This window comes from Seriola dumerili, unplaced genomic scaffold (assembly GCF_002260705.1).
Source record: "Seriola dumerili isolate Sdu_G_001 unplaced genomic scaffold, Sdu_1.0 BDQW01000850.1, whole genome shotgun sequence".
NCBI lineage: Eukaryota > Metazoa > Chordata > Actinopteri > Carangiformes > Carangidae > Seriola > Seriola dumerili.
The window spans coordinates 217,698-282,286 of record NW_019175105.1 but is presented as its reverse complement, the minus strand read 5'-3'; the positions used below and the strand labels follow the sequence as shown (position 1 = coordinate 282,286).

The 64,589-nt window shown below is 44.2% G+C and overlaps 6 protein-coding genes and 1 long non-coding RNA gene across 8 annotated transcripts in view; all 7 read left to right on the top strand.

The window, feature by feature from the left end:
• Nucleotides 1–8,642: 8,642 nt before the first annotated feature.
• LOC111237310 lies at nt 8,643–10,812 on the top strand. The gene is made up of 4 exons (XR_002665758.1): nt 8,643–8,732; nt 9,692–9,809; nt 10,044–10,112; nt 10,557–10,812. It is a non-coding gene; the product is annotated as an uncharacterized LOC111237310 (long non-coding RNA).
• A 1,322-nt stretch (nt 10,813–12,134) lies between these two features.
• LOC111237307 (zinc finger protein 664-like) lies at nt 12,135–14,860 on the top strand. The gene is made up of 3 exons (XM_022766352.1): nt 12,135–12,256; nt 12,985–13,132; nt 13,521–14,860. The coding sequence occupies exons 1-3, from the start codon at nt 12,233–12,235 to the stop codon at nt 14,858–14,860; spliced, it is 1,512 nt and encodes a 503-aa protein (XP_022622073.1). The 5' UTR covers nt 12,135–12,232.
• Nucleotides 14,861–16,824: 1,964 nt separating this feature from the next.
• Nucleotides 16,825–20,241, top strand: ttc19 (tetratricopeptide repeat domain 19). The gene is made up of 11 exons (XM_022766398.1): nt 16,825–16,949; nt 17,191–17,375; nt 17,496–17,587; nt 17,726–17,836; nt 18,118–18,156; nt 18,575–18,631; nt 18,722–18,783; nt 18,879–18,973; nt 19,352–19,515; nt 19,596–19,758; nt 19,833–20,241. The coding sequence occupies exons 1-11, from the start codon at nt 16,825–16,827 to the stop codon at nt 19,994–19,996; spliced, it is 1,257 nt and encodes a 418-aa protein (XP_022622119.1). The 3' UTR covers nt 19,997–20,241.
• Nucleotides 20,242–26,401: 6,160 nt separating this feature from the next.
• On the top strand, nt 26,402–44,794 carry LOC111237338 (anion exchange protein 2-like). The gene is given in 22 exon segments (XM_022766397.1): nt 26,402–26,455; nt 27,278–27,431; nt 28,770–28,983; nt 29,064–29,188; nt 31,772–31,929; nt 33,721–33,901; nt 34,781–34,916; nt 36,461–36,541; nt 36,543–36,608; nt 37,187–37,314; nt 37,403–37,587; nt 37,724–37,943; nt 38,595–38,798; nt 38,942–39,090; nt 39,453–39,647; nt 39,850–40,059; nt 40,467–40,556; nt 40,632–40,798; nt 40,892–41,145; nt 41,280–41,449; nt 42,021–42,194; nt 44,567–44,794. Coding segments are annotated over 22 exon segments (3,396 nt in total). The 3' UTR covers nt 44,648–44,794.
• A 2,804-nt stretch (nt 44,795–47,598) lies between these two features.
• LOC111237337 (uromodulin-like) lies at nt 47,599–53,677 on the top strand. The gene is made up of 9 exons (XM_022766396.1): nt 47,599–48,400; nt 48,572–48,658; nt 49,036–49,356; nt 49,537–49,745; nt 51,325–51,482; nt 51,874–52,122; nt 52,753–52,912; nt 53,469–53,544; nt 53,670–53,677. The coding sequence occupies exons 1-9, from the start codon at nt 47,599–47,601 to the stop codon at nt 53,675–53,677; spliced, it is 2,070 nt and encodes a 689-aa protein (XP_022622117.1).
• Nucleotides 53,678–55,663: 1,986 nt separating this feature from the next.
• LOC111237344 (dnaJ homolog subfamily C member 5-like) lies at nt 55,664–57,387 on the top strand. Its single transcript, XM_022766402.1, has 4 exons — nt 55,664–55,770; nt 55,862–56,075; nt 56,152–56,326; nt 57,290–57,387. Exons 1-4 carry the CDS (start codon nt 55,664–55,666, stop codon nt 57,385–57,387), a joined length of 594 nt encoding a protein of 197 aa, XP_022622123.1.
• Nucleotides 57,388–59,498: 2,111 nt separating this feature from the next.
• Nucleotides 59,499–64,589, top strand: part of LOC111237323 (E3 ubiquitin-protein ligase TRIM63-like) — an 8,737-nt gene continuing 3,646 nt past the window's right edge. Inside the window, exons 1-3 of one of the 2 annotated variants that reach the window (XM_022766373.1) lie at nt 59,499–59,652; nt 60,735–60,907; nt 64,411–64,582. In XM_022766373.1, the coding sequence (XP_022622094.1) occupies nt 59,533–59,652; nt 60,735–60,907; nt 64,411–64,582 (465 nt within the window). In that variant the 5' untranslated portion in view covers nt 59,499–59,532. Of the gene's footprint in view, nt 59,653–60,734; nt 60,908–64,407; nt 64,583–64,589 lie in introns of both variants that reach the window. The other variant, XM_022766372.1, reaches the window with a different exon arrangement.

Sequence of the window (64,589 nt, the reverse complement as noted above, 5' to 3'; positions counted from 1 at the left end):
ATTAGAGGAAACAGTGATATCTGAAGTGACTCTCACCTCTGGAGACTCTCCTTCCCAGGACAGGAGGTGTTCTTCCCCGTCGCTGCCTTGAACTGTCACCTGGGCTGCCTCTCCTGGTCTCTGGGAGGGAAGACACCTCGCTCTTCCTCCTGCTCTGTCTGGCAGGTGTTACCAGGAGTTTGGAAGTACTTGGCACTGGCTTGAGGAAAAAGGTTTTGGTTCAAAAATGAATTTTATGTTTGCATGATAATACACAATATACTGAATCACAAGCTCTGAGACACACGCATGTACCTGGGATGAAGTGGTTAAGGTAGAAACCAGAAGGCTGACCTCGCCCCTCTGTCAGTCTACCAGTCTCTGTACAGCTGCACCTGCTGGGTCCTGAATGCAGCTGGTGGCTCCTCTGTGTCTCCATATGTCCTGGATGCAGAGAGAATCCAGCAAAGAGACGTCCAGGGTGACGTGGAGATCCTGGATGAGGAGGACGTCTCCTCTGCCCCATGTGTCCTCCTCCAACAGCGGAGCCTCCACTCCTCCCAAGAGATCCTCTGGATCACCATGACAACAGTCAACAGCTTCCCCTCCAGCTCGGACCACTATGCCTCAATGAGACAACAGGCTCCTCCGGGGGTCCACCTCCAAGATGCGGCGTCATCAATCAGGCCGCCATCCTGGAAAGCCAACACACCAACATTGGTAACCCAGGCAACTGTTTCAGAAGCAGCACCAGCAGCTTCTTTGTCACCTGGAGAGAGAGAGAGACAGAGAAAGGTTTCACATGTTAATGTTAATATTTGTGTGTGAATTTAGGACACACACAGCAGTGGTGTGAAAGCAGCTGTAAGAACATAAACTGCCTGAATTACACCTCATCCTAGAGACACTTCCTGGCGGGAAAGAAAACTAGAGATGGCTGTTGGACAGATCAGTTAGACATACAGTGCATTTAGAAAGTTCTCACTTTTTTTACATTGTATTATTTTGAATAATCTTATAAATCGTTAAATTCATTCATCGATGCTTCTGTCAATGTCTGTGAACACATGCAGAGCACAAAACTGTAAAACTTGGTACTCAAAATTAGAATGACAAAACTCCTGCTGGGCAAGATGTGCAAAAGGTATTGATTAGGGGATGTGCAGGAGATCACAGTATAGACAACATCTGTCATGTGCAGGGATCATACCTCAAGGTGTTGCTGTAATGTGGTTGTTGATTGATGAGGCCAGATGCAGAAGAAAAGGCAGGTGCTAGTCCATCATTGGTGATTAGACTGGACTTCTGTTCCTGATACAGACAAACATGTGACAGGACAATTCCTTTAGATCATACAACTTCTTTATATTCAAACATGTTAGGTCTGTTGTGTGAGTATAATAAATTATGACGATAGATATGAGTATGCAAAAATAAATGCAGTATAAATATTATGAGATGTAAATGATAGGAAATGAAAGATAAACAACTAGAGGTGTGATAAGAATTCAATGTACACACTTTATAACCAACAAATTCAGTAGTACAAATATGGATATACTGTAAAATACATAATCAATATAGGCAGTGGTATATTCATCATTAAGAATCAGCAGTATGAACATGTTTACACTGTGGGTCTGATTTAATCAGTGGTATAGACAAGCCTTACTGTTAAAAGTGAATGATAGCATGTTACTCACCTAGACCCTCCTCACTGTCTGGACTCTCTGCTGTTGGTGAGACAGGTGGAGGCGGTACTGCATCTGTACTGGCTCAGGTCCTGATAAAGACAGAGGGATGCTGAAATCTCCTGAGAAATGTAAAGACCTAGTTCACTTTCAATCATGGCTGATCTCCTAACAGTAATGTAAAGTGGTTACAACATGGTGAACCGATCGACGTGTATTCACTCGGTCTACTGGGTCCATACAATCTCAAGTTACAGTCATCAGTTACAAAATGAGCCTAAAGTTACTGACGTCACTAGCTGCACAACAGCCGAGAGCAACAGACACAATCCTAGTAACCGCTAAAACATCTGTCGACAACGTCAATATCACCACCTGGAATGTTTGTCGGTACGGTTTGTCAGTCGTTGCACCGATTATACTTTTAGCTAAAGAGCTAACATTGATGCTACTCACCAGGCTAACAGGAAAGTTGTGAGCTCGGCATCAAACCGCATCTCTTTCTTCTCAGGAGCCGTCTCCAGCGGCGGAAACACACATCGAGATTTACTCGTGTTGCTTCTTTTCTTTGCCGTTGAACGTGGTTTCTTGGCGGGAGCGGTCCTTCGGGATGCAGATGAATATCATCTTTTAGGAGGTTCAGTCATACCTGTGTCTCTGTGATGCTAACTTCAAGCGCTGCCGGAAGTTGTTCTTCTTCGTGGGACTGGGGGCAGACTTGACGCGCCACTGACTCATTCAGTGTCTAGTGTCACAAAGTGGTATTACAACACAGGGCTGGTGCGCATGCGCATTTCAGTAGATGACTCTGAAACACAACAGATGGAGATCTTGATCATGACATCATCACTGTGGCTGCTTCACACAGTGTTGATAGTGTTAATTCATTTTTTTAACATTTTAAACTGAAGTTCTCGCCACATCTTATATTACACCTTTACAGCACAACCACCAAAGCTGACATTTAAAAGTAAAGCTACATGTTCTTTGCTCACATTGCAAACCAACTTACAGTTTTGACACTTAAGTTAAAACAAAGACATTGAGCTTAACTTGACTGATATTGACACATTTGATGCATACAAAACATTTTCATTTGCTTTTACAGTATATAAATCTATGCTTGGATTATAAAATATAATCATGCTTTCCCTTATACTTACATTCAATTTGTGACATACAAATGTTTTTATTTGCCCATTTAGCATTCAGGCCAGTAGATGTTGCACTGCTCACATGAAGCATCAAGATATGAACCCTTTGTGGAACCACTTTGCTGAGAAAGTAAAACCTCTAACGCTGTGGGACTCACATCCAGTACCAGGCAGTTGATTTCTGCAAGCAAAGAAGATACAACAGCCTAACTATGCGATTCTAACCAACCCAAAAACACAAGAAGCAGCACCCCTGTTCCTAATGGGTCCAACAATCTTTTTCTAAGGGTGTGATGCACAATCAGAATTTTAAACCTAGCCCAGTCCCCAACAATCAACACCAGCATCTCAAACCAAATCACAAACTAAACACAAACGTTCACAAAGGTGGTACAGAGACGAGCTGCCTATCATGTCAGCCGCCACTAATGATGTGCGGCCAGGCTCTTAAACTCTCTTCCTCTGATGCTTAAACTGCAGCAGCTGTGGTGAGGACTGACAGGATCATTGCTGCACCAATAGGAGAAGCCGTGGAGTCGAGGTTCCTCCTCTCTGCTCCGACAGGGACAAGTAATCCATCAGTTAGTGTTAAAATGCCCGAGCTTTGGGCAGCAACAGGTTGTGATGACAAGAACAACTGTAGAGAGAGTCTTTGCTATGCACGGCCGCCTACACCGGCTACCTGACCACAGCAGGCTCCTGGATACGCGGTACGAAGTCGCTGCTAACACAGTTAGCATTCATAATTCGAAGTAAATTTTATATCTTAGTGTTGAAATAATCTTAGTAACTAGTTGCATACATGTCCACATTTGGTAAATATCACATATATGAGGAGAAACCTTGTAATATTAGCTGAAGTTACTGTGGGTAAGCTAACTATGTGGTGTAACCGCTTGTATTAAAACTATAGACCAAGGGAAAACATGTTATAACGTGTTTTAAAATGAGTTCTGCAAAGCGAAGGTGACGTTACCGAACTTAGTGTTAACAGAGACAGCGGGTTGTCAATGTCGGTAAGTCACGGTCACTAAACGATCCCGTTATTACAGTGAACTGGGAAAAAGGGCAAGAGGAGGGTAAAACATCTTATATGGGGATGATAATAATAATATATGATAAAAGTATTAAACAACATCTTTAGGCTGCCAGGGAGCCAGTATCAGTTCCCAGGTGAAAACAGCACCAAAAGCAATCAATTCATTCCAGTCAGGCTCTTTGAAGCCTGTGCATACAGCTGATAATTATTAATGTACACTCAGTTGACAATTTATTAGGAACATCCAGCTGAAACTGATATAGTCTAAAAAAACAGCCCTGTAATAAATCGTCCTTCATGAAGATTATACTGTTTATACAGAGGTGTTTCTGTTATTTAGCTTATCTTTGTTGATATAAATGGGTTGGACAAAATAATATAAAATAATAGAAACTTGAAAGCCATGGTGAGTGTCTTTATGTAGCAGTAGTTTTGTGTTGTCTCTTTGATTACTAATAATCAGAATCAGCCCTGAAAAATCTGTGGATCCCTATTGCTGTTAGCCAATTCAGGCTAATTCTGTCCTTGATTAATTAATGTATTATTAGGTTAATACCAAGCAATACACCATGAATGAATGAATCCAAGTTTATGTTAAGTTCTCTGTGCTTCTATACAGTAACATAATATATACAGTTCATCATACTATTTGTCTTTTTTTTAATCCTAATAAGTAACATATTACTCTGATCATAGGTGCTATCTTCATCTCTAATGTGGTGTTCCTTAATTAGTTATGAAATAAGTACAATAAAGTAATTTGATAAACGTGACCTACTCTGTCTCTGTCCAGTCTGCTGAGATCAGGAACTGCCAGGCGAGATGCTGTGATGCATTGTGGGGTTTTTAGTATCAACAACCTCAGGCCTTCCTTCAGCCTTGCAGGTAGCACTCTTCCAAACACACATATTTACACCTGATATAAACAGATTGATTTACTCACTGGTGTTAAATATCTTTGATTTGATCTGAAGTGAATGTGAACATTGATGTGTGTAGGGTAGATGGCCGTCACTGTACTAGAACCCTCCCTGAGAAATATGGTGTGCAGTTACTGATCTCAACAGCATGGAAGTTATTAGTAAGAAGCATGTCAAATATTCAAAGTTAACAGCTCTGAGATAAAACTGGATATTTGTTGGTGTGTCCAATTGTATTTAACACGGCCAAGGACCCACAGCAGCACATCACCTGTGAGATCATGATAATGCTGAAGAAGCAGGAGTGACAATACATCACCAGGTGGTGGGGAACAGAATGAAGTGTTTCTGGTTTAAAAGCACCGTCCTTCAGCATTTAAGAAATGGAAGGTCTTTAATTTGGTTTTAAAAGAACACATTGATGGGGCGAGTCTAAGATCAGCAGGTAAACTGTTTCAGGTGCATAGATGCTAAATTTAAGGTAAACGCAAGAAACTTGTGCTACAGAAAATGGACCAGACTCAGTGAATAGCTCCCTAAGCTTAACATCCTAAGTCCTATGATAACTATTAATTTAGCTATACAGACTAATGAGCAGTGATAACTAACATGTATTTGGGCTAAAAGCATCTCACTACACTTTGAAAATGCTCTAGACACATGGAGATTTCCAGCGTGTGATCTGCTGGGATTGTAAACTAACAGCATGTCTGAGATGTTCTGTGAAGCCAGACCAGCAGGTGCTTTGTGACCAAGAGGAGGATTGTTTCAATTGTATTCTGAAAACAACAAGCAGCCAGGGAAAGTTTCAGAGAAGAGAGTTATGTGGTCAGATTTTTGGCTGGACCACAGCAGCACTGACACTGACTGACTCACTGACTGACTTTCTGACTGGCTGACTGACTGACTGACTGACTGATAGAGTTGAGTTTTACTGTTAAACCTTTGGTCAGCTGAAGACCATGTGACGTGATTCATGAAGTTACACCATTGGTCTGTTGACTTGTTTTCACTGGTCTAGACTCCAGGTGTTCACAGATCAGCGGTCTCTGTTTTCTCCTGTTCAGCTGAATGAAGTTTCATGTCGTCTAGTGCTTCATTTTTTCCAAGCAGCTGACTAGGGAGTGTATGAGACTCTTTCACCTGGCGTAAAGCGCAACTCAAGTGTCTTTGCTAGTTTCAGACTGATGCAGTTGTCATTTTTCCATCGAGTTCACACATCGTTTAATTAGCCAGTTGTTTAAATTGACCAACAGAAACCTGGTCTTCAGTAAATGGCACAATATTTCTCCATTATTTTCAGGGCACATTGTCAGTATGCTCCTACATAGGTGGGTGCACAGCGTGTCTGTTTAACACAAGCAGAGTTGTGAAGATGAGCTTCAGGTGTTTGATGTTTAGTCCGGTGGAACATTAGAAAGCAGCCACAGAAGGTCAGAGCATTCTTTGTTTAAATAACATTTGTTTAAGCTTTATTAAAGTAATGGTAAATAAAAAATAATTAAATCATACTTTTTAAGGACTTTACAGTGAATCTTAGTGTCTCCTGTTATTTCTTTCTCCCCAGATGAAGGATCCAGCTGATTACTGGCAGTTTGAAGGTGGATTTTTCTTCATCTGCTCCGTTGCACCGTCACTTCTGGTAAAGATTCATAACCTTTGTGGTTTTGATTTGACTTATTAATACACTGTATAGTTGGGATTCTGACATAAAAGATAGTATAATGTTTGTCCACATATGTTGTCAGAACTATATGGAGAATACTGTGGAAAACAAGATAAAACTGAATTGGAAGATACAAGCTAAAAAACAACAGACCCCCCCCCCTCAGCTCCACAGCCCCCCCCCCTTTCAGAGGTGATATCATCACCTCCCCCAATTGATATTGTAAATTTATATCTGAATATATTAAATAAAAGTGCTATAAAGTCAATAGTGGTGTGTATGTTATTTGTAATTAAGTTTCCAACCCCACTTTAGTTGAAAGACTACATCCAGAGACTTAACAGTTTAATTAGCATTTCTTCAGTATATTATATTTTATGAGAAATGTAAGAAAACTGATCTGAATCTGAATCAGTAAATATTGTATTTAGATTGTGCTTCTACATTACTTTACATACTTAAAGATTCAATGTTGACACAAATACTGCAGGTTTGAGATGATTTTAATCTGTTTTACACAGTATTTTTTACTTTGTCTTCCAAAACAAAAGATTTACTTTACAATATTAAGCATGTGTTAATATCTCATTGATTGATGTAATTGACTGACGGTTTTTTTTACAGTGTAAGCTGTTGTACTGTATGTGTATATTTATAAGGATTGTATCAGGGAACAGCTTAAGGAGTGAATGAGTGACCAAGTGAACTGAAAAAAGAGTATGGCTAAGACACTAACAGTGTGTGAGTGTGTGAACTGACTTATGTAGAGTCTCACTCAAAGTCCTTAATTTCTTTAGTAGACTGGAGACACAAGGGTTGACTGATGTCATCTTTTTCTGAGGGACCTTCCTCATTTTCCAAGACTTTAACCCGTCCATTGCCTCTCTCAGGATTATCCCCATGAATGGCCTGAAAAACAAGAGTGTATTAAGGTGGGGAAATGGAAACGTGTACTTTCATCGCGCAGATTAAGTAATAGTAGTTTTGGAAGTAACAGTTTCGCCTTAATTAGCGTCAGAAAAGCTTCCTTAACATGCTCACACTCTACTGTTTGAATCTCTGGACCCACACGTGGGCTTTTTAGCGGCCCGCTGCGCGCGCCACGCCACGTTGGCCGACGTGGGCCCGTCCTCAGTCCGGCCCGCGTAGGACATCCAACACCAGAGGAGAAAAGAAAGAAAAAAAAAATTCCCGCATTATAGAGGCATGAGTTTTGAACTCTATACGAGTCTGATTGCAACAGAGGGCTATTTTAATTTGGAGTAGGGTGAAAAATGCACTCTCCTTGACTCTTGCATAGACAGTTCGATTGATCATCCAGGATGAGATGCTGTGAAAAAAGGGAAAAGTTGATCACGAATGTCGTGTTTTACATGCGAGTGGCCACTACTATAAATATTTTGTTACTCATGTGGGCTTCAAAGGCTGTATGCCTGATATGCCAAAATGCAATTTCTGTTTTCAAAGAATATAATATTAAGAGACATTTTTCGACCAAGCATGGCCAACTATGCACCAACCTATCGTCGGCGGGAGAGAGAAAAAGCCCTGAAATTGTCCTCCGATTTAAACGCCCGTCAGAATATTTTTGTGAAGCAGACGGGCCATAAACAAGACAGTCACAAAAGTAATACATGGCCGGCTCTTAAGCTGACCAAACACAGCAGGTCGTTCTCAGAGGGTGAGTTTTGCTAAAGACCGGTATGGTTGAGACTGTGCCCTGACAATAAAAGTCAGTTTGAAAAAAGTCAGTCTGTCTCGTCGGGCCGTTACCAGGCCGTGTGGTAAGTGATTTGATGGCGCAGTCTCACTGAATTCATTGTAGTTAATTGAGATGTTAATTGTAATATTCATGAGTATGATCATGTATTTGTTTAAAAAGGGCTAGTGAATAACACAAATCAAGCCCACCAAATCTATGTACCGGTAGTTTAAAGTAATTCTGCAGTAAATATTTCATGTTTAAATTTTATTTCCAATTGTGTGGCCCTTCACTTACTTTAACGGAGTCAGTATGGCCCACTGGAAAAAAATATTGCCCACTAATGCTCTGGACTAACAATGGCGGTAACTCTCCTAGGCCTTTCAAATACCGCACAAAAGAAGAAGAAGACATGCTGTGATTGGTCGGTGGGCTGTGTTTAAAGACACGCTGTGATTGGTCAGTGGGCTGCATAAAGACATCATGGCGGGGGCTCGGCGGACCTATGTCATATCGGAGAGCAACATGGAGCTGTTCCGAGGAGAACACGTCGATAAACCGAGGACAGTGAGGTGTTTCGGGTGAGTAGAAGAGATCAGTCCGATCTCTCCAATGCCGCTGGTATTCACTCCAAGCTAAAGCTAACCGCAGAAGCTTTCCCCTCTGACCGAGGGACCGGAGCTTTCAGCGAAGCTAACATGCGTTAGCTGTTAGCTCGTGGTCCAGACCCTCAGGACACTGACTAGCCGCCCATGATGGATCAGTTAAACCTGAGCTGGAGTCCGGACTCTGAAAGACTGTGGGCAGGTAAACCTGGACCCGAGGGACCCGCTGTCGCTGCTTTGAACCAGACTTCTGTTTAACTTTTACTCATGTTATCTGTGGTCTGAACGTTAGCGCTTCTCTAGCACCAGGACAAGTCAAACTCGTTTTATATTTAAAGTCCTGTAATGGTTCCTGAGGTGACGGCTGTTTTCCCGGGCTGAAATCACTGTTTAACTCCAGGTTATAGGTGACGTCAAGCTGCTCTTCATTCTCACAAACGGTTTATTAAAGGCTCGTTGGTAAACACGCCTGTTTTGACTGAGTTTAGTTTGCTCTGAATGACCCAGCACACAGTGGAGACACATTCGTTCAGTAGAAGGTATTTCTAATGAAAACTGAGATAACGATGTTTCAACTAAATTAACTCACCTCCATTGAGCTGTGTGGATTTAGGTGAGCTGAGCCTTTAATTGATGTAACTGATCAAAACTATCACTGAAATGAAGGATAATTTATCATCAGTTGATTGTTTGACCTGTGGAACAGTTTGTCAGAGAGCACTGATGTTTTAGCTTTAATTCTGACCAATAGTTTAAAAGTTGATGCTTTTAACTTTTTGGCCTTTTTACTTAAAGTGATTGTGTTGATTAGCACAACAGCTGCAGACTAATTTCGTTATTACAGCAGGATCCCGAGGAGACGCTGCTAACGATAGAGTTCAGTGAGGCAGAACACAAATATTTATCTACCTGTTGTCATTTCCACACCTCCACAGGAACCAGACCTGATGTGGACGGACCAAGACAGGATCCGTGTGATCTGACTCTGCCCCATCCGCCGCCCCCCCACACACACACACACACACACACAACCACACAGACTGGGACTGACAGGTAAGAGCCACTGAACATACCACACCCACAGGACAGGTGTGTATTTACCTGTCGCTCTGCCTGAAAGTGATGAAATAAAAGGCCGACTGAAGCCCCTCCCCCAGCAGTCTGTTCATAGAGGAGGGGGGCTGTGACAAAACCGGACTGAAGCGTATTCTGACTCAGGATGAGTCTGCCTGTCCTTCAGGTGAGTGTCTACCAATTCATTAACACTGCTGTGATTGGCTCTGACAGATGGACTTCAGTGACCTGCAGGAGATGAGGCCGTGATGTTATCAGTGATGTCAGAACTGCAAGATGATGGTGAGTGTCATCAAACGTAGTGGGATGTCACAGAGTGGGTGGGGCTAGTGTCTGCTGGGAGATGATGTAAACAAAAGGCCGAATTGTAGCGCCTCCGCCAGGCAGTGTGTTCTCAGAGCGGAGGCGCCCTGACAAAGACTGACCGAAGCGTTGATCTGATCCCAGGACAGCAGGCTCACTGAGGTCACATGACAAAGAATAGCTTCATAAACAAAGAGACAAACACTGTCGGTCTGCAAAGCAGTGACATCATCAGTCTGTCAGTGTAATTGCCTTGACGACGGCACCGCTGTCTTCTCACTGCTGGGCTTTTTAAATGGAGTTTGGTGAAGAAACCAGATGCCGTTGAAAGCTCCAGAAGCCAGCGGAGGGACCTTGAGTTGGATTATTTAGGCACTGTTTCAGTTTATTAAGTTGATCCACTGTCACCTGGTGTGTCCACAGGTGAGTGACTGAAGGATGTCTCCTGGCTGCAGTCTGAGGACAGCTGGTGAGTGTCCGAGCTCCGTCCCAGTTCACTGCACTCGTTTCCAGTCTGGTCTGCTCATACTGGGACAAGGACTGACGTAACTTCAGAGACCAGGAAGCAGACTTGTCTCAATCAACATGGAGTCTTAATGATTTCACTGTTTAACTCTGACCCCACAGGTCTGCTCATGTAAACTTTGTGTTTTAATAAAGGTTGATGTTATTAACTGTTTATTTCAGCATCAGCTGATTTGTCCTTTGACGGCTCGGATAGAACAGACTTCAGAGAGATGGAGTCTTAATTCATCTGTTGAACAAAGCAGTTCAGTTCAAATGGCTGACAGAAGAGCCATGTCCAACCTCTGAGCTTAGTTTACCCTCAGCAGAACATGGTTGTCTTTTTAGGAATAATTCAACAGTTACAGGAAGTTTTACTTTGAAAATTCAGTGAAGAGTGGAAAAAATAAAAAATTGATTTGGGTGGGGGGGGGGGGGGTCTGGTCTCTAAAAACTTCCCTCCATGTCAGCAAACCACATGAGCCATGTCTTCCTGTTTCTTGTTGTTGGGTGCTACTGCTTAGTGCAGGTGTCACTGATTGTTACCATGGTAACATTGGTATTAGTTAGTCTGGTCAGGTGTCTGATGTTTGTCATCAGATGAGTCAGTCTTTATTTTAGTGATTGATCCGGACCACCACAGACCGGTCTGATACCGCTTTATGAACCAGCTGATGAGAGGAAACAGCTGGTGACAAACACGGAGGCTGTTCATCACCCGAGGTCACGTTGAGATCACATGTTCAACTCCACCTCCCTTCATCAACATCTGAAGCATGCACACTGATTCAGCTGGACTGACAGGAAGTTCATGTTTCCCTCTGGATCAGCTGCAGGTTTGTTTCAGCTCATTAAACCAAAGGCCACAGAGACTGTCAGACCGTCTCCATGGAAACAGTATGAAATCTGAGACATGAAAACCAGCTGTGTGTTCGTCCCAGACCAAGACAATGTGGTTCAGGCCTGGAGACTGCTGGTCTTCATGTGATGCTGTAGGTGAAGAGCTGGACAGGTGCTCAGGTGCTTCATTACCTGCTGTGAAAGAATGAATGAATCAGCTGTTCACTGTGTTTACTGCAGCCTCCTCATGTGCTCTGATACTTCACATGTCAGAGTAAGTGCTGATACACATTAACCTGACACCTGTCAACTCACCTGTACTGAGCTGATGATGTCATACAGTAGTTTATAAAGTCAGAATATAACCAGCTACTACATTAACCTGCTGTTACAACAACACACCTGAGTCTCTACTGTCACTCTGATGTCATGACGTTACTATTTACAATGTATTATCACACTTATCACCGTTATTATTATTGTTGTTACAATTATATTGTCATAGTTATTATCATTATTAGTAGTAGTAGTAATAGTACTAGTTAGTAGTAGTTGGTAGTGTTGTAGTTAGTCATTTCCTGTCCTTCCCACTCTCCCTGTTGGGTGTTGTTGTGGGGGGGGGTGATGGGAGGTGAACTCTTCCCCGGAAGTGCACAGCTGCAGCAGCAGAAGTTGCTCCTCGGCTCCGGGACTCAACAGTCTCTCAACTTTCAAACCAATCCGTTACATTTGGACCTGGCGGCTGAAGCGGCGGGATGGAGCCCGACACGACATCACCGGTAAACACACCGACACACCCGCCGATCCTCCGGTAACCGCAGACCGTCAGACCGGAGCTGTTAGCACAGCTGAGCTAACTGAGCTAACTGAGCTAGCCTGTAGATGTGCCACCAGACTCCATTCAAAAAACACAGCAGTGAAGAGACAGAAGCGATGACGTCAGAGGGATCATTACGTCACTGTTCAGAGCCTCAGTTACAAAGAGAGAGAGAGAGAGAGAGACCTCCACCTCCATGAGAGGCTCCATGTGCTTCAAATAGGTGAGGTCTGAGGACAGACAGGTGGGGACAGACAGGTAAGGTCTGAGGACAGACAGGTGGGGACAGACAGGTGAGGTCTGAGGACAGACAGATGAGGTCTGAGGACAGACATCTGAACCTGTTTCACTATCACAGATATCACCAATTAAAGCTGCTGTGATCAGGACCGATCACTGATCAATACCAATCCCTGATCAGTGGGTCTATCTGAAGCCTGTTTATCATGTAGCATGTTTTTCTATTTTTCCTTTTCTAATAGTTCTTGTGTAACCTCAACCCTGTGATGCTCAGGTAAGTTACAACTGTGTCGTCAGGACAACCTGTGTTGCCAGGCTGCAGTGACGTCACATGAATGTAGAAACAGTTTAGTTTTAGTTTGAGAATATGTTTATGTAGTTGCTGCTCTCGGCCCAGGGGCAGTGTGGACCGTTTCAGATCAGCTGATCACGGACACATTTTTGTTCCAGGATGCAGCCGAAGAACTCAGAGACGTTCGGATCAAGACGGAGCCTGATGGAGACGTGGAGATCCAATCATATCCCATCCTCAAGAAGCTGTCTGTCAAACTGACCGACTGCAGGGTGTGGCTGGAGGGGCGGGACTTCCTGTCTTTGGGTAAGAATCTGAACTGATATTGATCAGACAGAAGAATGTATAGATTAATAAAACGTTCTGCTTCCTGCAGGTCGAGACAAATGAGAGACGTTTGGTTAATTTTGTTGATAATAAAGTTTCATAGAAAAACATTTTTACGTTGCTCAACGTCAGCTATTGATAAAATATTGTTTTAGTTTTGATTACCATACTGCAGCTGACAGGTCATCCAATCAACAGCCCCAAACCCAGAGTTATTGATCAGTCACTAGTTAATTTTCTATCTCTTAATCAACTGATCGTTGAGGTTTTATCTTGTTTGTCTTGTTTGGACCTCCTGTGAGTTTGAAATAAAGTTTGAATTGAATTGGAGCAGGAGCTGTAACTTGACCTCTGACCTCTCCAACAGACGATCACCCTTACCTCTGTGACCAGAGTCCGAGGCAGGTCCGGCCCACAAACACTGGCAGGAAGATGGTCTACTGCTCTGAGTGTAAGAAAGGTTTCTACAAGAGGTCTCACCTGGAGGCTCACCTGAGGATCCACCGAGGACTGAAACCCAACGAGTGCTGGCAGTGCGGGAAGACCTACCCGACCCTGATGAGCCTCGTCATCCACCAGCAGATCCACGACCGCAAGGAGCCTTACCGGTGCTCGTACTGCGACAAGACCTTTGCTCTGAAGAGGGACTGGAAGACCCACCATAGGACGCACTCTGGGACCAAACCCTTCAAGTGCTGGTTCTGCGGGGACGGCTTCGATGAGCAGGACGAGCTCACCGAGCACCTCGAGGCGCACAAGGGGGAGAAGTGCTACCACTGCAAAGTCTGCGACAAGATGTTCGTCTCCTACCAGGGCTTCAACTTTCACCGAAAGTCGCACAGGAACCAGAAGCTGCTGCCCTGCCCTAAGTGCATGAAGACCTTCAGCAACCCCCAGAGTCTGAAGCTCCACCAGGTGACTCACTCCAACAGGAAGCCGCATAAATGTCCCACCTGCGGCAAAGGCTTCAAGCTGCAGAGCGGCCTGCACTGCCACCAGAGGACCCACGAGGACGTGAAGGACTACCACTGCACCGAGTGCGGCAAGTGTTTCTCCAGCCTGCAGGGTCTGAAGCTGCACAACCGCACCCACACCGGACTGAAGCCCTACAAGTGCACTGAGTGCGGGAAGAGGTTCACCCAGTCCCCCCACCTCAAGTCGCACATGGTCACCCACACTGGAGAGCGGCCGTTCCTCTGCACCACCTGCGGCAAGAGGTTCACCCAGTCGTCCCACCTGAGGTCCCACATCACGCTGTTCCACGTGGGCGAGAAGCCGTTCACCTGTGACGACTGCGGGAAGAGCTTCACCATCGCCCACTACCTGAAGATGCACCGGCTGAGTCACACCAAGGAGAAGCTGTACCAGTGCTCGTACTGCGAGAAGTCCTTCTCCTACCACAACTCCTGGAGGGCCCATGAGAGGATCCACACCGGCGAGCGTCCGTTCAGCTGCCAGGACTGCGGCCAGAGCTTCATCACGTCAGGGTCGCTGCTGAGCCACCAGAGGTCCAAACACACTGGAGAGAAGAGCCACTACTGCATCACCTGCGGAGAATTCTTCTTCACCAGCTCGCTGCTGCGGGTCCACCAGCTCGACCACACCGGAGAGCGGCCGCACGCTTGCAGCTGCGGCAAGACCTTCAAAACCAAAGGGGTGCTGCGCTACCACCTGAAGAGGTTCACCGACCACCGGCCAGCCCAGTGAGCGTCAGGAAACACACCTGTCACCTGAGGTTCAGTCTGAGAGGCCTCCAGAGAGGGGAGCAGGGGGTGATGGGGTAAAGGAGGGACACAAACACTGTGTGAGGTGAGGGGACAGGTGCATGCAGGTGTGAAGTAGCAGGTAGAGCTGCAGCAGAGACCCTGATTACACTGAAGTCAAAACTCCTCCTCACAGTCAGACCTGAACTACATGTTGACTCAGTGTGACATCACTTCCTGAGGATGTCCCTCCAGAATAAAGCTCCAGAGAAACAGAGGTTGCAGAACTTCATAGAGAATCATCACAGCTGATCACAGCTGATTCAGATGACTTATGTAAAACAGATGGAAGCTAAAAAACAGGGCTCAAGTAGGAGCCTCAGTTCTCTGGGTTGGGGGGGTGGGGGGCAAGATGTGACTGCCTGCATACAGGAAGTGTTGGTGCTGCTCTCTGTCTTCAATCACAGGTTTTTCTTTCGTGTTTGTGGACATTTGAAGCCAAAGCTGCTTTTATGGATCAACTTATTTTGAGTCTGTTGATCAGCTGATCACACAAACAGCTGTTTAGAGAGTGAGGTTGTTGGACTGATGGACACAGCTGATGATCACTTTTTAGTCACTGACATTCACAAGTTTTATTTTGAGTCATGAACCTTTGTTTTTTACAGAAAATGAAATGATGCTGCATCAACACTAAGAACCAGGAAACACTTTGTCTCAGTCGACTTTGAACACAATAAAGGAACAGTCACAGTGTGTGTGTGTGTGTGTGTGTGTGTGTGTGTGTGTGTGTGTGTGTGTGTGTGTGTGTGTGTGTGTCAGTCAGAGTACAGGAAGGGACCAGGTGTCATTCCAGAGCAGGTTCAGGGTCTACAGTCCAGTTCTCACATGAAACAAAAGGTTTATGAATTTAATGAACTCACCTGAGATGACAGGTGAGGACACACGACCTGCTTTGATCAAATAAACAAACAAACTGGACTTTAACTTTGATACTAACGACTTGTGATGTTTGATGTTTGATCTTCTCCTCAGACAAGAAAATAGAATATGATGCGTCAGCCAATCAGCTCCTCACTTCCTGAAAACATCAGACCAATCAGGGCTTGTTTAGGACTTGAAGCACCAAGTGTAGGATCTGGTCTGGACTCTGGATTGGAGACTGATGACAAACGAGCTGACAGCAGGAGGAATCAGGAGCCTGCTGGTGCTGGTTCAGGTGGACTCTGCAGTCCTGGATCAGGACTACGTTAGAGGGTTTGCATCAGTTACTCCAGTAAAATAAAAGTCCTGATATTGATTATAGGATTATTATCAGTGAGTCCAATCAGATTTTACATTGAAATAAACAACAGGTTGTTAAAACATTCATGTTACAAAGTTCTTGACTGAATTAATATTCAACACTGAAACATTTGATTCATGTTTACGAGGAAGAATTCACTGAAGAGTCAGTCGTCCTTCACAGGCTCGTTAGGTGTTTTGTACCTAAAGAACTAATAACAGCAGCTGTTAAATACAATATTTCCCTCTTAAATGTAATGGAGTAAAAGTATAAAGTAACAGAGTAAATCTACTTAGTTACTTTCCACCACGGCCAGTTAGCAAAGGTGCCTAACAAGTTTTATCTGATTTTTTTTTTCCAGGCTTAAAGAAAAGATGAGGAAGTTAAATAAGATTCAAATGAATTTAATACAAGACATAAATAAAAATAAAACCCATTAAACATTAAGAAATGAGTCAATAAAAAATTCCAAATAGACTTCATGTAATCATGTGATTTTTTTTATATGACTATATAAACGTGACAGTTTCAGAAATAAAGTTTGTTCAACTGGAAGTTTCGTTTTTATTCCTTTAAATATTTTAAAACGTCTAGTAAAAATTCACGTCTAGTTCGGCAGCTTTTATTCTGAAGGCGTAGAATGACACGTATCAGGACTTCCTGCCGTTATGTCAACAGTGAAGATGGCGACGTCCTGTGTGCGCCGTTCCGTCCTCAGTCAGACCCTGAACAGATTCAGGTCTTCAGGAGGAGACTTGATCCAGATCTCAGCTGGAAACAGGTTTGTATTAGACTCACCTGACAACAGGTGAGACACCGGCACGTGCAGGTGGAGACACAACAGGTGTAAAAAATAAATGAGGTGCTGCACTGTATAATATAATATAATATAATATAATATAATATAATATAATATAATAATTAATGAATGAAACACGGAGCTCAGGTCCACCTGCAGGAAACAGGTAAGTGAACAGCTGATATTTGTTTTTGTTCTTCACGTGCATCGGCTGATCTTCTCTGTTCGTCTCATTACATAAAACCAGCAGACAGCAAAGTGGAAGTTCTTTGACATCACAGTCTGTGGCGGGAAAACACTCGGCATGCTGGGTAAAAGTGAGCAAACATGAGTCCAATGGGAGAAACATTAAGATCACACAGAGAGGAGGAGGAGGAGGAGGAGGAGGGGGAGGAGGGGGAGGAAGAAGAAGAACAGTCCTGTGGGCGACAATTGGTTAGTTCAGTCACAAATCTACAAATATACAACCTGTAACATCACACTCAGTGTGTGTGTGTGTGTGTGTGTGTGTGTGTGTGTGTGTGTGTGTGTGTGTGTGTGTGTGTGTGCGTGCAGCCTTCTCTCTGTTCAGCAGCTCTGATGAAGACAAACGTGATGAAGCTCAGAGGAAAGAGGACGAGTTGATTCTGCTGCTGAAGAAGGCCAAGGTACCGGGACCACTAACTGTTATTAAGTTAGTAGGTCAGTTAGTTGTTAATTAGTTAGTAGTTAGTTGGTAAGTAGTTAATTAGTTGTTAGTTAGTTAGTTAGTTGTCCTACAGCAGTAACACGTCTCTCTCTAACAGCTCAGTCTGTACCGCGGGCAGCTGCAGGCAGCCTCTGGTTTCCTCCATCAGGCTGTCGGTTTAGCTCACCAGACCCACAACAACCAGGCCATCATCTACACCTACAGTCTGGTAAACACCTGTCCAGTCTGACCACACCCACACACGCTGCACCTGTGAGTATCAGGTCTGTACCTCTGAGTGTGGACCTCAGACCCAGGTACAGGTCCAGAGGACAGTTCCTCATGAGGAACAGTCAGATGTTCTGTGTTAGTCACACTGAGTCCAACATGTCGGAGCTACTTCCTGTCCCCCCAGCTGAACTCTGGGTACTCTGAGCTCTGAGGTCAGGCTGTAAACCTGCAGCTGTGACCTTTGACCCCGTCCTCTGACCTGTCCCTGTGTTTCCTCAGATGGCGAACCTGGCCTACGTCCAGGGTCACCTTGACAATGTGAGTCCTGTCCAATACTGCTACTGTTGCTGTTGTTGTTGTTGTTGTTAATGATGATGTTGTTGTTGTTGATGATGTAAATGGTAAATGGTTAATGGACTTGCACTTATATAGCTTTTCTAGTCTAACTGACGACTCAAAGCGCTTTACAATACTTGCCACATTCACCCATTCACTCACACAGTCACACACTGATGGGGCAGCCATCAGGGGCAGGGTGGGGTTCAGTATCTTGCCCGAGGACACTTCGACACGCGGACTGGAGGAGCCAGGGATCGAACCACCGACCATCTAATTAGTGGACAACCTCCTGTTGTTAATGTTTTTGTTTATATTGTTGTTGTTATTGTTGTTAATGTTAATGTTGTTGTTGTTGATGATGTTGTTGTCGTCATCTTCATCCTCTTCTTCCTCTCAGGCTGAGAAACTCTTCAAAGCAGCGATGAGCTTCATGCTGTCAGGAGGAACACCACAGGTCAGTGTGTGTGTGTGTGTGTGTGTGTGTGTGTGTGTGTGTGTGTGTGTGTGTGTTTTCCGTCTTCACTGACTTCCTGTCTGTTTCCAGGACGACAACGCTGTCATCGAGATGTCTCTGAAACTCGCCACCATCTATGCCGAACAGAACAAGTGAGAACTGATCTGTTGATCTGCAGCAGCTTCCTGTCAGAGACCTGACTTTGTTTGTTTGTTTGTTTGTTTGTTTGTTTGTTTGTTTGTTTTAGGAAGGAGCTGGCTGAACATGGGTTCAGGTTCTGTACTGAGTCCCTGGAGGCGAAGCTGGGGAAACAGAAGGATGAGTCAGCAGAGCAGCAGACAGGTGAGACAGGTAAGACAGTGATTCAGTGTCACTGAACTGCATCGAATCCTTTAAATTAGCGACTGATTCACAGTAAGCTAGTTAGCATGAAGTTCCCTCCTACTTTAACATATGGACACCTGCAGCGTCTCACCTGTGTCCAGGTATCCAGTCCTTATTGAAGTCTCTGTAAACAAACAGCTGTTCTCAGAGTCTGCTGTGGAACTCGTTTACAGGTCGTGGTCTCTAGTGTTCTTTAGAGCGGAGTACTTGTACATCCTGCTTGGTTGGTGAGGCGTCTGGAGGATCTGGATCCTCCTACAGGTGATCCTCCAGGTCTCACAGAGCACCTGTAAACAGACTGAGGTTTAAACTGTTCAGTGTCGTTGTCGTCTTCAGAGGAGCAGGAGGCTCTGAGGAAGGAGACCCGCCTCCTCCTCGGTCTGTGTTTGGACTCACGGGCTCGATACCGAGCGTCAACACGCCGCCTGAACCAGGCCACACAGGACTACCAGACCGCCCTGAACATCTGCCGCCAGGAGCAGGGAGAGACACACCCACAGGTAGAGCCACGCCACACACAGGTAGAGACACACAGAAACAGAATCCATCTAAATGATGTCATGATGTCATCTCCTGTCAGACTCTGGTTCTGATGAGCGACCTGGCCACCATCCTGGATCTGCAGGGTCGCCATGACGACGCCCTGGCACTGATCCAGCAGGCCGTGGATCTGAGCCGGTCCTCTGGACACCCGGACCAGCACGTCCTGCTGGGAAACATGGCCGGCATCCTGCTGCACACAGGTGAGTCCAGGTCAGTGTGAAGCTTCAGTCCATCTTTCTGTCTCCGGTCTCACTTCCTGTCTGTGGTCCATCAGGCCGGCTGGAGGACTCGGTCCGGCTCTACCACGAGGCTCTAAGTCTGGCCCAGCAGGCCGGAGACCAGGAGGCCGTGGAAAAGATGCAGGAGGGACTGAAGGAGGTGAAGAAGAGAAGGGAGCAGGAAAGGAAGGAGGAGCAGCAGGAAGCTGCAGAGGAGTGACAGACCGGATGGACCTAAGGACGAGGACGCGAGTCCTCCAGTCTCTCTGTTCAGGTTGTGGTCCCCAGCAACAAACTGATGAACTGATGTCCATGTTGTTACATGTTGTGATCACTGAGTCTGTGCTCCCCAGAGGACGAACCCCTCAGACTGAACACCTGGTCAGGGCTGTGAGCCGCTAATTTAATGTCTTTACTGTGTTTGTCCTTCACATCAGAGAATAAATCATTGTGTCTCCTGCTCAAGTTGTAGTGACAGACGTCTGAGTCTCTGCAGAGACCACTAAACCGTCCTCAAACAGGTCCTCAGATCTGTCCTCACTGCTCAACGCCTCCTGGTGTACAAACCCCCCCATCTCGAAAGTATAAGTTTGTTGCCACAGTTGCTAAGTTACTAAGTTACTGTTACTAGTTACTATAGTTACTACTGTTACTACAGTTACTACAGTAAAAGTATCCCAACCTAGATGAAAGTTAATTGTTTTCATCATGTCTTTATGATACATACACAGCGGTAATACAGTCAGATACAGTCAGATACAGTCAGTCAGATACAATCAGATACAGTCAGTCAGATACTGTCAGTCATACAATCAGTCAGATACAGTCATACTGTTAGTCAAACAGTCAGGTGCAGTCAGTCAGATGCAGTCAGTCATACAATCAGTCAGATACTGTCAGTCATACAGTCAGTCAGATACTGTCAGTCCTACAGTCAGTCCGATACAGTCAGTCAAACAGTTAGCAGGGCTGATAGCGCTCCGGCGCCACGCCGGATGGAGTGCAACTTCATGAAGCCAGGGGAAGACATCAAACTTGTCGATAAAGGTATAAAGAATAAATGGCGTTGGTCTTGGATAGAGGAGGCGGGTAGAGACGGAAAGCCCTTTGGAAGCTGGAGTCAAAAACTCCGGCAACCAGGAGCATGTTTCTGCACTTTGTGTGCAAGGAAAATATTATATGGAACTAGCGGGAAAAAGTGCTGCCACGGCACGAGTTCGACGCTAGTCATCAAGCAGCTTTACGAGCAATTCAACAGCCACAGCAGATATCCGGCCCTCAATGACCGATCGCGTGGCTGATTTTAAAATTCGCTTGTGCTCCTTCATTGCCGAGTTTGATCTATCGTTTACAATCGCTCATCCACTCGTCACTTTGTGTCAGAGATTAGCGGAGGATAAACTCGCATCTGTCTGTCTCAGGCAGCATGCAAGCTATCTTATTACACACATCTCACCAGGATTTAAAAGAAATCTGTGACAAGCTTGAGAATAACATGTTTTCACTCAGCATTGATGAGGCCACGGACAAAAGCATGGATAAAATTTTAAATGTACTTGTCGGATTTTATGACGAGGATGCAGGCAGTGTGAAAAGTGTGGTTAGTGAGGTCCCCCCTCCATTGTTAAAGCGCTATATAAATCCAATCTTCATTCATTCATTCATTCATTCAGTTCCTAGTTTACTTTTGAGTATTATAATTGTCACCCACTGACCTTCCTTGGTATGGCTGTAGTATCGTAGTCTCAGTCTGCTATACAAGCAATAAGTACGCAGGTCAGTGACTAGTTAAAAGCAGGGATTACTGAACAGGCCTACCAGGCCCAGGGTCCCAAGAGCTCTGGTGCTCTACACAAAGATGCTCCTGTAATATGGGCTTGTATTGGCTTTGTTCATCTCATGTCTGAATAATGTACATTTGTATCCACAAAAGTCATCAGAATATTTAATTCAATGGACTATTTATCAAAAAGTTTTTTGTTTGTTTAATGCAGTGGTATTTTGCTTGACTACATAACAAGCACTGATCAGGAAATACTATAGTCATTTGATACACAGTAATTTCTGTATAAATGAAGAAAGCACACCCCTGGATCCCGCTTCACAATTGCGTTGATCGGAGCGTGTATCTTAGCTTCAGGGCCGCTTACCTCCCAGGGAAAACAGTTCAGGCTCAGGATTTCTTCTATCTATCACCCCTGAGTTAGTCCGATACAGTCAGTCAAACAGTTAGTCCGATACAGTCAGATACAGTCATACAGTCAGTCAGATACAGTCATACAGTCAGTCAGATACAGTCATACAGTTAGTCAGATACAGTCAGTCAAACAGTCAGTCAGATACAGTCATACAGTCAGTCAGATACAGTCATACAGTTAGTCAGATACAGTCAGTCAAACAGTCAGTCAGATACAGTCAGTCATACAGTTAGTCAGATACAGTTAGATACAGTCAGATACAGTTAGATACAGTCAGATACAGTCAAACAGTCAGTCAGATACAGTCAGTCATACAGTTAGTCAGATACAGTCCGATACAGTCATACAGTTAGTCAGATACAGTCATACAGTTAGTCAGATACAGTCCGATACAGTCATACAGTTAGTCAGATACAGTCAGATACAGTCATACAGTTAGTCAGATACAGTCAGTCATACAGTTATTCAGATACAGTCAGTCAAACAGTCAGTCAGATACAGTCAGTCAAACAGTTAGTCAGATACAGTCAGATACAGTCATATAGTTAGTCCGATACAGTCAGTCAAACAGTTAGTCCGATACAGTCAGATACAGTCATACAGTCGGTCAGATACAGTCAGTCATACAGTTAGTCAGATACAGTCAGATACAGTCATACAGTCAGTCCGATACAGTCAGTCATACAGTCAGTCAGATACAGTCAGTCATACAGTTAGTCAGATACAGTCAGTCAAACAGTCAGTCTGATACAGTCAGTCAAACAGTCAGTCCGATACAGTCAGATACAGTCAGTCATACAGTTAGTCAGATACAGTCAGTCAAACAGTCAGTCCGATACAGTCAGTCAAACAGTTAGTCCGATACAGTCAGATACAGTCATACAGTCAGTCAGATACAGTCAGTCATACAGTTAGTCAGATACAGTCCGATACAGTCAAACAGTTAGTCAGATACAGTTAGATACAGTCAGAAACAGTCATACAGTTAGTCAGATACAGTCAGTCAAACAGTCAGTCAGATACAGTCAGTCATACAGTCAGTCAGATACAGTCCGATACAGTCAAACAGTTAGTCCGATACAGTCAGATACAGTCATACAGTTAGTCAGATACAGTCAGATACAGTCATACAGTTAGTCAGATACAGTCAGTCATACAGTTAGTCAGATACAGTCAGTAAAACAGTCAGTCAGATACAGTCAGTCAAACAGTTAGTCAGATACAGTCATACAGTCAGTCAGATACAGTCAGATACAGTCATACAGTTAGTCAGATACAGTCAGTCAAACAGTTAGTCAGATACAGTCAGATACAGTCATACAGTCAGTCAGATACAGTCAGATACAGTCACACAGTCAGTCCGATACAGTCAGTCATACAGTTAGTCAGATACAGTCAGTCATACAGTCAGTCAGATACAGTCAGATACAGTCATACAGTCAGTCCGATACAGTCAGTCATACAGTTAGTCAGATACAGTCAGATAAAGTCAGATACAGTCATACACAGTCACAGATACAGTCAGATACAGTCATACAGTTAGTCAGATACAGTCAGATACAGTCATACAGTTAGTCAGATACAGTCAGTCATACAGTTAGTCAGATACAGTCAGATAAAGTCAGATACAGTCATACAGTCAGTCAGATACAGTCAGATACAATCATACAGTTAGTCAGATACAGTCAGATACAGTCATACAGTTAGTCAGATACAGTCAGTCATACAGTTAGTCAGATACAGTTAGGTACAGTCAGTCAGTACAGACGTCTTCAGATGAACTTGTAGTTTACATGTTTTCTTCGGACAGCTGCAGGTGAGAATGTGTGGAGATATGAGGTTTCCTCCTCATCTACAGGTTCCCACAGAGTGTGACGCAGGTGAACTTCCTGTTGTGTTTACTGAACATGTCAGAATAAAAGCAGAGTGATGACAGTAAACACACAGCAGACACCACAAACAGAAATCAGCCTGTTGCTGCACAAACAGCAGATTAACAACACAAACACACACACACACACGTGTGATAATTGCATGTACACACACCAACACACACACATTCAGTTATGTGCTGTGGGTATGTAGATAATTGTTGTTGTGGTAGGAGGTTAATCAATCTCACACACACACACACACACACACACACACACACACACACACACACACACACACACACACACAGAGCTGTGGTGATATAAAAGTAGCTTCAGACTGAGTTTCTGTTTCTGCTGGACGACATCTCTACACACTGAGGAGGTATGAACACACACACACACTCACACACACACACACACACACACTCAGAGGTCGAGGTCAGAGCTCTGGTCGGGAGCATTTCAAGATCTTTGTCACTGTGATTGATTGGTTGATCTGATTGGCCGACTGTGGAAATTGTTTTTCTTAACTTCATTAATAACGTCCTGTAGTCAGGTACAATCAGCTGATAACAACACAGTGACCATCAGCCAATCAGAGAGGAGGATACTGGATGAAGTCTTTGTTCATGTTCAGTCTGTTCTACAGATTTCATGTGAAACCAGATGTTTCACTGTGTGTCTGTTATATCACATCTGTTAACACAGCTGTTAACACTGACCTGATCACAGCACCTGGGACTAGGTGTATAGATGATGCGTACACCATTTCCCGCTCATAGATTGGTCTTCATAAACACAGAGTGACCTCACTTGTTCCTGTGATCATGTGATCACACGGTTTCTAAAGCTACGGTGAAAATGCAATATAAGACGAGACACGTAATTGAACAGGAAATAAAACAGAGTTTCATCATCATCATCATCATCATCAACAGCATCATTATATTTCTATTTCCGTAGAGAGAAAAAATAGTGTTGGGGTTTAATCTTATTATTTATAGTGACTCATTAAACTGGTTCCATATGAACACTGACTGACCTCAGAGTGTGAGCCTCTTCATGGACTTCCTCAGAGTGATGGACCACAGTGATGATGGTGTTTTTACCTCAGTGTGTTTCTTCTGGTCTTTATCCAAACTGGCTGATGGGAGTGGAAACGAGGCTCGTTCATGACAATGAGATTTATAAAGAGGAACCATGTGAATATACGGCTTTATAATATATATAATATTTATAATAATTTATACAATATATATGATATATATCATCATATATATCATATATATATACATATATATAATATATACACACACATGCACACACGCACACACACACACACACACACACACACACACACACACACACAGAGACACAGCTCAGCTGTAGTTGGTCAGGGCCAGGTGAGTTCTACCTGTCTGTATGTGATGATGCTGATGGTCAGTAACATCATCAGTGTGTGTGTTTCTCTGTGTGTGTGTGTATATATATATATATACAGCCAAGGGGCGGAACTAACCTTGACTGACAGTTTGGTTGCCATGGTGACCTTCAGCTGATCAGGTTTCTGTTAGACCTTTTCTCTCCACTGTGTCTGCCTCTCTCTACGTCCTCTCTGTTTCCTCTTTCTCCTCTCTCCTCTTTTCATCTCTTCTTTCTTCTAATTCCCCTTCTCTCCCCCCTCTCTCCCCCCTCTCTCCCCCCTCTCTCTCCACTTTTCTCCCCACTTTTCTCCCTCTCTCTCTCCCCTCTGTTCTCTCTCTCTGTTCTCTCTCTGTTGGTTTCAGTCTTTGCATTATAATTTCTCTCTTTCAGTGCTGCGAGGACGCTGAGGTAGGCTCCAACTCTCTTCCTGTTTCACACTCACACACACACACTCACACACACACACACACACACACAGTGACACAGAGCTCCTGCAGTACCATGTCCACACTGAGCTGTGAACAGTGTTTTATATCAGTGTCTGTAGCTGCAGCTCCTTCACTGTGTTTCTGTTTCTTCACTCTGACTCATCAGCTGTTACAGGTGACATGTTGTGATCAAACAGCTGTTTATGTCCAGCAGCTACAGGTCAACATGATGTTCCCTCTCTGTGTTTGGTCTCCTTGTGGATGATCCTCTGTGTTCACCAGCTGATCTCAGTCTGTGTGGAGGAGAGGCTGAGGAGTGATGAGAGAGTCTTCATCACCACAGACTCAACATCAGACTGTTGTCACTTCACACACACACACACACACACACACACACACACACACACACACACACACACCTGTCTGATATAGATTTATGTGAACACCGCTGAGATCAAGATGAGTCATCAAAATGACTGTGTCTCTCTCAGTGTCCTCTGTCTCTCTGATCTGCTGACTCACTCTCTTCCTGTCTGATCACACTATGGTTATTAAAGCTCAGTCTGACCTCTGACCTTTAACCTCAGACAGACCCTCTCTGTCTCTCTCTCTCTGTCTGTCCGTCTGTCTGTCTGTCTGTCAGGTTCTGCTGCCTGAACTCATCTGCTGAACACTGTGACCTCTGACCCCTGAAGGAGCCATGAGCCATCATCCGAACTCTGTGGGTCCCAGCGAGGCCCTCGGTCTGTCTGCAGTGAGTCTCAACACTAATCGATCAATAATCATTATCAGTGTCAGTCTGAGGTTCATTTCTCAGTCAGGTGAGATCATCTTGTTACCATGGTAACACCTCAATGAGACAGAAACTTAGACCTGCCTCAGCTGAAACCCATCAGAGCCGATCAATACTCGATCAAAGTTGACATCCATGAATCCTGAGAGCTGATGTTTGACTTCATGTGACCCTGACTGTAAACAAAGATGGCCGTCGCCCCTGTGACATCACCCACAGATTTCTGAGTGAGCTGCTACACTGCCGCCAAATTGGCAGTGTCTGACTCCGCCCCCTAACTCCTAGCTAGTCCAAATATGGTCAAAGAGGCGTGGTGTCTGCGATTAGCATACTCTCCCATTAGCATCATTAGCACAGCTGGGCCTCTTGGTCAAAGGCTACCCCAAGGATATTTAATTTGCTGATTAGCAAGTTAAGGAGCTAAGATAACAAGCCAAGTATGATGAGGGCAGAAAGTGATGCCTACCTGTCAGTCAAAGAGATGACGCCCTCAACTCTCCATAACTGTAGTCCTTAATAAAATGTAAACAGGTGAGTTATATAAACAGGTGAGTTATATAAACAGGTGTCATTTGTACCAGGCTGTAAACATGTTTATTTCTGCTGTAAAGTTGGACATTTTAACATGGGAGTCGATGGAGACTGACTCACTGTTGGAGCCAGACTCTAGTGGTCGTTAGAGGAACTGCAGCTTCAGTGTGGACTTCATTTCCACTCGACTCAGAGGCACAGACTAATGTGATGTGAACAGGTTTTAGAGACATCATCCCTCCTCTCCTGCAGTCCCTGTCTCCTCCTCCCCCACATTGCCACGGTGATGAAGAAGAGGAGGACCTGAACAAAGCGTTTGATGTCCAGTGTTTTCAGCAGATCCTTTGTCCTGCAGCTCGGAGTCCGCCAGAGAAACACAGAGTCTACGATGAGCGGGACTTTGAAGGTGAGATGTGGTTCCAGGAGGTTTTGAACAGGTGTTTGGGTTCCATCTTCTTTTGGAGGCTGTTGGATCCAGCAGGAGGTCCAGGGTGTCTCAGGAGGTTCTACGGGTCTTTAAGAAAGTTTAAAGATCCAAAGCAGGGACTGTAAAGGTGCGCTGGAGTACCAGCAGCTTCTGGGTTCTTTAAATAACACAAGGTTTTTGCAGAGGTGCAAAGACTTTGAACAAGGTGAAGCATCTTTAGGAGGTTGTAAACACTCCTGTGGTTCCAGGTTGTTTCAGGAGGTTCTAGGGATTCACAAGAGGGTTGAGGGAATTCTTGAGTGTTTGTAAAGGTTTCATCATTTTGAGGACTTTCCATAGTCTTCTTCAAAGTTCTAGGGGTCCATTAAGAGGTTCGGGGATCTGAGAATGTTCTGTGGTCCTTTTAGAACATTTAAACAATTAAAAACAACCCAGAAGGGAGGGTTAGGAGGTTCCACACTCTTTGAAGAGGTTCAAGGGAACTTTGAGGCAATTCTAAGGGTATTTGAGTTCAGTACTGGTTCCAGAGTGTTCAAGTGGATTCTAGACTCTGAGGAGGTTCTTGGGTCCTGGAGGATGTTCAACATATTTTTCTGGTTGCACACTGAAGGATGTTCTAGAGGTTCCTAAGAAGGTTCCTGTTGTTCCTGCTCTTAGTCATTTCGTGAGTTCAAGAGGTCTGTTACACTGATCTAGGAGATTCTGAAAAGGTTCTAAGTACTTTGTTAAGACAGTTCAGGGGTTCTTGAACAGGATCTACTTTGTCAAGAATCTATGCAGGTTCCTTTTAGGCACTTCAGCGATCATGGTAAGGGAACTAGCAGTCATTGATAAGGTCTGAGGAGGAGGGTAAAGGATTCCCAGTGATATTTAAAGGTTCCATGTTGAAGGAATACTGAAGAGGTTCCAGGTGTCTTTCAGACAGTTCGGTTCTTCCTGCTTTAATGGACTCAGATGGTTTGATCCTGAAGCACTCAACTGTTTTTCCTGTTTTGTTCAGATGCCAAATTCCCTCGGTTCCAGCAGATACCACAGATCTTTAGTTGGGTTCTCAGGGACCTTGAGTAGGTTCTAGGGGGGATCAGGGAATCTCCATGATCAAATCCAGTGACTCCTTGAGGAGGTTTAAGTGGTGTGTGAGGAGCTGTCATAGATCCTCAAGGAGGTTCCAGGTTCTATGAGGAGGTTCTACCGGTCTGTGAGGAGCACCTGGGGGTTTTTATGGAGGTCACAGGGTCAAGGTGGAACAGGACCTGGTGTTTGTACCAGGTTGTAACATCTGTAAACATCTGTAATGTTGATGTTTCTCTGCTGCAGATCATCGTCACTCTTCTCTCCACGTCCACCATCCTCTGTCCAAACCTCCTGCTGATAGCAGGAGGAAGAGGAGTGGCGAGGGGAGGAAGGACGTGAGGAGAGGCTCCGCCCCCAGCACTGCAGCCACCATAGAAGAAGACCAGGAGGATGACGGCGAGGAGGAATCCTTCACTCAGACCGATGGAGATGAGGGCCAGACGACTTCACACTCCAGGTGAATAACACCTGACCTGATTCCTGTTGGGACCTGATATATTTTTAGTCCAGTTAACTTGTAACCCCTCCCCCTCACAGCGACCCGCTCACCAGCTCGACCATTCACAATGGCCTCTCACCTGGCTGCCTCATGATAAGCATTGGTCCTGATGAGGCCGACGAGGCCGAGACACTGACGTCTGTCGACCTGGACGGCATCAAGAGTCAGTACCTGCTGCACCTACTTTAACACTTGCTCTATACATCATTTACACTTGACGTTCATGTTTATATTTTACTGTGTCTTTAGATCAGTGTTAGTGAAATGGTCATAACTTCCTCAGTGACAGGTACTTCAGGTTGTGTGACCTACCTTAGGTTTGAACATTTAGCAGTTCTACACTCTACACACAGCTGGATGTTTACCTGTTTATCGTAGCAGCTGAAACACAAACACAGACAAACATAGTTAAAATAAAAGGACATTTTACTAAAGTTTCTGAAATGTGAGCAACACTGAACTCACCACGCGATGCTGCCAGGGAGGGGGTGACTCTACTTTATATCACTGTGATGTAGAGATTATAGCATAGCTTAGCATTATGCTAACAGCAGCCACTACTTCAGTTTCAGCAGTCACCCACTATAAACCCCACAGTGACCTTTACAGAGGAACCTCAGTGTTCTAGTGGTTCTAAAAGGGAACTCTTTAAGATATGACGGTGTCTGACAGGAGAGGCATGATGTGTACTGTGAGATCAGCTGGACCTTTACAGATGTGTTGGTTCAGCCTGACAATAAGGAGTTACAGCAGGTTGTCCACTAATCAGAAGGTCGGTAGTTCGAGTGTCCTTGACCCCTACTTTGCCCCTGAGGTCTGTTCCATCAGTGTGTGAATGTATGAATGTGGCTTGTATTGTGAAGTGTTGAGCGGTCGATGAGACCAGAAAAGTGAGTCAGAGTTACAGGACGAATCCTGATTGGCGGTGACACAGAGGTTCCTCAGTGGCGCTGGAGGTCAGGACACAAACCTCCACAGTAACTGGATCATTGGATCATGTGTTTCTGAGGTGTTTGGGGTCATGTCTGAGTGTAACAGAAGAAAGCTGCTTTCATTGACAGGTACAGTTGGTATCATCTGCATAATGACAGACGTTCATGGAGTGTTTCCTGATTATATGACCTAAAGGAAGCAGGTATAAGGTGAACAGCTAAGAGTGTGACTCCATTGCTATGGCTGACATGAGCTCCCCCACAGCGATTTGTTGATGAAAGACCGTCTGTGCCGGTGAAAACGCATGATTAACATCTGACAGTAATAATAAAAGAAACACTAAGAAATAAACAAATACAAATTAAATAATAACGGATTAGGAGCTGTTAACAAAAGTAGTTCATTCTCCAAAATGCATCTGTGTTGATGAAGCCTTGAGTTTGATAAACACCTGAGGGTGTGGAGGGGGGTGCTCTAAAGGTCAAGTCACTGATGTTTTATGTTGTAGCTTCTTCTAGTAACACCTGATTTAATACATGTAGGTGGGTGGGGTCAGACATATGTCATGTTACAACTCTGAGATAAGAGTGAGACTGTAGCTCCGCCTCCTGGTCTCAGGTCTGGGTTGTCATGGTTTCTGATCATGAGCAGATAAACTACAGACTGTGTTACTGTGGACGGTAGACGGGAGCCTCTCCCAGCATGCACTGGGGCATGAATGCGACACACTGAAGGAATGTTTTTCATCATGAAAGAGTTTTCTGTCACTTGTTGATCTTGATCATGTGACCTGAACACAATGCAGTTGTCCCACACACACAGCCCACAGCCTCTGTCTATTGTCACTGTGTATGTGTCTGCTCCTGGTCCTGGTCCTGGTTCTGGTCCTGGTCCTGGTCCTGGAGGACTCTCAGATGAACATGAAGTCGGTCTCTGCTGTGGATGTGATCAGACATTTCAACAGCTGGTTGTTTGACAGACTGAAGGCCGACCTCAGTGAGTACTCACCTGCTTGACTCTGAACACACCTGAGCTGTGACTGAGGTTTCTCTTTGCTCAGGCCAGATCTGAGTTTGAGGCGTTTATTTGTGAGCGTGAGTCCTGGTCCAACAGGTAGATCAGACAGGTGTGAGTGAAGAGACGTCTTCTGTCAACAGTGTCTTCTTCATGCATGATGATGTTTTAATGAGGGATAGATGTGGGCTCATTTAAGAACTCCTGACAAGGTAAAAGAGTGTTTAGGTCTTCAAACATACCTGGGTTTTCTGACTGACCACAAGTAGGGGGCGCCAGTCAGCTGACCCTCACTGCTGAACTGTGATTGGCTGGTTGTGTCAATGCTTTTCCAGGAAAATAAGAAATGATGTGAAAACATCCCATTTCACAGAAAACCTAATTGTCTTTTCTCCTGTTAGAGTGTGTGCGTGTGTGTGTGTGTGTGTGTGTGTGTGTGTGCGCGCGCATGTGTGTGTGTGTACAAGTGTGTGTGTGTGTGTGTGTGTGTGTGTTTAAGGAGGAAGGATGAATCAGTTCATGTCTCGTCTTACTGATTCTTCACAGAGTTTCAATCGAGCCTGAAACACAGTTAGAAAGTTCCCATGAGACCAGAGAGAAGGAAGGAGGAAGGAAGGAAGGAGGAAGGAAGAAGGAAGGAAGGAAGAGAGGAAGGAAAGACATAAGGGTGGAGGGAAGGAAGGACAAAATGAATGACAGAGCCAAAGCCGGAAAGCAAAGCAATAAAGAAATGTGTCGTTGGTGAGAGCTGGGTTTTAACTTCTGACCCCTGCCCTCTGACCCTGCCCCCTCCCCTCAGGTCACCGACTGGACGACGTCCCAGCCGTGAGGCGTCACCTGGTGAGGCGGAGCTCCAGAGGACCAATCATCCACGTCAGCAAAGATCAGAGCAGCAGCCAAACTCAGTCTCAGCTCCAACACCTCCAACACCTCCAACCAGACCGTACACCTCATGAGGTCGGGGGGGGGGGGCTATTATTAATGATGATGAGATTTAAAATTGAATGTTTTTAATGAAGGATGTTCCTCTGCTGATGAAGCTAGGCTAACAGTTAAACAGTTAGCCTCTGTTTCCAGTCTGGTATGCTAAGCTAGCCTCACCAGGTCCTGGACCTCCTGTCTCTCTCTACGGACTCAGAGGTGACTGCTCCACCTGAAACACCTGAAGGACAGAGGACAACAGGTCTTATAGAAGTGTTGGACGTTGTATTTCAAAGCTGACAGACGGTTCAGGTTTTGTTCAGGTGAGCAGGTTCATCAGCTGCTGGTTCCCACAGAGTCTGTGTGACAAGGTTTTAACTGGACAACAAAACAACCAGAGGAATGTGACAGGAGGAGGAAAGACGAGCCGGGAGTGTGAGCTTGTTAATCCAGGTGGTATTATCAAAAGGTGACAAACTGGACTCTGTCTTAATGAGAGAACCACACAGGTAGAGCCACACAGGTAGACAGGTAAACACAGACAGCAGACACAGACAGGCGAAGTCAGGCAGACTCGGAGTCTCTGTGGGTTCAGTTTCCTCTGGTCTTCAGGATGGTGGGTTTGGACCTGAAGAGTCGACAGAGCAAGGTACAGATTTACAGATTTATCCCAGGTTAGTCCCGGTTAGTTTTGGTTAGTCTGGTTCATTCTTAGTTAAACTGGTTTATCCACTAGATAAGGAGAACTTTGTCTTACTTTGGATTAAGTTGTCTAGTTCAGTGTATCCTGATCTGGACCTGGTTTTGTTTGGTTCTGGTTTGAACTTGTGGATTCACAAAATCCTCTTACTCGCTCTTTTGGAGCTTTTATCCATCTCTTCATCCATCCATATATATTCCCCCATCGATGAAGATCACAGGATGTGGCTGAAAGTTCAGGAAAAACAAGTAAGTGGACCTTTAAAAAGACTCAAACCAGTGCTGTTCAGACGGGTTGGAGTGGACTAGTCTGGACTCAGTTCTCGTCCTTCTGAACAACCAGACTGAAGTTCAGGCTCAAAGCCAGATCCAGGAGCAGCTGTTCTGGAGCTTTCAATCATGTCACATGAGCTTCATCTGCAGTTGTCATGAAACTGTAGATTCAGTTTTCAAGCCAACATGGACGAGAAATTAAAAATGGAGATTGAGTGAGTCAGTTTTCAGATCACGTTCTTGTCTGAACCAAACCTGCTGTTTAACAGTTTTTCACCTGAACTTAGCCTGATAGCGGTTAGCCTGATGTGACTTAGCTAGTTTAGGCTAGTTAAAGCCTTTTCTTAGGTGGTCTTACTGAAGGTCTGTAAAGGGGGCAGTAAATCTCTACAGCAGTGGTTCCCAAACTATGGGCCGGGGCCCACTGGTGGGCCACAAATGTATTTCAAGTGGGCCGACAAATCAATTGCAAAACAGAACAATTGTGGTGAAAAGATGTTATTATATATATATATTTACATTAAGGCCGATCACTGGGATAAGCCAATGATAGGAACCTCAATGTTGTACACACATTGTGCACTTGTTTCTGTCTCAGTCTGATTGTTACATCCATGTTAAACACTGGAGAGTTAAAATGGAGAGCTGGTTGACAACGGGAAGAGAGCGATGATGAATCTAAGTGATCTTCCTTATTTTCAGTTCAGATCTGGATGTTTGATCGTTATCATTAGAATGAAAACTGCTCTGAACACTTTATTTGACCTCTGTATCGTTACGGGGTCGGATGTGAAAAGGTTGGAGCCTGTGCTCTAGAGAAATCCTCATCAGTGACACCTGTGTTTCTGTGTTCAGGTGTTCGTGGAGCTGAATGAGCTAGTGATCGACAGGAACCAGGAGCTGCAGTGGAGGGAGACAGCTCGATGGATCAAGTTTGAGGAGGAGGTGGAGGAGGAGACGGAGCGCTGGGGGAGACCTCACATCCCCTCCCTCTCCTTCCGCTCCCTGCTGGAGCTCCGAAAAACCATCTCCCACGGTGAGGAGGAGGAGGCTCTCTGCTGCTCTGCTCTGGACAAACACTGCACACCATCATATTCTACATGAAGGAGTTCAACATGTCAGACTGTGACTCTGAAGCTTAACTGTCTGTAGGACTCACGTTACATTAATAATGAGTTTGAGTCATTTTAAATTAATTACCAGAATCACACAAAGTGTGCGACCTCCAGCTGCACTGGGCTGACTCATACAAACCATAGCTCACACCTGCTTAGGACACAGCAGTCAGGGTGAGGAGAGCAGCTGGTTCAGTTCCAGATAATCCAGGATCAAACCTGACTTCAGCCTCACTATGATTTACACACAGTTAGATGACAGTGACCTCAGACTGAAGCAGACTCACGTCAGCATGAGTCAAACTGTTTAAAACTCTGCTCCTGTTTTATAAATGTACAGAGAGGATAACTGTTACAGCTTGGTTAGATTCAGGATAAGATGGTGGTTTGGGTTGAAATAAATACGAGCTTTGTTGTCATGGTTACATAACAACAACAAACGGTCATGGATGATAGAAACAACACAGGAATCGAACACTGCTCTCCTGTGTCACGTTCATCCATCCACCACCACCTCCTCCTGACATGGACTTTGTCTCTCTTCATTCTAAGTCACCGCACTTTTCCCTTTCCTCCTGTCATCATTACTACAACCACTAGATGTCACCTAGCAACAAAACCTAACTATTATGTCACAACAACCTGCTGACAGACCACCTGTGGGCGTGTTTTCAGTCTCTGTTGGTTCATTGACTGTTTGTATAACAAAAATAAAACCTGCTTCACTTTCTGGCTGAACACAAGTGCAGGTGAGTAGTGTTATGATGTCAGTGTGTGATGTCATGTTGTTGTGTTCCCAGGGGCGGTGCTCCTGGACCTGAAGCAGAGGACTCTGCCCGGGATCGCCCAGCAAGTGGTGGAGCAGATGGTGATCTCAGACCAGATCAAAGCTGAAGACCGGGCCAATGTCCTGAGAGCTCTGCTGCTCCGACATAGGTTCGTGGGCAGTCATCCATCTGTTCATCCGTCTGTTCATTCATCTGTTGATCCATCTGTTCATTCATCCGTTGATCCATCTGTTCATTCATCTGTTTATTCATCCATTCATTCATCTGTTCATCCGTCTGTTCATTCATCTGGTCATCCATCTGTTCATACATCTGTTCATCCATCTGTTCATCTGTCTGTTCATTCATCTGTCTGTCCAGTCATTCATCTGTTCATCCATCTGTTCATCCATCTGTTCATCCATCTGTTCATTCATCCGTTTATTCATCCATTCATTCATCTGTTCATCCGTCTGTTTATTCATCTGTCTGTCCAGTCATTCATCCATTCATTCATCTGTTCATCTGTTTATTTATCTGTCTGTCCAGTCATTCATATGTTCATTCATCTGTTCATCCATCTGTTCATCCATCTGTTCATCCGTCTGTTCATTCATCTGTCTGTCCAGTCATTCATCCATTCATTCATCTGGTCATCCATCTGTTCATTCATCCATTCATTCATCCGTTCATTCATCTGTTCATTCATCTGTTGATCCATCTGTTCATTCATCCGTTCATTCATCCATTCATTCATCTGTTCATCCATCTGTTCATTCATCTGTCTGTCCAGTCATTCATCCGTTCATTCATCTGTTCATCCATCTGTTCATCCATCTGTTCATTCATCTGGTCATCCATCTGATCATTCATCCATTCACTGTTCATCCCATCTGTTTATTTATCTGTCTGTCCAGTCATTCATCTGTTCATCCATCTGTTCATCCATCTGTTCATTCATCTGGTCATCCATCTGATCATTCATCCATTCATTCATCTGGTCATCCATCTGTTCATTCATCCATTCATTCATCTGTTCATTCATCTGTTCATCCATCTGTTCATTCATATGTTTATCCATCTGTTCATCCGTCTGTCCGGTCATTCATCTGTTCATCCATCTGTTCATTCATCTGTTCATTCATCCGTTCATTCACCTGTTCATCCATCTGTTCATTCATATGTTAATCCATCTGTTCATCCATCTGTCTGTCCCGTCATTCATCTGTTCATCCATCTGTCTGTCCAGTCATTCATCTGTTCATCCATCTGTTCATTCATCTGTTCATCCATCTGTTCATCCATCTGTTCATTCATCTGTTCATCCATCATTTCATCCATCTGTTCATTCATCCGTTCATTCGTCTGTCTGTCCATTCATTCATCTGTTCATCCATCTGTTCATCCATCTGTCTGTCCAGTCATTCATATGTTCATTCATCTGTTCATCTATTTGTTCATTAATCCATTCATTCATCTGTTCATTCATCTGTTCATCCTTGTGTTCATCCATCTGTTCATTCATCCATTCATTCATCTGTTCATTCATCTGTCTGTCCAGTCATTCATCTGTTCATCCATCTGTTCATTCATCCATTCATCATCTGTTCATTCATCTGTCTGTCCATTCATTCATCTGTTCATCCATCTGTTTATTCATCTGTTCATTCATTCATTCATAATCACACAGTATTCTTCTCTTTGTCTCATCAGTCATCCCAGTGATGAGAAAGATCACAGCTTGTTCAGCAGGAACATCTCTGCTGCCAACATGGCCACCCTGATGGACAGACACATTGGCCAATCAGAACCATCCAACCACCTGACCAATCACAGAGAGGCTGACGCAGAGAATAACAAGGTAAATTCCTACCAGTTACCTGTCTGAAACCAATAAAAACAGTTTATTTTGATAATTTTCAACTTGCATGACTCAAATTCAAACGTTCATAAATAATAAATAAAAATGAACTCTGTTTATAATTCTACAGGCTCTTTTCTGTTGTTCTGTTGTATAAAACTTTGATTTAAGATTGTTTTGTATGTTTCCTCAAACCTCCATACAGTAGTAATGTATGGCACTATTAAAGATGGGACTGTTTATGTAATGGATTTGGTTCTTTAGTTCTGTGTTATATCACAATGGACTTCGACCCTAGTTTGTGGTCTACAACACAAACATTTATTCTCATCAACTCTTTCCATACTTGTCTTCATAAATGTGCTTCCTATGTGTTCATATATGACAGTGGATATGATATAAGGTGGTAACTGTGGACAGCTTTGTTTGGATCGTTGTTTAAAGTCTTGTCCAGGTTGATCTTCAGGTGACGCCTTGACATCTACTCTCATATCAGCCAGAGATATGCTTCAAGGAACAACTGGGTATCATCAGCATAGCAGCGGCGTCAGAGTATGACAGACCTTTCAGTTTGTTAGTGTGTATGATGTCATTCTGTACTGTGACCAGAGAGAAGCGCCGAACCTCTGTCACTCCAGATCCAAACATGAAGTGAAGCTGATGGAGAAAATCCCGGAGAGAGCTGAGGCCACTGTCGTTCTCGTAGGTATGTCCGCGTCACGCGCATCATCTCCTCCAGTCATGTGTCAGTCTGCAGGTGGAAGGCTCACTGCAGCCCTCTGCTGTGTCTGCAGGCAGTGTGGGCTTCTTGGACCAGCCCTCCATGGCATTTGTGCGACTGCAAGAAGCGGTCCTGCTGGAGTCTGTCCTGGAGGTCCCCGTGCCCGTGAGATTCCTCTTCCTCCTGCTTGGCCCCCCCACCATCAACATCGATTACCACCAGATCGGACGTTCCATCTCCACACTCATGTCAGACAAGGTGAATCCCCACAGACTTCACGCTGTCTGTTGTTTTCTTCAATATGACTGCCACATGGAACGACATAATGATGCTCTACAGCCACATAATGAGGTAAATATTGTATAATAACTTCTACCTTTGTCTGATTCCTCAGCACTTTCATGAGGCGGCGTACCAGGCTGACGACCGCCAGGACCTGCTGACAGCCATCAATCGTTTCCTGGACTGCAGTGTGGTGCTCCCGCCCTCCGAGGTCGGTGGGGACGAGCTGCTGCACTCGGTGGCTCGCTTCCAACGAGAAATGCTCCGAAAGAGGGAGGAGGAGCAGAGTGGCAAACTGCAAGAGAAACAGACCAGAATTCAGCAGGATGAGGGTCGGTTACCAGGTTCTGTTGTATGGTCAATGAACATGTTCTATTTCTAGTCATTGGGACGTCGTTGTTGTTTCCTGACATATCAGAGACATTGTAAAGGACTTTCAGCCTTCCCCTTTTAACCCTTCAAAACCACCTTAAAGTCTGAATTCAGTAACTGTAAAATTGTGCCATCTTAAAGGCTTGTGGTAACAAATTAGTGATGTGCCCTTCTATCAGTTCTAGTACTCTCAAGTAGGTGTGTCAAGTATGTCATCCAACGTCCCTATCACAATCTCTTAGTTAATATTTTAACTTCTTTTGGGGATGGAGGTGAGATTGATGTTAATCTTGAAGAATTTGTCTGAATCTAGATTTAAACATGAGTTTTAGGTTCTCCTTGATGCTCTTCTGTCAAACTATGAAGGTCAGCAGAAAAGTAGAATAAGGGCTGAATGATTTGTTTTTGGCAGATTGAGGCAACCATCTTACAAATCTTCTTAGCATGGTAGATTAGCATGTCATCAGCACAAGGGTAAATGTTTCTTTTATATTACGTGAAAATGTGAACAGGAGACGGCTGTACAATGCTGCTTATGATATTTTGATTTCATGTGTAATATTCGGACATAAGCTCAATGACAGTTCAAGATTGGTGATGTTATCTCACAGATTCCCTGGTTCCCTCCAAACCTGGTGACGAGCCCCTGAGGCGTTCAGGTCATCTGTTCGGAGGACTGATCAAAGACGTGATTCGGCGCTACCCTCAGTACCTCAGTGACATCCGAGATGCCCTGAACCCCCAGTGCATGGCTGCCATCATCTTCATCTACTTTGCTGCACTGTCACCTGCGATCACCTTTGGGGGACTGCTGGGTAAGTCTGGACCTCAGACACTGAACTTCTCAATGAGGTTGGTTGAACTGATTTCAAGTTGCTTGAAGCAAAGGCTTCCTGGATGTCTGAAGATGTTTCTGGTAAATAGGTGTTGTTGCTATGATCTCTGTCCCTTGACACAGGTGAGAAAACAGAAGGTCTGATTGGTGTGTCGGAGCTGATTGTTGCCACGGCGATGCAGGGCATAGTATTCAGTGTGTTGGGTGCTCAGCCTCTGCTGGTGATTGGCTTCTCTGGACCGCTGCTGGTGTTTGAAGAGGCCTTCTACACTGTGAGCTCACCTGACAGAAACTTCTCTCTCCATTTTCTGACATTTTCTGTTCACCACTCTTATCTCTAAGTATGAGGAAAACTAAACCTAACGTGGTGAAAAGTCTGTTCTGTTAATCTCCCCTCTGATATCTAGGTGTCACTATCAACAAGGAATTAACTTTTGAGTTGAAGGTGAAGTGTTTGATTCCCCTAACCCTGTTTAGTTAAATTCAGGCTGAGATGGAGATGACCATTTGCACCTAAATCTGATCCTATCTAGACTACCTTAACTCTTTACCTGCTGTCTGTGGAGTGCTGACAGGTGGTAAAGAAAGCTCCTCTAAAGCAAGGCTATCTTACCTGGTCTGTGTTTCTGTGTAGTTTTGTAAAGACAATGAGATCGAGTACCTGACAGGACGGGTGTGGATCGGTTTCTGGCTAGTGCTCATTGTTCTCCTCACTGTGGCCTTTGAGGGAAGCATCCTGGTTCGCTTCGTCTCCCGCTTCACTCAGGAGATTTTCTCCTTCCTCATTTCCCTCATTTTCATCTACGAGACCTTCGCCAAGCTGGTCAAGGTGAGGTCAGAGCTGACAGCTGCATTAAAAAGGAGTTATTGTATGCTGTAGTGTTGAAGTCATAGCTTGTCATGAAGTATCAACCAATCACATGGTGGTCTGTTTGGTGGACAATTGAATCAAACATTATGAAGAGCCTTGTGCTTCCTGTCAACCATCACAGAGCCACATTGAGCTTCTTCTCTGTGTTGGTCTTTTCTAGATCTTCCAGGAACATCCTCTCCAAAACTGTTACCATAGAAACAGCACAGTATCTCTGTCTCTCTGCAACTACACCGTGGTCACTGGAGATCCTGGGAAGGTTGTCGGCGAACCCAACACTGCTCTGCTGTCATTAGTGCTCATGGCGGGAACATATTTCATTGCTTTCTACCTGCGCAAATTCAAGAACAGCTCCTTCTTCCCTGGCAGGGTCAGTACATCCCAGTACAGGTACAGGTACAGTACAGATACAGATACAGATACAGGTACAGGTACAGGTACAGGTACAGTACAAGTACAGGTACTGTATTTACTTTCAAATGAAGACACATGTGCAGGTGTATAGAGGTAGAGGTTGACCAGTAGCAGGCATACACGTACAATCATTATAAATATTAATTTCAGTACAGAGACACACATGCAGATACAGGAACAGGTATGTAACAGGTACATTCAGATACTCGTACAGGCACAGTTACAAGTGCAGTAAGTAAAACTTTTCAACAAAGACAGAACACTTTTGTTGTTGCTTCAGTAGCAGAGACGAGTCACTCCATCAGAGAGTCTTCAGGTTTTTGTGTTAGTGCTGGGTGTAATGTCTCACCTTTCTGACATCAGCTCCGTAGGATCATCGGAGACTTCGGGGTCCCCATTGCAATCCTGCTCATGGTTTTGGTGGACTGGAGCGTGGAGGACACCTACACCCAGGTCAGACTGGATCATTTGACGCTGTGGTTAAAAGTAAAACACACAGTGAATGAACCTCTTTCTATTGGCTGACAGAAACTGAACGTGCCCAGTGGATTCTCAGTTTCCAGTCCAGAGAAGCGTGGGTGGCTAATTTCTCCCCTGGGGTCAGACGGGCAGTTTCCTATTTGGATGATGGGTGCTAGCATCCTGCCGGCCATCCTCGTCTTCATCCTCATATTCATGGAGTCCCAGATCACAGCGTACAACCCTGTCTTTTTGTGGGGGAGGTAACCTAAAATAACCTAAAGACAATATTAAATATGAATCTAATTTTCCCTGTGTCTGTCTGTCAGGCTGATTGTCAGTAAGAAGGAGAGGATGCTGGTGAAGGGAACTGGTTTTCACCTGGACCTCCTCATCATTGTGGTGGTGGGTGGGATCTCAGCTCTGTTTGGTTTGCCTTGGCTCTCGGCCGCCACAGTTCGGTCCGTCACCCACACCAACGCGCTCACTGTCATGAGCAAAGCTGTTGCCCCTGGAGACAAGCCCCGCATCCAGGAGGTGAAGGAGCAGAGGGTGACGGGCTTCCTCGTGGCAGTTTTAGTGGGTACGACTGTGTGAGTCCTTCTGCTACTACTTTTACTACAATTATCTGTACTGCTTCTGATCTGGTCCCTGGTCTTTGGTCTCTGGTCTCTGGTCTCTGGTCCCTGGTCTCTGGTCTCTGGTCTCTGGTCCCAGGTCTATCGATTGTGATCGGGGAGGTTCTGCGTCAGATCCCTCTGGCCGTGCTTTTTGGGATCTTTCTCTACATGGGTGTGATGTCTCTGAACGGGATCCAGCTCACCGAGAGGCTCATTCTGCTGCTGATGCCCCCGAAGTACCACCCTGATCAAGCCTATGTCCGCAAGGTTAGCCACACCCACTGACCTGACCACGCCCCCTGACTCACTATCAGAGGTGTGGAATCAGAGACAGTTGAGAAAGGAGACGACACACTTACAATTATTTCCTGTAACTGTGTCATTATGATTCTTCAGACTCATAGTCACTGAAATAAATATTGGATCCATTTTTCACAAGCTGCAGATCTTCAGAACATTCTGACATCAACTTTATTCAGACCTCAAACACACTCTCATCAGAGAGAGAGACAGAGAGAGAAACTTTTTTTTTTTTTAAGTATATTTTTGGGGCTTTTGTGCCTTTATTGGACAGGATAGTATAGAGAGACAGGAAATGGGGATGCAGAGAGAGGGGGAATGACATGCAGTAAAGGGCCGTCCGATGTGGGATTTGAACCGGGGCTGACTGCAGCGAGGACTGTAGCCTCTACACATGGGGCGCCTGCTTAGACCACTATGCCCCTTGAGAGAGAGAAACTTGACTTTCAGCCGGTTGATGTGACTTGACAAAGACGGTTCAAATGTCAATGTAATTTTGATGCACACCTGTCTCTCCTGTGTTTCTGCTGGCTCACAGGTGAGGACGTTAAGGATGCACCTGTTCACTCTCGTCCAGCTGACCTGTCTGTCTCTCCTGTGGGTTGTCATGGCGACAGCGGCAGCACTGGCTTTCCCCTTCATGTTGCTGCTGACCATACCTGTGAGGATGCTGCTGCTTCCCCGCCTCTTTACTCGCAGAGAGCTGCAGAGTGTGAGTCACACCTTTCCTACCTGACATAATCCTGCTGTCATATCTGCAGCAAGGTCACAAATCCACTTTACCTGTTAACATTTACCTGGTACCTGTCTGAAGACCTCATGTGGATGTGACAGCTGAACTGAACTGTGTCATTAAAACACAGTTAAATACATGTGACAGTCTGTTTGTTATTCTACCTGTTGCTAGCAGGTATATCTTACATGATGACAGGTGTTCGTACTGGCCAGTAGTGTGCTAGATTTATGCTAGCTGTTTATAGTTAGCATGTTTTAGTGACTACATACCCATAGTATATCTGGTGTCTAGCATATCTACTAGCATGCTAGTTACAGGCTGCTTTAGTACCTCACATTATGCTGGCCATTTGTAGTTAGCCAGTTTAATGCCAGATATGCTTTGTATTTACAACTAGCATAACACTGGCTAAAGAGCTAGTATAAGGTAATATATGATAGCTATTATGCTAGCATTTTTATGTCCCACACAGTGATGGACATTTAAGTCATTTTATGTAATTGAAGTACAGTTTGAAGGTACTTGTACTTCACTTCTGTCTTTTCTTTAACTTCACTTCAGTTCAGAAGGAAAACTTGATTCTACACACACATCTAACAGAAAGTTTACAAACAAAATATATGATCAGTATATGAAACATTCATTAATCTATATTCAAATACTCAGCTTATAAAGTATTTAAAATCAGCTCCAGTAAAACGTTATTTTATCAGTTTGACAGGAAATATACCATATAATACACGTGGGCATTTTACGGCCCGCGGGCCAGACCCGGCCCGTGGGCCGTCTCAGTCCGGCCCGCGACATCCACAGAGGAGAAAAGAAAAGAAAAAAAAAATCCCGCATTATAGAGGCATGAGTTTGAACTGCTATACGATCTGATTGCAACAGAGGGCTATTTTAATTTGGAGTGGGTGAAAATGCACTTCCTTGACTCTTGCATAGACAGTTCGATGATCATCAGGATGAGTGCTGTGAAAAAGGGAAAAGTTGATTCAGAATGTCGTGTTTTTAACACCGAGTGGACTTATAAATATTTTGTTACTCATGTGGGTTCAAAGGCTGTATGCCTGATATGCCAAAATGCAATTTCTGTTTTCAAAGAATATAATATTAAGAGACATTTTTCGACCAAGCATGCCAACTATGCCACCAACCTATCGTCGCGGGAGAGAGAACAAAGGGCCCTGAAATTGTCCTCCGATTTAACCGCCCGTCAGAATATTTTTGTGAAGCAGACGGCCATACAAGAGACAGTCACGAAAGTAAGCTACATGCCGGCTCTTAAGCTAGCCAAACACAGCAGGTCGTTCTCAGAGGGTGAGTTTTTGAAAGACCGTATGGTTGAGACTGTGCCCTGACAATAAAAGTCAGTTTGAAAAAGTCAGTCTGTCTCGTCGGGCCGTTACCAGGCGTGTGGAAGTGATTGATGCGCAGTCTCACTGAATCATAGTAGTTAATTGAGATGTTAATTGTAATATTCATGAGTATGATCATGTATTTGTTTAAAAAGGGCTAGTGAATAACACAATCAAGCCCACCAAATCTATGTACCGGTAGTTTAAAGTAATTCTGCAGTAAATATTTCATGTTTAAATTTTATTTCCAATTGTGTGGCCCTTCACTTACTTTAACGGAGTCAGTATGGCCCACTGGAAAAAAATATTGCCCACTAATGCCATATAATGAACACTTTTAACTTTTAGTACATTTGTATTTGAACTTTGTATTTGTACCTGTACCTTAAAGTTAAGTAGTGATTGTAGTTACATGCTACCTGTTACATACAGCTAACATGACATCAGACATTTTAGCTATACAGCAGTTTATGGTGCACTCATGTAATGTAAGCAGAATGGGGGGAACAGTAAAAACAATTGTTATTCTGTCTTTGAATGTTATGCTAATGCAAACACTGTAGTTACAGCAGATAATTAGCTTCTTCTGTTGTGTTTCATGTTTGTCATCAAGTGAAACCAGATCCAAACACACAGTAATGTTGGATTTCATTTTGGTGCCTCTGCTGATGTCTGTGGTCGGGTTCAGAGAGATTCACCATCAGAACTGTTTTTACCACTCAGCCACTCCGCATTCAATGATACGACGTGAATGCAGCATTTGACAGCAATACACAACTGGACATGAAAAAATAAGCAGCACCTGCAGCAGATACATTTCCAAGTTTTAATTTCTCCTTTAGCTTTAAACCTGGAAGTGCTGTCAGGTCATTTGTGTGTTTGACATGTAATAAACATGTACTGAATGTGTGAACAGTTGAGGTGGTTTATCATGTAGTCCACCTGAGATGACTGTTACCGTGACGTTGACCTCTGACCTGTTGTCTGCAGCTGGATGCTGATGATGCGGAGCCTCACCTGGAGGAGAAGGAGGGGCAGGATGAGTACTCACAGCTGCAGATGCCCGTGTGACCCGGCAGCAGCGTGCTGATTGGTGGATCTGGCCTGATGGGCTGAAGCTCCTCCTCCAGTAGAAGGTCTGTCATGTATCCTGTAGCAGAGCTGGACTGTACATGCTTCTGAAATCCTCTTTTTATAAAGTAGATTTTGTATTTTCTGTTTGTTTCTGTCTATTTCTGATGAAGCTGCTGAACTCACTGACTCAACCCTGAACTCTGTTGAAGCTCTAGTTATTCTCCACATGATGTTTTAAAGATCACACTAACTCAAATATTCAGTCTTCTTAACTGTATGTTTCTCCATCTCATTAAATGCCATCACTTTATGTTTAAAATGGATTTTGCATATTTATTTGTGTGTTATAAGTTTCTCATTGTCTTGTCAGACACACTATCATTTTTTTATTCCTCTGCGTTGGCAACAGAGTGGCAGCCATTTTGTTTTCAGGTCGTCTGTCCGTCTCATTTTCGTGGACACGATATCTCAGTAACACCTTGAAGGTACTTCTTCATATTTGGCACAAACATTCACCTGGACTCAAGGATGAACTGATTAGATTTAGATGGTCAAAGCTCAAAGTTCAACGTCAGTGTGATCTCACAAAACAGCCATTTCTCAAGACTTCACACAGAAATTATGACAAAATTTCACACAGATGTCTAATATTGTATATGAGTCTGGATAAACAGGGATGTAACCTGGAGGAGGAGGTGGTTCTAGTTTATTAAGCATTGACATGTCCTTATGGTGCACAATGATTGGATACATGAAACATCTGGGCAGTTTAGAAAAGGAGAAGAAAAAATAAACCAGAGTCTCACTGCAGCAGAGTGAAGCTGTCTACAGCTCGTTTCTGACTGACGATGATGATGATGTTGATGACGACAATATTTTGTCTGTTCTTTGTTTAATAGTTTAATGATTTTTATGTCCTGAATATCAGTCAGATGCTGCTGCTGCTCACAATTAAAATTTTTATATCTGTTAAAAATATCTATTTTCTGAATAATGACTCAACAGAAGGAAAGCTATAATGACTTTAAGTCTTAACTTTTGTTCCCATTAAAACCTGCTGCTCTCATCAGAGAAGATTGTAAGAAGATCAAACTGCTGGAAACTTCGTGTCTGTAGAACCTCAGGAGTTCAACAACTTAAACAGCAAACTTCAAACTACACCTGTTGGACAGGTGTAGTTTGAAGCTTCTCAGGAGGCAAGATGGAGAGAGAGAAATCTCCAAAACCAGAAGTGAAACTCAGAATCTCAACAGAAATGTAATTTATGGTTTTATAACAACAGTGAACTGATGATTAGATCAAACAGTCATTAACCTGAGGTGAGTCATCAGCACTGAGGAGCTGAGACTGAAGTCTGGAGACAGTAAGAGGACTGCACTGAGGACTGAGGACACCACACAGGTACGTCTGCTCAGGGACATTATTATTAATCCATGTTATTAGGTTTATAATGACAGAGTGTTTGATATCTACAAACACATTGTAATGACTCGTGTGAGGAGCAACAAGAAAATTATTATCAAAAAACTGAATTATTTCAACTTTATTACTGTCAATATGTTCTACTGTTTAACACATATATGATATATTGATAACATATAAGATATATAGTTAACATACAGGATATATTTTCCATTGTGATGTACAGCAGTAACAGGATGGAAATGTTAACGATAAAGTTTATTTACAGTAACTTTCATCAATAATAAAGTACAAAAGTCAGTAACAAGCAATAGTAGACTAGATCTAAGCTCCTGATTGGCTGGATAAGGGACGATGAGGTCAGAAATACACGGGTCAGGCTCTAAAGGTCACAGCGGTATTTTGATATGGATGAGGAACTTGATCGGGAGCCAGTGGAGGGAAAATAAAACTGACTGATCTATGATCTGTTGTTCTTTCTAGTTTCTGCACTTTGACAGTTTGGAGACGTTCAAAGACATCAGGTAAACAGAGCATTACAATAATCTAAAGGAGAAGAAATAAAAGCATGTATGTAATTTGAGCTTGCTGATACTTTCAAAGACACTTAATGAGCTCATAGATGGATAGATTTATCATGTTTATTACATTAATGAGATGATTAGCAATAATTAATCACATCTGATATACTTGTGTGATGACTTCAGTCAGAATGAAATAGACCAACGTGAAGACCAATGTACAGTGATCTGAAATAACCAGGTAAACCTGCTTACCTGTTCACCACCATCATCATCGTTTCTCTCTCTAACAGCTGTGATTCAAAATGTTTCACTGGTTCATCCACCTGCTCCTCCTGACTGCCTGCTCAGCTCAGAGTATAGGTGAGTCCACAGGTGAGTCCACACGAGCCGAGTCAGAGCTGTTATATCTGAGGGGTTGTGTGAACACACCACACACATGTGAATCTACATTGCTGTAAAGTGACAGTGATAGTTTTACAGTGTAGCTAAAGGAGCTATATGTAACTTTTGCCATTGCTACATTGCTAATATTAGCATTAGCAGCTGTTTATTTGCATTGTTGTGTTTACAAGACAACAGGTAAGAACACGTCCTTTGAGCAGCTGCTTCTTCAGGACAGACTGGACAGTACAGGGACAGAAAGTGTGGGGACAGTCTGAACGGGCTGGAGCTAGGTGGTGAGCATGCTAACTTCAGCACAATAAATTAAGTGATAGAAATAGAAGCAAAACAACAGTTGTTTCCACCTCTGGAGACAGATGATGGTGAGTAAAGGAATGAAGTTTGATGTTGAACTCACAAGATTTCTTCTATACTGGTTAGTAAACAGCTGCTAATGCTAATGTTAGCTATGTAGCAATAGCTAAATTTACATTGCTCCTTTAATGATATTGACTTTATACATTAAACAACCACAATCTTATCAAATATTAGTTTCACTGTCCCCAGGACACTTGGGCGTTAGCTAACGCTAGCTTTTAGCTAACTGAGAATGAACCTTACATGTTCTCAGGATCTGTGGCCACCAGCTGTGAGGCCTGTCACCAACTGGCTCGATGCCACACCTCCCTCCATGACAACAGTGTCCAGACTGTGGACATGTCCTGCCGCTGTGGCGACGGTGTGGTGGGAGATGGCTTCACCTGCTACAACAAAACCACCTGTAACAATGCGTGCTGTGGCCGAGGCTACCGCTGGTCACTGCTCCAGGGCTGCGTGGACATCGACGAGTGCTCACTGCCCCACCCCCCATGTGGTCCAGGTGAGCTCTGCGAAAACACCCCAGGCTCCTTCTCCTGCCTAGTGACCCCTGTCCCAAAACAAAATGTTGCTGCCAAACCCAAATCCCGCTCAGTGAGGATCGCCTGTGGCAACACTCAGTGCCCTTTTGGTCAGGACTGCCTCCAGTTGGACGGCACAGCTCGCTGCATTGACCCGTGTCAGCACTACACTCCATTACAAGATGCCTGGAGAGCTACGGACTTCAAGGCCAACCCAGAGTCTGTAGCCTGTGACAGCCTCACCGACTGGCAGGGCTGGTATCGCCTATTCATTGGTAACAGCAGCGTTCAGATGCCGGAGCGTTGCATTGAGAGTCACATGTGTGGGACTGATGCTCCGCTGTGGCTCCAGACCCCCCACCCAACAACTGCACAGGGCATCATACAGGGGAGGGTTTGTGGCAGCTGGGAGGGAGGCTGCTGCCAGTTTCAGTCCCACCCCATCCACATGAAAGCCTGTCCAGGAAACTACCAGGTCTACAAGTTTGTGAGCCCGACTCTGTGTCGGCTGGCTTACTGTGCAGGTAAGACCTCCTTATATAGAAGTTTACAGAGCCAAATACTGGGACCATGAACCAGAGGCCTCAACTGCTAACACTCCCGTATTCCTCTGAGCCAACAGATGAATATGTGTTGAAGGATCATTTAGATGTTTGGTACCATCAAATTCTACTTTGTTTTTTGTTCCTCTGCAGATGTCAACACCACGGTGTGTAACACCTGTGCTGAAGGTGAGACCTGTGTGAGCAGTGACAAGATCAACTGGAGGTGTGAACGTCAGGGTGAGTAACCATGAAGCGTTGAGATGCTGGGGTTTCAGGTGCAGCGACGAGGTTCTGTGATCATTTTGAGGGGTTCCACATGTGCTGAATATCGAGAACTGGTTTTCTTGATTCAGGCATTCTAAAGGGGTTACCACAAGTCCACAGAAGGGTTTCGCAGGGCCTTAAGGGCTACCCAAAGGTCCTTAGAGAGGTTCTAGAGGTCCTTCAAGGGGGTTCCATAAATCAGTTGAGTGTTTCTAGAGATCCTTCAAGAGTCCTAAAGAAGGTCCCTCAAGTTGATCCCACAGATCCTCAAAGACATTCTAGAGATTCTTCAGGGTTCCCATGTGTTTCTGTCTTGCTGACTGTATCTATTGCTGTGTTTGACGGTTCAGCTCTCCAGTCTCCAGTCCTGAGACTGGTGAACGGTGACTCGGTGTGCTCAGGTAGAGTGGAGATCTTCTATAACAACCAGTGGGGAACAGTTTGTGATGATGCCTGGGACATTAATGAAGCCCGGGTGGTCTGCAGACAGCTGAACTGTGGCTCCGCCCAGTCTGCAACTTCTGCTGCCAGGTTTGGACAGGGGGCCGGACCGATCTGGATGGATGATGTTGGCTGTGTAGGCAGTGAGTCTGCGTTATCACAGTGTCAGCACCGGGGTTTCGGCACTCATAACTGCAACCATGGTGAAGATGCTGGTGTCATCTGCTCAGGTCAGTGTCATGTCTCGAAGTTCATTAACTGTGCTCTAAGAGTTAATTAACACTTCGTCAGTAAATGTTGATGTCAATTTAAAGGTTTACATGGACTGGGCTGTGATAATAAAGACTCTAATACCCACAATGCCATGTTCCTGCTGCATTGTTTCTTTGGTATGTTATCTTGTGGTCCAGGTCTGCCAGGGGGTTTTCCAGAGCCAGAGCTGGTTTGTGGACAGGACTACCTGCGCCTGGCGGTCCAGAAGAGGGCGCTGCAGGAGCAAGGGTTGAATGCCTCCTCCGCTCACCTGATCGACCCACGCTGCCACCAGCAGGTCGACCATCCGGAGGCGATGTGGTACCTGGTTGAGCGAAGCAGGGGTGTCTGTGGAAACGTAGTGAAGGTAAGTGTGGTTCAATGTCTGAGCCGGTACCAAGAATACCAGTCTCCCAACAGCAGTAAATCTATGTTCCCAGGCTCCCACACTAACCCTGAGTAAGGCAGCATTAAGCTATGACCTTTGGTGACCACATCTTTAAACCCCTAAACTAAGACCCTTAAGTGCACAGGTACCTTTCAACACCATGGACGCCATGAACGCAGCATTTTCGTAGCCAGTATTTCCGGTTCCGTATGAGGAAAGACGTTAACCTCCTGGAGTTCTTAGGAAAAGACAGACTGTGTCTTCAGCATGACAGCTAACAGTTAGCAGTTAGCATCCTGACAGGTTCTCTCAGAAAGACCTGCCACTGTCATGAAGGAATGGGGCCTCTGAACTGAGACTCAGCTATCAGCTAGCAACAGCCTTGACCATGACATCAATGTTTTTATGTTGGGTGAAATAATGACTGAGACAGAACATGATAAACGTCTATGTAAGTTTAATATTATAATTATTATTTGTAATTGGGGTGAAAACCTGGACAATTATTTATTATTTGATATTTGTCAGGACTCAGACACCCAGCTTGAAACCGGACAATCTTGGACAAACTGGCATCTGGTGACTCCAAACATTTGATAAGTTCCCTAGTATAATATATATTATATTGAGAGCCATGTGGCAGTGCTGGGGACCAGGAAACCCCTGTGATGAATTCCCACAACCGCTCATGTCATATTAAGTGAATAGAGACTGGGGAACACCTTTCTCAGGTTCCCATTATGTGCTATAAAGTGAATATCAGAATGACCCTCTTTTAGCCTTTGAGCAGAGCTAGCTTTGCTGGTGTTAGCCTACATCTCTTCCCACCATGATGGGTTTAGTTATGTCTCATGTTTGTGTGAGACAAACGACATGTCAGATCACCATAACAGGTTTTTCAAACACTGGGAAAAGGTTGGGAAAAGAAGATTTGTAATGGTTTATGTTTGAACTTGTTAAGTTGTTTCTGAGTTCTGCTTGAGTTGTAAGTTTGGTTTTCTCTATTAAATTACCCTTTTTTTCCCCAACCAAACCCTTTTTGTCTGTCAGCATTTGGGTCCTTAGTTTCTAATACCTGACAACATTCAGCTTTAGCTAAAGCTAGCTGTGGCTATCGACCTGCTAGCTTTAACTTAACCAAGTCAGAGTGTAATAACTGTGGTGTACATCCTCTTGTTCTCTGAAATTACACACAACCTTTTAGCCATGTTAGCATCGTTAGCATCATGGCTCAGTCTCCACTGACTGAATATCTCAACAACTATTGGTTAGACTGTGATGAAGTGTATTTCAGATGTTCATGTTCCCTTCTGGATGAACTGTAATAACCTCTAGTGCCATCTTCAGGTTATTAACATTTTGTTTTGCTTTACGATCAGATAGCTGCAGCAGTTACTGTGGACTCTCTGTTTTGTTGTCAAACGTCAGTTTTGACCAAATATCTACTTGTAGATATCTACTATCTACCTGTTTTGTGTCTCTGTAGAGCAGGTGTTTATGGAGGCGGAGCCAGAACGGCCGGACTGATCACTGAGTTGTTCTCCTATCTTTGTTCCAGACAAACGGGACCCACATCACCTACTCCAACATGTTGTTTGTGTACCCAGCTGATCCGACCAACGTCTCTCTCCCCGTCCCGATGAGCGTCCCGTTCACCTGCGTCTTCCCACTGGATGATGTCACCAGCCTCAACGCTGCCATCGGATACCAGCCACCGTTAGTCCTCGACCTCTGATTGGTCCGACTGTCTGACATGATGCGTTTGTACTTAACCTGTCAGTTATCTGAGGCATCAACACGGTTACTATGGTTACCTACGGGTTAATGGTTAATGGTTACCAGATAAGACGAACGTCATCCTTGAATTTTAGATTTTCATGATATTTGGTCAGTTTTAAAGGTTTTTTTTCTCCTTAAAAAGCCCTTAAGAATCATAAACACTCCATTAAAGACACCTTCATATATTACAATCCATTAACATGCCCTTAAAATCTCATTAGAGTAATTCACACAGTCATAGTTAAGGTAAACTTAAAGTAAAGTCACTGTTGTTGCAGTTTGTCTCTGATCAGGAACATTTTTACAAACATGTAATTCATGTCCTCAGAGGGGGTCGAGTTGGCGTGGTGCGTTCAGGTGACCCCACCAGAGCGTCTATGACTCTGTACCAGAGGCCGGACTACAGCCAGCCGTTTCCCTCCGGCCCGGTCAGCCTGCCGCTCGGCTCCGCCCTGCACGTGGGCGTCTCCATGGAGAACTACGACAACAACGGCTTCGTCCTCGTTCTGGAGAACTGTTACGTCACAAACTCTCCCAGCGCCAACGATCTGGTCCAACATGCCCTGATCCAGAACCGGTGAGGGGTCAGTCCAGATGGCTGCACAGAACAGAGCTCAGTATAAACTACAAATGAACATTACTACAGCTGCAGTGATTAGTCAATTATTGATTAGTCAATTAGTTCAGCAGAAGAATAATCAACAGCTATTTTGATAATTGATTAATTGTTAAGTCACTGAACAAAATGTGACATTTTATGTCTTCAGGTTTTAACTGACCAAAACAAGACATCTGAAGACATCACATTGGACCAAACAAGTAATTGATTAATTAAGAAAATCATCTTCTGAATAATCAATCATGATTTGTTAGATAGAGCCCTAAAAGCTTTGTTTTTTTTATCACTTTAATGTGATTTTCTTTTTTTTAAAAAAAACTTTAAAAAGAAACATATAAATAAAAATATCAGTGACATTAATTCAGACAAGATGTGAAACACAGGTGAAGAACAGGAAAAGAAAAGTCCAGTTCTCATGATTTAAAGAGTCACAGCCTCCTCAGGTCTGAGCTGCAGAGCCTCTAATGTCCACCAGATGCTGCTGTAGCCAATCACTGAGCTTTTCCTTCTGCCAGCAGGTTTGTTGTACAAATGTTAACTCTGCTGACTCTGAGTACTAGCTGCTCTGTGATTGGCTCTCTCCTCCAGATGTCCAGTCGACCGTCGTCATGTGGCGGTGGTTGAAAACGGACGGTCGCAGCGAGCTCGCTTCTCGGCACTGCTCTTCCTGTTCCACGGGACATACAATGATGTGTATCTGCACTGCAGGATCAGCCTATGTGACCGGGACAGCGGCCCCTGCAGCTCTGTGAGTGAACTGCAGCCGGTTCTTGGTTCCACAGACAAATCAGTCTCAGGTGCCTGAAGGACGACCCAGAACCAGGCTCCCTCAAGTTGTTGGAAGTCCTAAACATCCCTAAGGGGTTTAATGGGTCCATCCTTAAACAGGTTCTAGTGGCGCTTAATGAGTTCCCACTGGTTCTTAAAAAGGTTCTAGAGGTTCTTAAAAGGGAGCCCCATATTTTTAAAAAGGTTATAGAAATTGTTATCGGGGTCCCATACATTCTTAGAGAAAGGTTGACAGAGTTCTAAAGGGTCTTAAAGGATTCCCATTGGTCCTTGACAAGGTTCTAGAGGTCCTTAAGAGGTTACACAGGTCTTAAATATTCAAGAGGTCCTTGAGAAGTTCCCACTGGTCCTTGAAGGCATCCTAAAGATTGTGAAGGGTTCTGAGGGTTTTGAGGAGCTTCTTGATACTACAGATTGGAGATTTGTCTTTATCATCATGTTGTGATGTTTGTTTTGTCTTTTATTGTGAAGCACCTGGTGACGTTCTCCTGAAACATTCTTGTTGTTCCTGTTAGAACTGTTCCAGACGACAGGCCCGGTCTGCTGGAGCATCAGCCAATCAGCTTCCAGTCACTGTTGGACCAATCAGCTGTGAGTATTTCCTTCCCTGTAATGAATGAAAATCAAACACACCCTCTTCTCTAACAAGTCATCTGTCCGTGTGCTGATCCACAGACCTGATCTGGTTCTCATCAGAACTCTGTTCTTGTTTTTAGGGTTCTGAGGGAACCAGACCTTCAACACCTCACCCTCTCTATCAAGTCCTGCTCCTGGTCTCTGACAGAAGAAGAAGGTTCTCGATTCTGTTTGATTCTTTCAGTTCATCTTGAGGCTCAGGTGTTAGCCCCTCCCCCTCTGTCTGGAGTCTCTTCTGATGTTCAGGTGTTAGCCCCTCCCCCTCCTCAGCTGATGAAGGTAGTTAGCCGTGTTAGCTTTTCCTCTGTAAGAAGGTTAAAGGTGACGTGTTGTTTTTATTCTCTGATCACAGATTCGAATCAATCAATGTATCAATGCAAACACATTCAGCTGTTAATATGATTATTGATTCCTTCAAAATAAAAGAAACAGAAACAGAAGCTTTGATATTTGACTGATGGATTTTTACTGACGTCAGTTGAGTTGTTCAAACAGCTCAGGTTAAGAACTGAATCCAAACCTGAACACACATGAACACACCTGAACACACCTGAACACACTTGAACACACTTGAACACACCTGAACACACCTGAACACTGAACAACCACTGAGCTTCAACATGTGACCAGTGTCTGCAGCAGGACACCTGGTCTCCACCTGTCAGAGTTCAAACACCTAGCACCCCAGTTCAAAGAAAACACCTTGTTCAGGTGTAGTTCAGGTAGTGAAGAGGGCAGATGCTACAAACAGGAAGGCCGTGAGGAGACCTGTCAGGTGACCTGTCAGCTGAGGCTATCACACCTGCTACTATGACTTCTGTTGACTGTTCTAAGTTGAATGACATCTCTGAGCCCCCACCCCCCACCCACCAGGTCGTTATGGCAACCTCCCCTCCCCATCACAAAGCGTTCATCAGAGTGTCTTGGTGAAACCCGAGCAGGCGTGGCAGCCTGCGGTCACCTGAGCCGAGCTGCTGCTGAATGTTTGATGGGGGCTGTCAGAGATCCCCTCACAGACACTTGGACAGGTAGACGCTTGGTCAGGACGAGGAGCACAGACACCTGGACAGGTAGACAGAGCGCTCCAAGGCTTCAACACACAGGTAAGAGCTCTTTAATCCTCACATTTACCTTCACATTTCTTTACAGGTCGACAAATGTTCTACCAACCTGTGTGACATCATCACCTGTATCATATGTCTCACCTCTGTCCAGTGAAAACCAAATATCTCCAGAGAGTTTCGACTGAGTTGTGAGACCTGGTCCACAGACCACAGACTGAGATACGTGGTTTCCAGAGGACGCCTGGTGTTTCTTCTGTCATAGATATTCAACTGTCAATAAAGTTGTGTGTGTTTGAATCACAGGGTTCACACTTCCTGCTGAGCTTCTGTTCACTGAGCTATACATTATATCTTATATTGTTGTTATGGCCAAGGCTGGCCCCAGTCCTCCAGGGGCCCCTGTCCTCCAGGGGCCCCTGTCCTCCAGGGGCCCCTGACCCTCATGTTTACTCCATTACTGTTTGTTTGATTAGATTTGTCACTAATTAGTCCAGGACCTGGACCTGGTCCTGGTCTCATACAGGCACAGGATCTGGTTTTAAGACCTGAACCATTTCAGTTTGTCCAGTAATGAACAAGAGACTGAGAGTCTGAAACCAATCACCAATCAGTACATCTGATAGTTTTGTCTGAGCGACAGAAACAAATATGGTGACTCAGACAAACAGCAGCAGATGTATAAAGGTTAAAGGTCAGGGGTAAGCTGTGAGGGTGGTGGTGGTGGTGGGGGTACCTGAGGACAGGTGTCTCTCCACTGACGTCTTGTCTTGTGTCGGACCATCAGTTTGAAACAATAATGATGATCCTGATCAACAAACCACTTCCTGTGGTTCTAGAGACAGGAAGTCTCTGTAGACCAGTTTGTCTAAAAGTTTCTGTCCAGTCCGACCAGTTAAACCAGTGGATCTGCTGTTTAAATGAATGTTTGAGGCTGAGACTCAGGTAAGTCCAGGTCCAGGTCCAGGTCCCTTTCTGACTCGTGTCCACCTGCGACAGGTGATGGTTTCAGGATGTCTGAGAGGAGGCAGAGAACCTTGTCCACCTCTGGAGAGTCTCTGTACCAGGTCCTGGGTCTGGAGAAAGGCTGTAGCCATGACGATATCAAGAAGTCCTACAGGTGAGACGCTCACAGCCCCACCCACTCACCTGCAGCAGCTGATCATTACTCACTAGCTTGTTCCAGAGCTTTCAGCTATCGTCTGTGACAGGAAGCTGGCGTTGCGGTTCCACCCTGATAAGAACCCGGAGAACCCGGAGGCAGCGGAGAAGTTCAAGGAGCTGAACAGCGCCCATGCCGTCCTGTCCGACCTCAGCAAGAGGAACATCTACGACTCGTACGGCTCTCTGGGACTCTACGTGGCTCAGCAGTTCGGAGAGGACAACGTCAACACCTACTTCATGCTGTCCACCTGGTGGGCCAAGGTGAGGGGGCGGGGCTTACACTGCTGTACTGTGAGACTGACAGTGAGGGTGTCACTAATGGCTGTCTGTGTGTCAGGGTGCGTTTGTGGTGTGCGGCGTCCTGACCGGCTGTTACTGCTGCTGCTGCCTCTGCTGCTGCTGCAACTGCTGCTGCGGCAAACTCAAGCCAACGCCCACAGGTGAGGGGGCGGAGTCAGACTACATCTCCCCCGACGACCTGGAGGAAGAGATACGCAACGACCCCGACAGCGGTGAGACAACAGGAAGTCCTGAGCTTTCATTTTGACAGTGTTGCAGATATGTATTAGTTCTTCTTCCTATTCAAACTGAGCCTCATCTATCAGTTGATGAGTTCAGATTATTGATTGATTATCTGAGGCAGCACTGACCAATCATCTTCAAATATTAATTTATCTCTTAATGATGTAGTAAGGTGTTTTATTTATAATTAATAATAATGAATGCATTCTAACATCCCATACAGAAACATAATATATGATATATGTAGATATATTGACATGTATATCTAGCCTAAACAAATATATACATTTATGTATATATGTTTTTATTATAGACAGATGTTACATTAATATCCATGTCCATATATTATGTTGATATTATATAAAGTCTGAGACTTTCCCAGAATGTGAAGTTTAAAACTAATGAAAAAGAAGAACATATATAAACATATAGATTTTTTAACATGTATGTTGTATAAATAAACTTGCATAAATAAATAAAATATATAATGTGAACACAGAAGTCTGTGAAAACATGTAGGTAAAAATTCATCACATAGATGTTTTTAATATAGACATTTCATACATGTTATAAACGTATATCTTCATATATCAGAGGATGTATATATGTGATAATAATGTATCCTCTTATAGGGATGTATATATATCATATATTGACTCACCTGTCACTGCTCACCTCCACCTGTCTATCTCTCCTGTAGCTGCAGGCTGACCACACCCCCCTCCACTATGTGAATAATGAATAATCCGTCATTTTAAAACTTCATTAATGAGCAGTTGAAACTATTTCTGAGCTCTGATGTAAACTAGAATCCTTTAATCATCATCCAATCATCCACAATCATCCACCATTGGAGGATGTGTCACATGAGATGTCACTGCTCTCAGGTCAGGGTCATGAGTTGAGTTGGTTTGAAGACTTCACCTGTGACAGGTGTGTTTCTTTCCCTCCAGATGCCAGCGCTCCGATCGTTCACCAGCCGACCAATGCCAGCGAGAAAACTCAGCTGATCACTGACGGACAGCGCAGATATGGAGACACCTACACATGAAGACTACAACTCTCATTTCTTCTCTATCTGTCTCTCTCTGTCCCTCTCTGTCTGTCTGTCTCTCTCTGTCCCTCTCTGTCTGTCTGTCTCTTCTGTCTGTTCCTCTCTTTGTCTCTCTTTGTTCTCTCTCTGTCTGTTCTGTCTGTCTGTCTGTCTCTCTCTGTCCCTCTTCTGTCTGTCTGTCTCTGTCTGTCTCTGTCTCTCTTTGTCTCTCTCTGTTCTGTCCTGTCTTGTCTGTCCTGTCTGTCTCTCTTTGTCCTCTCTCTGTCTGTCTGTCTGTCTGTCTGTCTTTCTCTCTGTCTCTCTCTGTCTGTCTGTCTGTCCTGTCTGTCTGTCTCTCTTTGTCTCTCTCTGTCCTGTCTGTCTGTCTCTCTCTTTGTCTCTCTCTCTGTCTGTCTGTCTGTCTGTCTGTCCTGTCTGTCTGTCTGTCTCTGTCTCCTCTTCTGTCTGTCTGTCTCTCTTTGTCTCTCTCTGTCTGTCTGTCTGTCTGTCTGTCTTCTCTGTCTGTCTGTCTCTTCTGTCTGTTCTCTCTCTGTCTCTTTGTCTTTCAGTCTGTTTTGTCTCTGTCTGTCTGTCCTGTTGTCTGTCTGTCTGTCTTGTCTGTCTGTCTGTCTGTCTGTCTGTCTGTCTGTCTCTGTCTCTCTCTGTCTGTCTCTCTTTGTCTCTCTCTGTCTGTCTGTCTGTCTGTCTCTCTCTGTCTGTCTGTCTCTCTGTCTGTCTCTCTCTCTGTCTCTTTGTCTTTCAGTCTGTTTGTCTCTGTCTGTCTGTCTGTCTGTCTGTCTGTCTGTCTGTCTGTCTGTCTGTCTCTCTTTGTCTCTCTCTCTCTGTCTGTCTGTCTCTCTGTCTGTCTCTCTCTGTCTGTCTCTGTCTGTCTGTCTCTGTCTCTGTGATGAGGTATCTGTCTCCAGGTAACCTGCAGGTTCTCTGAGGGCAGCTCTGTCTTTTGGTTGTTCAGGGACTGTAGTTTTCCTAAAATGTCAGACTGTTCCTTTAACACAGATGTAACCCCGCCCCCTCTCTCTGATTGGTCTGTGTCACACATTCAGACTGTTCACACACTAATTATAAATAAAAGTTATGATTCAACATTAGATCGTTGCTCTTTACGTTTTGTAAACTGTAACCATGGTAACGTGATTTAAATCTCATTGTTGATGTAAATATTGTTTTGGTTTTGTTTGTTTTGTTGATATTTATTTCTGAATGAAGCTGAGAGTGCACCTGGTACATGAGACCACACCTGTGGTCATGTGCTCAGATGAATAAAGTGTTTGAACAGCCTGCTGTGTGTCCGTCTGTCCTGTAGAGGGTGCCACAACAAACAGCTGATGGTCTCTTCACTGATTGGACCACAGCTGATCTCAGGTCAGTGTCTGACTCGACCTAGAGGAACATCTCCTGAAACAGCAGGTGTACTGGACCTTCATCGCCATGGTAACAATAACAAACGTGGTTAACATTGTCCTGGATAAAAGAAACAACACACACTCCCCTCCCCCTCTTTATACTACGTCACCTGACTTCCTCCTGTCAGAACTGCTGTGCCCACTAAAGGTAAAAGTCTCTGGAAATATTTTTTTTGTTTATTTCAGGGGGCTTTTATTTCATAATCCATAATATTATGATTCATAAAACAAGTCTGTTTAAAAACATGAATTATAAAATGATTATAAAAGGTCTCCGGAAATAAATAAAAATGTCATTTTTTCAATAAAAAGCTTTTAAATTATTTTTTTATTTAATAAAGATTAAAATGGCTTCATGTCTGAGCAGCAGGGGGCGCTGCAGCCTCTTGAGCTCCTCTCACACTGTCACTGTCTCTTTAATAAACTCTGTCCTGCTTACTCACCCCCCATCCCCCTGCTCCGTCATGCCTCCCCGTGACCTTTGACATATAAGGACTTGTCGGCAAGGCAACGGCTGACGTCAGTCTGTCTAAAAACAGACTCCTTTCCTCACAGACCCCCCGCACCCCCACACTACAACACTACAACACCTCCACGCTCCTCTCTGCTGCTGCTGCTGCTTCTTTACTTTTATTTATTTTATTAGACTCTGGGACGTCTCCCCCTCCTCCCCAGTCCTCCCTCCTCCTCCCCCGGTGACGGTGCCCGCCCCCCCGGCTCCTCGGCGTCTCTCAGCATCATGGAGAGTCTGGAGAAGCAGCTCGTGTGTCCCATCTGTCTGGAGATGTTCACCAAGCCGGTGGTCATCCTGCCCTGCCAACACAACCTCTGCCGCAAGTGCGCCAACGACGTCTTCCAGGTGAGGTGCACGCACAGGTGAGCGCGCCTTAAAGAGACAGAGCACCTGGAGGCTGCTCTCAGCTCAGTGTGTTTGTTGTTTCAGCCTGTGTTACTGTTCAAACACGAGTCTCCTTGTTGGTGCGTTCAAGGACACTCTGACATCTTAGCACAGAAACAGGTATTTGTTTAGGTATTTCAGGTATTTGTCTACACAAGGACAGTGACATGAGGAAAGAGTTATGGTCATTCATAAAATAGACAGCATCAGACACACTGATGTTTCATGTATAGAAAGCAGATCCACATAGTTATCTCCAGTGTGACCTCACTTCCTGAGGATGTCCCTCCACAATAAAGCTCCAGGCTGCAGAACTTTATTCAGACTCCTGTTTTTAAGTTTCCTTCAGTGTCACAGTGAAACATCATGATACACCGAGGACAGGAGCTGATCACAGCCGATCACAGCTGATTCACAGCTGTGTGACTGACAGATGTTTGGTTTGTAACACGTGAAGTGAAACAGTGAAACTGTCACTGCAGCTGTTAAAGGTAACGTTCTTCAAAAGAACCTGCTTCAGCTGACTACACATGTTCCACTGATGCTAACAGGAAGTGACACAGTCTCATGATATCAGCAGTGAAGGAGCTTGTATTTGATGTGGGTGAGTCCTCTGACTACCAGGGGGCGTGATGTGAGGCCGAGGCTGTAAACACAGGTAAACACAGGTCGAACAGGAACAAACAGTTTCTGACTCTTTGTTGAACTTTGTGAAGAAGTCTTATTGGACATAATGGACACTGCAGATCACAGACACCAGAACACAAATGCATCATGATGCAGAGTGTTGAAGACTGACAGACTCAGTGAGCAGGTGACATTCAGGAGCAGCAAACACTGACTTCCTGTTCGTTCTCACTGAGTGACACAAACGACCTGATTGTGACTTTATTAAAAGATTAAAAATAAGGAAAATCTCATCTGAGCTCATGTGATTTTGTTTTCATTTAATCAGAGAAAAAAAACACGCATAGTTTTCTTTAACAATAACTTTCAGTCTGTGTTACACCTCTCTACCTGTGTTTTGCCCCGCCCCCCTGCAGGCGTCCAATCCCTACCTGTCGACGAGAAGCGGCTCCACGATGACGTCCGGCGGTCGTTTCCGCTGCCCGTCCTGTCGCCATGAAGTGGTCCTGGACCGACACGGAGTTTACGGCCTGCAGAGGAACCTGCTGGTGGAGAACATCATCGACATGTACAAACAGGGGAGCACCAGGTAACACACACACCTGAGTCTGTCTATAACCGCAGGGACCTTAAAGTAGAAGTATTACCAGTGAGAAGCGGAGCAGTAAAGTTCTCCCTGGGATTCTTTAAAGCTCCATGTTTCTTCTTCTGTGTTTTATTTGAAGTGTTGATCCATCAGAACATATAAAAACCATCTCTGTGTAGTTTTACATCTCCTCTCTCAGGCTTCTCTCTGGAGCTCTAGTAACAACAGGTCAGTGAGCCAATCAGAAGAGAGGAGACTCTGAGCCTCTCTTCTGATTGGCTGACTGTTTTCTGAGTGATCCAATAAAAATATAGCAGATTTCAGGTAAAAACACTCAGAGAAACCAAATCCTGCAAGGTTTGGATGGTGGGTCCAGGTGGGCGGGGCTTGGTGACTGCTTTGTTGTGACATCACAAAGTTCCAGAAGTCCTGACGGCTGGTTTTAAGGCTCAGTTTCTGAATACAGGCTGTGTGCATTTCTCTGTGGACTGAGGCTTTGATACTTTCACAGTATTAATATAGAAGCTAGAGCTGATCTATAATCACACTACACATGGACACAGACCTTTACACTGGAGGAGCTTTAACATGGAAACAGCAGAACAACCTGTACACACATAAAAACACACCTGTGCACATGCACACTGGGTCAGAGGTCTGAATTATTAAGGGCCAGTTCACCTAAAACAAACAGAAAATCACTAAACTTTTATTTTATTTTGACATTTTTAAACCAACAAGAAAAATAAATTAAAACTATAAATACATGTAATTAATATATAAAAATATTATATATATATTTTATATATTGATAATAATAAAATCTATAAACTTCATTGACTTGTTGCAGTTCATCAGCTTCAGCAGTGTTGATCAGTCTGACACAGATATCTTTCTATTTACACAATACCAGCCGATGTCATCGCTGGTAAGCCCCGCCCCCGGCTGTGATTGGTCAGGTCATTCTGTCCACTGTGTCTTGTGTGATCAGATAGACGGTGTTGACCTGACCACTAGAGGGCGCTGTCCGACTGTCACTGCTGGATGTGACGGTTCAGTGAAGGTGTTTGTGTCGTTGACTCTCAGTCTATTTGTGAATGTAGGTCAGATTATTATAGTGTGTAGAGCAGCAGGACGAGCTGATGACATGAAACTTTATTTATCAGTCGGTGTGTTCAGTATTAAATCAAATTGTATTAAATAAATAAATAATGACATAAATAAATGTTAATGATCATTCCTGTTTTCTATAAAACAGTTGTATATGACTCGTGCACTGTACGTCACTGCGTCACTTCCCTGAAAGCTCAGACACTGATACAGACTCATTGACACTGTAACTGTCACATTTCATCATAGTGAGTAATGTCTGAACCATTTAGTCATTGATTAATTATATATTATTGAACTTCGGGACTTCACAGAACAGACAGAATAAAGAGAAGTATGAAGTGTATATATAAATAAATTAGTTAGTTACAGAATGTGATGTCATGTATGTGGCTACACAGTATTTTGGTTTATGTTTCCTATGTGTTTATGGGGAGAAAGTGTTCATTTTTTTCTTTATTTAAATTTTAAGTTTTACAAACAATCAGACATATTAGTTCTTGAATAAAAGAAACAGATAAAATTTCGACAAAAAAGATGAAAATTCATTAAAAAAAAATTCATTAAAAAAAAACCACAAATACATTAATTAAAAAAAGGACACTTATATAATTTAAGTGACAGACTTCTTCAGACAAACATTTCAGAATATATGTATTAACTGCTGACATGGATTTCTTGTTTGTTAATAATTTGAGAGACTTAAAATAACGTTCAAGATCAGTTTGAAACAAGGAGGGAATAGATTTAAGAAATTTCACCTTATGAACATGAAATTTCTCCAGTAAAATCAAGAGGTTAAAATAAGTGGAAATATTTTTTATGTGTTGTTTTGCATAATATGTCACTTTCAAGGTCTTGGAGAAAGTGTTCAGGGTTCAGTTCACCACCAGTGTAATGAGGCAGAAGCGCCAGCAGGTGTCAGTAATGCTACCTGAGAAGTGTTCAGGGAGCGTCACAGCAAAGTCTTGCGAGAGTTACTCAGACAAGGAGAATCTCTGAGGACAAGATGGCAGCATGTAACACTGAGTAGCCGCTGTGAGCGCCGCCTATTGCTGCACAAATCGCACAGGGTTTCACCTACATGCACCAAACTTACCATGTACAACCCAGACCCTAAACCCAACAGGAAGTGAGATATTTTGGCATTAATCTGCAACTTTTGCAATTTCAAGTCGTCATACTCCTCTTAGGGAATTCATCAGATCGACATGGTGTGCGGTGAGTGTCATCTTAAGACCTTTGTGAAGTTAAATTGTGAAGTTTTTCAGTTTTCGTTGGAGGAACCGCCCGCGACAGTGCAGCAAATTTTGATCCTTCGCCCAGAAAATTCGACTCGCTCTCATTTCAACACAAATTCTCCAAATGACCCCAAAGTTTCTGTGTGTGATATCAGTCCCACCCTGAACACACTCATATGCTCATATTCAGTGATACTCATAGTGCCACCTCATGGCAACGTGTGATATTATGATTTTCTTTTCATTTATTATTCCCAGAGAGTTGACCAAGTGCTCATCAAAAGGGTCATTAAATACTTTTGGGAAGGTGTTGATGCTGTCCTGTGAAAATTGTGACCTTTCCTTGAAGGGCGTGGCTCTGGCGGCAAGTTAAATACGAACCAGTAAGTGGCTTTATGGTCAATGACATATTGTCGAATTCCAAGATCATTGGTGGTTTATCCTCATCTTCTGACCGGTGCAATGCTACACTGAAGAGCTTTTGAGTTTTGGTCAAAGGACACGCCCATGGCAGCGCGGTGAAATTTCGATCATTCACCATGAAAATTCAACTCGCTCTCATTCCAACACACATGTTCCAAACTGCCCCCAAACCTTATAGGTTTGACAAGAGACCCACCCTGAACACATATCCATGATCATTATTGGTAATACTCATAGCGCCACCTCATGGTAATATGCAGAATTCTGAAAAAGGAAGTGGTTATAACTCTGACATACTTTGTTCACTCTTCCCAGTATGCACCACACCTAGATGATGGTTTCCTGTTAACATTGTGGGTTTCCGCTGAATGGTATGGAATCTGTAGTACATTACATTTTTATGTGAGATGTCCTGTGATCTGGCTGGGATTTTACAGACACGTATGTGCTTGTTGAATGGTCTCTGCCTCCTGTGTGTGTGTGTGTGTGTGTGTGTGTGTGTGTGTGTGTGTGTGTGTCTGTGTGTGTGTGTGTGTGTGTGTGTGTGTGTGTGTGTGTGTGGACCAGACTGAGCATGTGTGACATCACTCTGTGCATCACTACATGGTTATTCACAGGTTATTAGTTCATTGATATATTTAGAGTTTTTATTTAATATTGTTAATTTTGAGCTTCAAACACTCTGAGACACTCACTGTTTAAAATAACATCCACATGTCTGTGTGTCAGCAGTAAACCTGTGGAGGTGAAGCAGGAGCAGCCGATGTGTGAGGAGCATGAGGAGGAGAAGATCAACATCTACTGTGTGAGCTGCAGCGTCCCCACCTGTTCTCTGTGTAAGGTGTTCGGAGCACATAAAGACTGTGAGGTGGCCCCGCTCGACAACGTGTTTACTAAACAGAAGGTAACAC

Coding starts and splice junctions, on each gene's coding strand:
- LOC111237344 (XM_022766402.1), top strand. CDS start 55,664: ATGTCTGAGAGGAGGCAGAGAACCTTGTCCACCTCTGGAGAGTCTCTG. Junction 55,771..55,861: donor GATATCAAGAAGTCCTACAG/GTGAGACGCTCA, acceptor CGTCTGTGACAG/GAAGCTGGCGTTGCGGTTCC. Junction 56,327..57,289: donor ACGCAACGACCCCGACAGCG/GTGAGACAACAG, acceptor CTTTCCCTCCAG/ATGCCAGCGCTCCGATCGTT.
- LOC111237337 (XM_022766396.1), top strand. CDS start 47,599: ATGTTCTCAGGATCTGTGGCCACCAGCTGTGAGGCCTGTCACCAACTG. Junction 48,659..49,035: donor CTGGAGGTGTGAACGTCAGG/GTGAGTAACCAT, acceptor TTGACGGTTCAG/CTCTCCAGTCTCCAGTCCTG. Junction 51,483..51,873: donor GCCATCGGATACCAGCCACC/GTTAGTCCTCGA, acceptor TCATGTCCTCAG/AGGGGGTCGAGTTGGCGTGG.
- LOC111237307 (XM_022766352.1), top strand. CDS start 12,233: ATGGAGCCCGACACGACATCACCG. Junction 12,257..12,984: donor AGCCCGACACGACATCACCG/GTAAACACACCG, acceptor TTTTTGTTCCAG/GATGCAGCCGAAGAACTCAG. Junction 13,133..13,520: donor GCGGGACTTCCTGTCTTTGG/GTAAGAATCTGA, acceptor CCTCTCCAACAG/ACGATCACCCTTACCTCTGT.
- ttc19 (XM_022766398.1), top strand. CDS start 16,825: ATGGCGACGTCCTGTGTGCGCCGTTCCGTCCTCAGTCAGACCCTGAAC. Junction 16,950..17,190: donor TTAGACTCACCTGACAACAG/GTGAGACACCGG, acceptor TAAAACCAGCAG/ACAGCAAAGTGGAAGTTCTT. Junction 17,376..17,495: donor AGTCCTGTGGGCGACAATTG/GTTAGTTCAGTC, acceptor GTGTGCGTGCAG/CCTTCTCTCTGTTCAGCAGC.